Genomic DNA, 72,089 nt, shown 5'->3' with positions numbered 1-72,089 from the left:
CAGCCACGGGGGGCAGTAGAAAAAACCGAGGGGGAGAATGTTAACATAATCAGGGTCAACTGGCCCACTACGGCCCCTCTCAATTATATTACGGACCAGTGATGGTGACCGAAATGATAGAATTGCACAGTCCCCGCTCAATGATTTGGTTGACGTGCCCAGCCAGCTAACTCTTCTGATCATCTTAAATTCAGAAAACAAGGAATTATTAAGTTCAAGCTTAGTAGATAGGAAATAGAGGGATTTGTTTCTTAAAGTCGACCAATGTTCAAAAACATTGGGGAGGAGAGGAGGAACATTGGCTAACACCACAGTGTAAGGTGTAGCTTCAGGAGGTAAGTTGAGAAATGGTAAAGTTAAAGTTGTGTTAACCTCTCTAGGGTCCTCAACTCTTCCTATATTACTTGTAGGTTTATTCGTAATTAATTGAACAGGGCCAGACAGATTCATTACGGTAATCTCTGGATTATCCCTTAATTCTTTGGACTCCAGCCATCCATTTACCTAATTATTTTTGGGCTGAGCTTGAATGCCTGAGACTCATGGTGTATTTTTAGGGTTTCCATTTGAGGCATTACAAATTAATTGAGGTAAAATGGGAAGTGATTTATCCTGAGTAGACTGCTGATTACTAGTAAGCTTTTCCTCCATTTTAATTACCCTAGTCTCCATATTTGTTACTTTTAAACGAATAGGTTCTAAGAGAGTTGTTAACAGGGTCTCCATTCTACCCCAGAAGCACTCCTCAACTGCTAAGTTGCCTGTGCTGGTTGAGGGAGGGGCCATCTCTGCCTGACTGTTACCCTTATTTCCGTTTGTTCCAATTAATTTACCAGCAGTTTTATGCTGCTTATGGCTAGCATTCCCTTTAGTATTTTTTTACAAATAACCCTTCCTTGTTAATGTGCTTTTGCTTACGCCTTGCCTTCGGCCCTCTAGTTGTCACACGCGGGCTATGGCTATTTGCACTTAACATTGAGACCGAAATCGGACTAAAAAGCGAGTCACACCCCACCTTCTCTATAAGATCCTCAGTCAAATGTGGAGTCTCAGAGGATGAAATCCTTGGGTGAATTGTGGGTGTCAGAGATAGCCTAGTTAAAGGGGGCAAAGATTCAGGTGACAGATTAGACAAAATAGGTACAGTGTCCTGAGTTAATGGGGTAGGTCGCACCCCCAGCAAGCCGACCAAGGATGGCGCTAATATCGAGTCCTGAGAATGTATTGTGAACATCGATACATTTGTTGCGGGCAAAGGGAGGGCATACCAGCTGGGAGAGAAAGACGTACTTTCAATGGTAGATGCAACCGCCCCTATAGTTTTCTGTAGCATTCGATCAATTGCTGTCAGGCTTGGGAGAGGAGTGTTTACAACTACTCTTTGCTTTGAGGCAGGGGTAGGCTGTGCGGGAATAGTCTTCCCCATAATCTATCACCAAATAGACACAAAGTTCTGAATTATTAGCACTTAGTACAGAAGTACCCCAAAAAATTCAAACACTGAAATCCAGCCAACAAACTCTTTTCTATAAGAAATTGGATTAAATATACCGTACCAATTTGCTATTATCATTAAAAGAATAGATATGAAACACTTAAAAAGTCAGTAATACATTTCCAACCTAGGATCAAATGACGTGGCCCAGTCCGGCCCCGGACGGCCACAGACGGTCGCGCCCTTGTCCCGGGCTTCTCCCGGCGGCACCCGCGAGCATCCCGCTAGGCGGGTAATTTGACCTCCTTTAAAGCGCCGCCTGGGGGCGGGGCATCAGCGGCAACAGAGGGTCCCAGGTGAGGGCAAAGTCCGTTATGATACAAAAAGCGTCTGCACTATTGCAGCTTTGACCTCCTTTAAAGCGCCGCCAGGCGTGAAATCCTTGTGTGGGCGGAGTCAGGCACGGGGAGCGCTGGGGAATGTGGTCTCCCCCCTCGGCGGCCGCGCAGAGGTGGCAGGGTGCAGCGGCAGCGGGGGAGACCGGCAGAGAACAGTTGTGCGCGTCCTCGCTCCCCCCAAGCCTCGCAACAACAAGGGGAGCACCAGTGGGACAGCAGCGGCAACAGAGGGTCCCAGGTGAGGGCAAAGTCCGTTATAATACAAAAAGCGTGTGTCATATCAGGGCAATTTGTATCTCTCTAAGAATAGTGCACAGGAAATCACAAAACTAAAAGAGAAAATTAACCTACCGCCCAGATTTCCCAATCTGATTGATACATTTATAATAATGTCCAGGTATGTCAAAAACACAACTGAGCAAGCCCATCGATCCTCAGTGTGCAAATGTAAAATCATGCAATTGTGGCAGTAAAATAGCCCACCCTTGTCATGCGATAACCAATATATTCACAGGTTATCCCAGATACATTTACGCAGCCTCATACATCTCCACTCTAGAACATCTTTATGGACTGTTGGTAGGGATACCAAGTCAATGAATGGTCATAGCTCAGCTCCACTGTAAAACTGATTGCATTATCTTTCTGCAGTATTTGAGGTTCCAGCTCTCTCTTGTCTCAGTTTGATGGTCCATCTCTCTCTTAGATTTGATTCTCATTGAGAAAATCAAACTCCAACCACTTTATCCTTGCCGCCTGGACCCTGATCCGCTTAAGCAATTAATGCAGCTAATATTTACTGTTTTGATGTGAGATTGATAACAAGGTCTTCTTCTTTACAATTGTCCTGATTAGCCGGCGCACAATATTGGCTGGTACCCTCATCTGGGCAGCTTCCTTCATGGTTATGTCCTCCTTTCCTGTGGTGTCTAGACCTGGGTGCTGTAATATCTTTGAATGCTTTAATTGCTTCTCACACTCCTAGCAGAGTTGCAGCTGGAACTTCAAAAGACATTATTTGACAGCCTTAGGTTTTATAATATATATACTTCTTTTTCTGCTTTGAAATTTCTATGACTGTAGGTCAGATGCTAATTCACAAAGAAGCCTATCCAGAATCCAGAAGTCAAATTATCCTATCTGTAATTTGTTTTAAGTCAATTCCTAAACGCTGGTTCTTTTAAAGGGTGATGGCAACTCTGCCAGAAATGTTGGCAAAATAGCGACACAAAGAACGGTGATTAAACCATCACCGTTGTTTGGGTCGCCGTTTTGCCATCATTTCTGGCAGTGTTGCCATCAACCTTTGGAAGAAGCAGCGTTGGAGAATCAGCCTTTATTGGAGTTATTTGCAGTTCATTGGTTTTTTTTTTTTTTTTTTTGGAAAACCTTTATTTGTAAAAAGTACACCGCTATTCAGCCGTACATCCCGGAGGCCAGGCAGCATTGAGGCAGCAGGAAAGGTTGTGTACAATACCGTGAGCAGAAGCAGTCAGGTTTAATTTTTAAATAACATCGAACCAAGAAATAAATAAACCGTAAGGTAGGAAGGCCTAGAAGGTCGAGAGAAAGAGGTGTGCATTAAGCACGAAAGAAAATAGAAGAGAAAGAAGGTAGGCTGAGGACAATACGGATACAGCGGGCTTGTGTAGCGGGAGGAGGTCGAGGGCTGCACACCCAAGGCAGCACACATTGGGAACAACAACCGGGAGTCACGTGGGAGGTAGCACAACAGGATAGGCAATCTGGAACCACAGGTAGGGGGCACTAAGGGGAAAGCCGGACCTCGGAATCGAGTTCCATGGGGGGGTCGCAAATGTCACCTCTATAAGAATTCCAGGCACTCCACACAGACCTCCACATTCTAGGTTTGCCCCTGGCCACATACACCGTCTTCTCACGCAGCATGCACCAGTCCATATTGGATTCCCATAGGCCGAGCGAGGGAGGAGCAGGCGCACCCCATTTCTGGGCGATGTCCCTTTTGGTCACCATGTTACCCAAGGTGACCCATCGGGTCTGCGCCACGCTATAGTCAGTCGGCCCCAAATGTTGAGGAGGCATCTCCGGGCCTCAGCCGGCAGGGCCACACCAGTCACCTCTTTCATCACATCATGCACACGTGTCCAATACCGGGCCACACCAGGACATTCCCATATGATGTGTAGGAAGGTCCCAAGCATACCACAACCCCGTCGGCACATGCCATCCGTAGACAGGCCCATATGTATAAGTCTGGGGCCGGTGACATACACCCTGTGCAATATCTTCAGCTGCACCAGGCGGAGCCGTGCCGATATGGCCACCTCTCTAGGAGAGGAAATCGCCGATTGCCACTCTTCGTCATCCACCTCAATACCGTCATGCACCCAGAGCTCTCTCAATCGCACCAACAAATCAACTCGCACATTAATAAGCTTTTTATAGGTTAGGGAGATAGCGCTGTCCGGCATATGACCGTCCAGCACTCGATCCTCCAGGGGAGATGATTCGGGGATCGCTCCCCCATCCGACACGTAGGGAGAAAGGGCATGACTAAGCTGAGCGTGTCGGAAGTATTCCGTAGCTGCCAGTTGGAACTCAGATTGCAACACCTCAAACGACTTAACCCTTCCCCTGGCCACCATGTCCCCAACCTTGGATATCCCAATGGTGTCCCACCTGTCAAAGCCCTTAGTATGCCACAGCTTCCCCAGTACATCCGAATCAAACAGCGGGGTGGCCATGGTGACCCTGTCTTGCCAGCCCAAAGTTTTAGTGACTGCGCGCCATATGTGCACCATCGTCTTGGTGGGACCCGTAAGCTTCCGATCCAGAGACCTGGAGTACAACGCTCTGTGGTAGTTCCCATCTCCCACGAGCCACCGATCCATAGCGTAGCCCGGGTTGATCGCCGGGCCGTAGAGGCCGTGATTGAGTGCCGCGAGCTGGGACGCCCAGTAGTAGCGCCGCACGTCAGGCAGGGCAATGCCCCCATCGTAACTCGGTATTGTCAGCTTAGCCAGCGAGATTCGTGGCCTACCGTCCCACAGCAACGCTCGCTGCAGGGACTCGATATCTGCAAAGTATTTCGCTGGCACGGGATCCTGGGTGTTCTGCAGGGCGTACAGGAAGCGAGGCAACGCCATCATTTTAAAAAGGGCAGCCCTACCCATCAGGGAAATCGGCAACTTTTTCCAGCCCTCGACGTCTCCGCGCAGCCGTTCCAATGGTGGAAGGAGGTTGTGCGAGTAACAGGCGCGGGAATCCCGCGACACGTAAATGCCCAAATACCGAAAGCCCTGCTGGGCTACCTGTATTGAGCACCCACGGGGAAGGCGCGGCGTGTCTCCAGACAGCACATACAACGAGGACTTAGCCCAGTTGATTACTAGGCCCGAGTGGGCCCCGAAGGTCCCCAAGAGGTCGAAGGCCACTATGAGCGAGTGGCAGGGAGAGGTAAGATACAAAAGGATGTCGTCCTCGTATAGCGACACCCGGTCTTCAAAACCTGGGGACCACGTTATGCCGGAGATATCGGGGTGCGTTCTGATCCAAGCCGCCAGAGGCTCAAGCGCCAGGGCGAACAGGAGCGGGGAAAGCGGGCAGCCTTGTCTAGTGCCCCTGTGCAGTGCAAAGGAGGCCGACAACCGACCATTAACAGCCACATTGGCCAGCGGAGCAGAATACAGTAGTCGGACCCAGCCGATGAAAGCGGGTCCAAACCCCAACTTGGCCAGAACTGCCCACAGGTAGTTCCACTCCAACGAGTCGAAGGCCATAGTGGCGTCGAGAGAAGCAAGGACAGTAGGTTCACGAAGCAGATGTGCACGTGCCATTACCGCGTGAAGCCGCCGCAGATTAAGCGCCGAGTTCCGGTGCGGTATGAAGCCGGACTGGTCTGGGTGGACCAGGTCCGAGATCACACCCACTAGCCGGTTAGCCAATACCTTGGCCAGAATCTTGGGTTCGGCGTTTAAAAGAGAAATGGGTCGATAGGACCGGCAAAGATCACGCGGCTTCCCCTCCTTGTGTATCACCACAATGGTGGCCAACCGCTGGTCGGGGGGGAGTTCTCCCGCCTCACGGGCCTCAAGGAACATGTCCAACAAGGGTGCGGCAAGCGCGTCAGCCTTGAGTTTGTAAAGCTCAACCGGAATGCCGTTGGGCCCCGGCGCTTTGCCAGAGCGTAAGGATTTAATAGCCAAGGCCACCTCATCCGCCGTCAGGTCCCGATCCATGTCATCGCGCTCGAGATCCGAGAGGCAGGGAAGCTCAATGTCCTCCAAGAAGGAAGCCGACGCGGACTCCGGAAGGGGGTCCGCGGAGGCGTAAACCTCCTCGAAGTAATCTGCGAAGGACCCAACTATAGCCGCCGGGTCTGTTAAGGATAGGCCATCCGCACTCACCAACTCCGGGACCACCCGAGACGCAAGTTCCCTTCTATCTAGCCACGCCAAGAGCTTGCCAGCCTTGTCTCCTGCGTCATATATCCTGCCTTGTTGCTCCCTACTCAGGGCTTTCGCCGCATCAGTGGCAGTCGCCCGGAGCTCAGACTGTTTGAGGGAGAGAGCGTGTAGCAGCTCGGGGGATGGGCCCAGCTCCAATTGGGAGTTTAGCTCAGCAAGGTCGGATTCCAATCGAACCACGTCCTCATCCCGCCGACGGCGGGCCTCCGCAATCAGGGAGAAGGCCTCGCCGCGCAGCACGGTTTTGAAGGCCTCCCAAAGGGAGACGGCTGAGTCATCTGAGCCAGCATTCTTGGCAAAGTACCGATCCATAGCTTTAGCCAGGAGCGACCTGGTCTTCGGGTCGCGAAAGTACCAAGGGTTAATGGGAGCCACCCGCGAGGACGCGGGGATCTGGAAGTCGAAGGAAACCCATACCGGGGAATGATCCGAGATGCCCCTAGCCAGGAGACGCGCGGTGGACACGGAATGCGCCTGGGCTGCCGGGGTGAGGACGTAGTCTATCCTAGAAAGGCTACCATGGGCGCCGGAGAGGAACGTGTACTGTCTCTGGGAGGGGTGCAACAAACGCCAGCAATCAACCATCCCCATGGAACCCAAAAAGTCGGGCAGCCAGGACTGGGAAGGACGTAGGTCTCTGGATGGGAAGCGGTCCAGGTTTCCGGAAACGAGGGAGTTAAAATCCCCACCCACCAGTAACAGTCCCTCGGGGAGACCCAAAATGGCGCCAGCTAGGTCCCTGAAAGTAGTCTCCTGCAACCCCGGGGGAATATAAACTGAAACCAAAACCAGTGTACGGCCCTCCCACTTGCCCACCACAGCCACATATCTGCCTCTCTCATCCGCAAGTATCGACTCCACCTCCAACGGGAGGGACATGCGCACCATGATGCCCACCCCTCGCGATCCCGAGGAGAACCCCGAGTGTGCCACCATTTTGAAACCACGTCTACTCAAAGCTTTGCAAGTGTGTCCCACCAGGTGGGTCTCCTGCAGGAAAACCACATCAGGCGAACAACGTTTAAGCATCTGCAACACAACACCCCTCTTAATGCGGTCCCCCAACCCGTTGACATTCCAGCTCAATAAGTTAAGAGATCTACCCCCCATCATCAAGGACGGTCCGCCCCCTCCCCCCGCCCGCAATGGCGCCCGCAACAGTAACATAGCAGACCAATGAATCCTCAGCCAGGACAAAGAATAAGTCAAAGAAAGAAGTTGAAACAACACTCCCCAACTACCCACCACCCTGCACCCCTGCATTAGACTATAATCCACCCCAACTAGCAGTGTGCCTGTCGCCCCTTAACTAATCTACAAGAAGCCCACAGAGGAGAAAGGAGACATCCTATCACCCCCCGTCATCCCCCATATTATTGACAAAACGAGTCAAACCAATAGCAGCAGTGTCTTAAGTGGAAGTCCCATACGGACACTCAGCTCACGGAAAGTCAAACGATGAACAATCATTCCTGCGCTTCCGCGCCCCCGGTGGTCTCCCCCGCCCGGTCAGCCGGTTCGTGTCGTTCCTGGGGCAGGGTATCCAGCCAGTGTCCCACCTCATCCGGAAAGTCAAAAAACAAAGTCCGGTGGTCACGTTCAATGCGGAGCTTGGCAGGATAGAGCATGGAGTACCGCAGGCCCATTTCCCGCAGTCGCCGTTTCACCCCGGCAAAGCTCTGACGTTTCTTCTGCACGGCCTGAGTGAAATCTGGAAAGAAATTCACATCAGAGTTCTGGAAGCGCAGAGGGCCCGCGGTCCTCGACGCCTGCAGGATAGCGTCTCTGTCCCTAAAATTAAAGAGCCGTGCGATGATGGGGCGAGGGGAAGCACCCGACTTCGGCGGTCCCCCCGGTATTCTGTGGGCCCGTTCCACCGAAAAGAACTTACTCAGGCCCCCCGGCGCCAAGTTCTTAAGCACCAGGTCCTCCACGAACAGTTCTGCCGAGTCCTCCTCGGCCTTCTCCGGTACCCCAGTAATGCGGACGTTCTGGCGCCGCGCACGGCCTTCGAACTCGTCCAGTCGGCGCGCCAGCATTCAGTTCGCCAACTTCAGGTCGCGCACCTCCGTCTGGATATCAGACACATCAGTGACCAGGCTAGTCGTCTTGAGGTCCAACGATTTTACCCGGTCGTTGGTTTTCCCGAGGTCAGTCCTGATGAGGTTCAACTCAATCTTCAGGGAGTCAACCTTGCTGGACAGTTCCTCTCGGAGAGTATGCATCTCCGATTGTACTCCCGTGATCGCTCCCATGACGTCCCGAAGCGTGATTTCAGAATCATCCGGTGATTCATCCCTTTTCGAGTCTTTAGTGCGGCCCGTCAGTACCGGCGAGCCTTTCGACTGGGAGAATCACTCCGGGATAGTGGATTGGGACTGGGACGGTTTCCTGTTGACCCGTTGGGACTTGCCTTTGTCCAGGTCACCTCTGCCCGCCATGTTGGCACACCCAAGCCGGACGCACAACAGGGGCAAAGAAGCCTCGTGGAAGGTGTGCTACACACACGATGATATCACCAGGGTCCGGTACTCAGGCCGAGTTGCAGGGCATGCAGACACCAGGGTTACTCATCGGGGGGACCAAGCGCAGACAAAGAAGCGCCCATGTGGAAGCACCGCTGTATCCCTCGACGGTTGCCAATGACGCGGGCGGAGCCTCCGGGGTCCGTCGAGCTAACTAAGTCCAGGAATGTCCGATTTTCACTCCGAAAGCGGGCGCCGCATCAGGACCCACTTAGCAGCCGATTCCCACAATCGTGGGACAGGATAGACAACAGGATTATTGCGGAGGATCGGGAGGTCTTCGGAGCTCCGAGCTCACGCGGCCATCTTGATCGCCGGCGAAGCTCCTCCCCCTGCAGTTCATTGTTGAAGTTAAGTCTGAAATACTGCCATGGAAAGTACAGTGTCTCTACCATGCTTAAACAAACACGACCAGCCCGGTGCAGAGGATAGGTGGTATCACACTCAAACGCCATGTTGCGGGTCCATCATATTGCCTGCATGCAGTTAATGTGCAAAATTCTACCCTTTGCCGCTGGCGTTGACAGAATTTCAACTAGGATTTCTAACACCAAAGTGGATTCTGCCCAGGAAGAGAGTCAGTTTGGTGGATAAACATTTACCATATGGCCTCCAATCATGTGATGGAGGTCACAAATACACTGCATTTCTCCGTACCCTGGACCAGCTGGCCACCAGCCTGACAATAATATGCCTATATTTGATGGCCTGCACTGTGCACAGCCTCCAGCAAACACACTAGGTGTGGACTCACTCATGCAACAACCTTTATGCCTTAAAGACACTGATATACAAACATGAGTATGTGTGTGGTGGGGATGTTCTTTTTTCTCAATTTCCTCTCCCAAAGAATGGACAGGAAGGAGAAAGAATGGGTGTTAGAGGAGGGAAACACTGTTGGGTTGCATAGTGGGATACAAGCTCCTTCTGAAAAACAGAATCAAGAGTGTTATGGAATAAGAAATATCTGGTAGCATATTAACTGATGTATGTGCATTCATACAAATCAGTGGGGTAAAAATGAAAGGAAAGTGGGGGATGGACTAGCTGCCGGGAGCAGGGCCAGCCGGTCACTCCTGTCGCTTTGTTAATGTTTGATATAAATATAACATCCGGAAATAGGTCGTCATTTGAGCTGAAAGCTTGAGCCATTCTGTCTCCTCATTGATGCAACTAATGGGAGGTACACAATGAAAGTTAACACACCTTACAAGCATTGCTTGTACATAGTGTTTTTTTACCAGCTGATGCCACAAGAAAGACGGTTAAAAACGAGTGCAACAATATTGTTATTTTATGGTTGAGGTTTGCGTAATGCAGCTACGTCATCTTGCATGCATCAAAGGGCTGGAATACATTGCTCTTGTGTAATGGGCCAGCCTTTATTTATGTGGGCAGTCAGTGAACCGAATGCTCATACTACTGCCTACATATTACGTCTCAAAGTGACGATTGTGAAGCTTCCACAGAACCATGCGGGTTAATGGTGCACCTGCGAAAATACCCAGGCGAGTTCAGTCTAGCAGATAACGCTGCAAGTTTGTTAATGGAATGGACAGGAGGGGGGACACAGGGGCTATCGGGGAGTGCAGATCCCGCTACGATAAGGGAGCAGGGTCCGGCTCATGGCCACGAAGCAGATGAAATGTGATTTATGTCTCAGAAGAAGTGAAATCACCGAAGAGGGGAGGCGACGGGGCTCCCAGAATGATGACTGCCGCGAGAGCGCGCGCGGATATCCCATTTGCAATCAGCGGGAGAGGACGGCTTTAATGAACACATTTGTTACAGAGTCTTCTGGTAAATAAATGAAGCCGTTAAACGCCACCAGCCAAGGAATTAAATGTACTGTGAGAGAATAAGTGGAACATGATATGTGAACATTTTAAAGACCAGTATTTACGGTTTAGAGGTTACAGCGATAGCAGGCGCTGCGCTCTGCCTTCTGTAAGTGCCTCGACGCGCCAGCCCGGAGATGCGAGCCCTTATGAGCTGTGTGGAGGATCAGACCGTGGCACCTGGATGAAAGAGGATACTTACCGAGCAGCCGGGGATTTCATGTACTCTCAAATAATAATGGCTAGTGAACAGCAACATCATTTTGGGATTTATTCTTGTTCGGCTCCGGCCTCTCTATTCATAGTGGGATTTAAATGCAATCCTCAGTTATGATTAATTGCTCTCAGGAGAGGGTACGGTAAGGATACGTCCTCTCCGACGGGCGCAGTCGTCCTCAAGCGACGGAGCGCGCGGCTGACCTCCAGTTTGAAGCCGATTCATATCTCTTGACTCTCGGGGCCGGTGCAGAACCTACAGCCCTCCGCTGCCCCGTGACGTGACAAGGTCTTGGCGCCATTTGCACATTTGTTCTGCGAAGGAGCAGATTTATCCGTGATGCGGCGGCGCTGATAAATACTAGGGCGCTCCATCCGTTTTGTGTAGTGTAGTGTAGTGTGGCTGAGCCCTGGAGGGGCCTGGGGGCAGGGGCTGCTGGTGACATTTGAAAGTGGTGGGGCGTAAACTAATTTGCATATTGCACCGCAGCGAGCGAGCGAGCCCGAACCACCTTGCATCCATCCATACATCATTCATGCATCCACCCATCCATCCACCCACCCATCCTGCATCCATACATCATTCATTCATGCATCCACCCAGCCATCCATCCACCCATCCATCCTGCATCCATCATTCATTCATGCATCCACCCACCCATCCATCCTGCATCCATCCCGCATCCATCATTATTATTATTATTATTATTATTATATAAAATTTGTAACGCGCACAGTTACCCAGGGGCATCCCGGCGCTGTGAACACAGAAAAGAAAGGCTCTCACTCAGTCCTACTCCGGAAACAAGTGTGTTTTCAGTAGTTTCCTAAAGTGCAGGATATTGGGCTCAGCGCGTATCTTAAGGGGCAAAGAGTTCCAGTGTGTCGCCACTTGCACCGAAAAACGTCGGCCCCCAGAGCGAGCTCTTTTTACTCTTGTAGTCTGCATCAGATGTCTTTGATCCGAGCGCAATGGGCGTGTGGGCTTGTAGGGGCGTGCCATAGAGGACAGAATAGAAGGGCCCCTACCGTACAAAATTTTATGGGCCGTACATAGCGCCTTAAATTTCACCCGCTCCTTAACAGGGAGCCAGTGAAGCGCTTTCAGGGCGGGGGCAGCTGATTGTCTCCGCGGCACTTCCATCAAAACCCTCGCGGCTGCGTTCTGCACCTCCTGAAGAGTTTTAAAAGTCGCTTCTGGTGCGCCCAAAAATAGCGCATTCCCGAAGTCGAGCCACAACAGAATTAGACCACAAATCAAAAGCTTCCTAGATGGATTCGGGAGCAAAGTTAGCACCTTGCGAGCAGATCGCAGCAGGCCAAATCATACCTCAGCTGTTTTCCTAGCATGTGTCCTGAAGGATAAATCTTCCTCTAACCAAACCCCCAAGCTCTTGATTTCCTTCTTGGGGGATGGCGGGTCACCCAGGGACCGAGGCCAACAGCTGGTGATGAGAGAGGGACTGGCCTTGCCCAGCACCATCAGCTCAGTCTGGTCACCGTTGAGCTTCAAAGCGGATTGGGACATCCAGCGGTGAACGTTAGAGAGACAGTCATGAAGGACTTCGGGTTGTTCCTCCAGCTGGGTGAGGCCTACAACCAGCTGAGTATCATCAGCATAACTGATGATCTTCACTCCTGAAGGGGAGACCACTCTTTCAAGTGGAGCCATATAGGTGTTAAATAAAGTAGGGCTCAAGGATGAGCCCTGCGGGACTCCACATTGAAGAGGGAACAAGGTGGACTGCTCTCCCCCTTCCCATACTTGATAAGACCGGTCTGAGAGGAAAGATTTCAGCCATTTCAGGGCCATCCCTTTGACACCCACCTCTGCCAGCCGTAAGCATGGGCGAATTTTGCGAATCTCGCGTTCGCGAATTTTGCGGATTTGCGAACTCGCAATCCGCAAAATCCGCGAATTCTCGCGAATTTGCGGATTTTTTTTTTTGTGTTTGCGCGGGTTTCTGCCAGTTCGCGAGGGTTTTGTACACTTTCGCAAATTGCGAACTTACCTGTCGGGTCGCAAGTTTCGCGAACTTGTTGTTTCTACGTGTCCAGCCTGTTTGGGACACTCTTCTTCATCACTGCCACTCTCTGTCACCACTGCCACTCTCTAACTACTCATGCCACCCTCTGGCCCACCCATACCACCCTCTGTTTCATCACAGCACCCTCTGGTTGTCCAGTCAGTGTACATTATTGTGGCAACGCAAGCACACCTTCCCTGCCTCAAGTGACCTGAATTAATTTGGGGCTGATTAATGTGTCACAGAATATTTTTTTAGCTGGCACCTGCTTCCTTAGTGCTTCCTGATTAGTGTTCTTTTGCACTTGCTAAGTGCTTTCATTGTTGCAAAATTAGTTACAACACCTGCCCTGCCCCAACTGACAATAATGAATTAGGGGCTGATTAATGGATTTGAACTTCCAGCCTGGCTCCTGCTTGTCTCCCTTAGCTGTAATTCAGGACCTTTGTGGCATATGTGTAACTACTCTGAGGTTCAGAGCAGGGTCACATAATAGTTGCAACTGGCAACTGAACTCTGGAGGGGCCCCTCAGGAAGCACTACAGGAAATGGCTACTAATGATGAGCCTGAACTTTTGAACCTGGTAAGTAGTTTCAGTTTTGCTAAGATCGTATTTCTGCAATTTTGCACTTATTCGCGGGGCGCGAAGTTGTACTGGGAAGCCGCGAACTCACGCGAACAGTGCGAGCAGTGCGAGCAAAATCCGCTGCTCGCGGATTTGCGGATTTTGCGGGAGATTCGCGAATCTCGCGGATTGCGAATTTACCGAAAATCCGCAAAATCCGCGAGCGAAACGGATTTTCCGCCCATGCTTAGCCAGCCGTTGGAGGAGCACCTGATGATTAACGGTGTCAAAGGCCGCACTCAAGTCCAGGAGGATCACTGTCACTGACCCCCCTGAATCAAGAATGCTCCTTGCTTCCTCCACCACTGCCAGTAAGGCTGTATCTGTCCCCTGACCAGGGCAAAAACCCGTCTGGGAGTCCCCTAGCAGATGGTGGTCTTCAAGATGGCGAGAGAGCTGGTAGTTGACCAGCTTCTTTGCAACTTTAGAGAAACCGGGCAAGAGTGAAATGGGCCTGAAGTTGGCCAGATTTGATGGATCTAGTCCCGGTTTCTTCAATAGTGCTTTGACAACAGCGGATTTCCACCTTTGAGGCACTGTGCCCTGGGCAAGCGAAATATTAATAAGATCCGCAAGTGGAGTGGAAAGAACATTTGCCACCTGTTTAAGGAATTTCATGGGCGCCGGGTCACTTGGAGACCCACTCTTCATCCTATTCAGGACTTTTTCGACCTCCTCCTCTGAGAAGGGGCCGAACGAGAGCAGCTCAACGGGACTTATTGTTGAGCTGACGTCCATTTCCACGCTCTGCGACATCGCTGGCAATGAGGACAAAATCTTCTCGATTTTCAAGTGAAAGAAGTCGGCCAGCTCCTCACATTTCTCCTGTGGGTTGTCATGGACCACTGGGGGAACCGGAGCCTTCAGCAGCTCTTTAAAGATCTTAAAGGATTCCCCTGGAGAATTGCTTGCCTTCTCAATCCTATCACTAAAAAAGTTCTTTTTAGCCTCTTTCAAAGCCACTTTGTACTTCCTCATCCCTGCCTTGTAATCGTTCCGATTTTCGCCAGTCCGCTCTCTTCTCCATGCACGTTCTAATCTTTTGCATGAAGTTCTAAGAACCCTGAGTTCGGGCGTGTACCATGGGGCGGAGCCAACTCTTCTTTCTCTGAGAGGCCTCCTCTTTTTCGGGATCAGCGAATCCAAAGTATTAGTGAGCCAGTTGCCCACCTGCTGGTCCGCCATAGTGGGGTCAGTAGCAGGGGGGGGACAGGTTCTTGCCAACTCGGCTACCCAGCTTTCCACTGGCAGCCTCGACCAGAGACGTTCCACTGTGTGCCGTTGAGGTACCGGGTCTCTCCCCTTCACCAACTGCCACTTAAAAGGAACCAAACGGTGGTCAGTCCAGGGAAGAGCCAAAGGGTGTAGGGCAAGCAAATTTTTTGAGTTCGCAAAAACAACATTCAGCTGATGGCCTCTCTCGTGGGTGGCGCCGACATTAACAAGGTGAAGATCAAGTGCGCCCAGCATGCCTTGTAAGTCTTTCGCCCATCCATCGTGAGGGTCATCAAAGTGCACGTTCAGGTCTCCAATAACTACAAAATTAGAGGATGCAGCGGCTAATGGCATCACCGCTTCAATAAAGGAATCTACAAAGTTTCCCATAGTAGCAGGAGGCCGGTAAAGAAGGAGGCCTGATATGGAGAGAGTAGGGGATAATCGCAGCACAAATTGACAGCTTTCTGAATTATTGATGCCGCAATCTACAGCCTTGCACCTGAAATTGTCTCTTTTCAGGATGGCTACCCCTCCCCCACTCCCATCTGGCCTGTCCTGATGAAATATGAGGTATCCCGACGGGAGGGCTTTTACAATATCCGGACCAGAGCTAGAGGTTAGCCAAGTTTCTGTGAGAAACAACACGTCCAAATTATGGTCTGAGATCAGAGAGTGGATTTCCGTGGCATGGCAGGGTAAGGACCTGCAGTTGAGCAGCGCCATAGATAACTGTGTTGTGTCCCTAGTGACGCAGGCCGAACAACAGAGAGAGCAATTCAAATAGGGGGTACCCTCTACCCAACAATAGCTACAACCAGAACATCTAGGGGAATGCAGTGACATCAGAGTATCCCTAGAGTACCTGATAATGGGATCCATGTGTCGTGCAGGATTGAGCAGAGTGTCATGCCCTGTGCCCGTCTGGGCACGGACGGGCGCAGACGGGCTGGACTCAGGCGCGACTCCGGCGCTGGTCCGGCGCGTCCGCTGCCCGCGTCCGCTGCGCGGAAGCATGACTGACCGTTTAAGTAAAGCATCCACCCATCCACCCATCCATCCATCCATTCATCCACCCACCAATTCTGCACCCATCCTGCATCCATCATTCATTCATGCATCCACCCATCCATCCATCCACCCATCCATCCTGCATCCATCATTCATTCATGCATCCACCCATCCATCCATCCTGCATCCATCATTCATTCATGCATCCACCCATCCATCCACCCACCCATCCATCCTGCATCCATCATTCATTCATGCACCCATCCATCCATCCATCCTGCATCCATCCTGAACCCATCATGCATTCATGCATCCATCCATCCACCCATCCATCCTGCATCAATCCTGCACCCATCATGCATCCATCCATCATCCATCCTGCATCCATTCATCCATCTATCCATCCTGCATCCATCATTCATTCATGCATCCACCCACCCATCCACCCTGCATCCATCATTCATTCATGCATCCACCCACCCATCCATCCACCCACTAATTCTGCATCTATCCTGCATCCATCATTCATTCATGCATCCACCCATCCATCCTGCATCCATCATTCATTCATGCATCCACCCATCCATCCATCCTACATCCATCATTCATTCATGCATCCACCTATCCATCCATCCACCCACCCATCCACCCATCCATCCACCCATCCATCCACCCATCCATCCACCCATCCTGCATCCATCATTCATTCATGCATCCACATATCCACCCACCAATTCTGCATCCATCCTGCATCCATCATTCATTCATGCATCCACCCATCCATCCTGTATCCATCATTCATTCATGCATCCACCCATCCATCCTGCATCCATCATTCATTCATGCATCCACCCATCCATCCACCCATCCATCCACCCATCCATCCACCCATCCTGCATCCATCATTCATTCATGCACCCATCCATCCACCCATCCATCCTGCATCCATCCTGCACCCATCATGCATTCATGCATTCATCCATCCATCCATCCACCCTGCATCCATCCTGCACCCATCATGCATTCATGCATCCATCCATCCATCCATCCATCCACCCATCATCCATCCTGCATCCATTCATCCATCCATCCATCCTGCATCCATCATTCATTCATGCATCCACCCACCCATCCATCCTGCATCCATCATTCATTCATCCACCCATCCACCCAGCCATCCTTCCTGCATCCATCCTGCATCCATCATTCATTCATGCATCCACCCATCCACCCAGCCATCCATCCTGCATCCATCATTCATTCATGCATCCACTTATCCACCCATCATTCATCCTGCATCCATTCATGCATCCACCCATCCACCCACCCATCATCCATCCTGCATTCATCCATCATTCATGTATTTTTATGACCATATAACTTGCACATAGCTTGTCAGTGTTCAATACCAGTCTCGAACCTTGTACTCCAGCGCCAATGATACATGATTAATATTAATTGTTTTTTAAACATGTATTTATTCGACACCAATTTCACACCTTAGTCAGAACATCATTTTTATTTGTTTTTTAAAATATCTATTTATTTAACACAAAAGTAAGTAATGTATACATTTTTATGGCTCGGTAAGAGGCTCGAACCTGGTTTCCCAGCACCAAAGTCAGCTATGTATTGACCAGCCAATCCTGGCGCTGTATGCAGCGCCAGGATTGGCTGGGGGGGCACCATGACTCCTCGCCCAGTCGCCCTGTGTAACTCCGGGGGCTGCGGCCCACCCCCTGGTCCTCTCTCTAATGGGGAATTCACCGGAAAACGATCTGCGCATGCGCGGGCATGCTCGTGCCCAAAAATACACTTGCGCAGCTGCAGCAGGCCCATCCCCCCCCCTCCCCCGTGCGCACTCCGGGAAAGTCGGGTGGCTCCCGGTTTACCGGCCGGCAGATAGCGCGATTTTTTTAAATATTTGTATCGGGCTTTTAGTGACGATGTGGTAGGTCCATGGGGCTTAGTGGGGCTACGCCCCTACGCCCCAATGGACGCACCGCGCCTGCCTGGGGGCGCCTTTGGTTGCTTGATTTCAGCTAAGTTCCTTCCGGGGCAAAGTGGCAACCGAGAGGCCTTGTCTCTGTGGAGAAAATCTAAATCACAGCAATACAGCAGAAGAGAGGGCTGAGAGGGCTGGCGTGAGGGGAGGGCGGGAGGCTGAGATGGACGGACCTGACTACTAACGAGATTGTAAAAATAATGTTTCTGTAGCTCTGCAGTACAGTTGTGGACCTTTACTGCTGATTACGACGCCTGGAGGCACCCTGTTGGTGGAGAACCCCCAAGGGACCCTTGCCTTTGATTCGACTTACCCCTCGCCGCACCCGCTTTGCAGGTGCCGCTTCGTGTCATCTCTTGGTGGAGCAGCTGCTCACAAGCCCTGCAGCCGCTGCGTGAGGGAGAAGAGGAACCTGTGTGGAGACAGGGTTGGGGCGCTGCGTTGCAGGGACTCACTCTTCCAGGAGTCCCTGCCTGACCGTTGTGATCTGGTCCGCGTCCCTTGTTTGCCCCGCCCCCCTGGCTGATAAACTGATTTAAACCTCCCAGCCTTGTTCTTCTGTGGGACCTTTATTGCTGATTACGAAGTGTGGAGACACCCTGTTGGTGGAGAAACCCCCAAGGGACCCTTGCCTTTGATTCGACTCACCCCTCGCCACACCCGCTTCGTGGGTGCCGCTTCGTGTCATCTCTCAGTGGAGCAGCTGCTCACAAGCCGTGCAGACGCTACGTGAGGGAGAAGAGGAACCTGTGTGGAGACAGGATTGGAGCGCCGCGTTGCAGGGACTCACTCTCCCAGGAGTCCCTGCCTGACCGTTGTGATTTGGTCCGCGCACCTTGTTTGCCCCGCCTCCTGGCTGTCACACGCCAATTATAACAGATCTAGTCTACCGCTGCGCAGGACGAGCCGGGTGAAGCCCGGGCAAAAGGGTAGGTGGCCGTCCGGGGCTGGTCGTGCTGGGCTGGGCCACCCCCCTTGGCACCGCTCCTACATTGGACCACGAAGTAAGGCTATTTATCATTTAAAAAGGTTGTAAGCGGGTGGTTAAATAAACATATCATGTCGGAATTTCTGAATCTTGGCCGAGGATTCCTTACAGGAGGTTCCATGCAAGGGACCCTGGATGCATTTATCACAAGGGCTAGCTCAGTCCTAGAGAAAGAAATTATTCTAACTGAACGGCGCATATCGCTGGAACTGCAGCGAAAACAATCTTTCTTAGGGACCATCCAAGCAGCCAAGACCCCAACGTTCATCCTCACTACTTCTGACACAGCTAGCGTTATAGGCATCCCCCCAGCTACAGGATTTTACAGCTACTCTACCGACCATACATGACTCCTCCGGCACAGATATTAGTGCGGGCGCTGTATCTCTTTCCTCGCAGGAAGACTCACTATTACTAATTCCGAGTAGTCAGGCGCCGGTAAAACCTACCAGTATTAAAAATCCAGAGCCGCCAATCCCCCCTAAAAGAAAGAAGGGTAGGACAAGGCAGAGAGGACCCAGAGCTAAGGCCCATAGAGCTGATAGAATGCCCAATAAGCCTAAAAGAGTAGAAGAAGGTGCAGAATTAAGTGAATCTAGTCAGGGCCACCTCATCACCTATCTCAAGCAAGTTCTGATGAAAAACTTTGAACACCTAATCAGATCATTGCTTTTGCCTCTAATGGAGAGGGTTAAAAGCATGAGTGAACAAATAGGGTCCATTTTAGATAAGGGGATTGCCAATTCAAACTTATTTGAAGAACTGGCAAACAAAGTACATATCCCCACCGCAGTGGAGCTGACAACAGCGTCTAATGCCCCTAGTAAGGCAGTTATTAACAAACAGCAGCCTAACCCTCATGCAAAAGCCATTATGGCCACACACACAAGGAACCCTGCTGCCGTGCCTATTAACACTTCTGGACAAATAGCAGGAAAAAAACAAGCTGATAAGAAAACCCAGGAAATACAGGGCCAGACACAGAAGAACACCCACATAGATAGACAGACTGCAGGGCGTGTTAAGCACATAGATCTTCCACCTGAGGATGAACCCTTTGTTATTGTCCTCACTGGGGTACCGGAGCTCACAGCGGGTTCATCCCAAAGCTACCAGAGTCTTAAGAATAAAGTCATCCATTGGCTAAGAGTTAACAGGCCGTTACCACCCAATTTAGACGGCGTAATCTTACATGTAAGAAGGCTGCGCTGGGTGGGAAATAGACCAAAGGATGTAGCAGGGGACATAATTGTTATAAACTTTAGAGACCGCAGAGCAACAAACCACATACGAGACTGGTTCCCAGGAGGCTATGAGGGAGGTATCTCCACTAGAGATCTGAGTTATTTTTACCCAAAAACCCTGGTTGAAGATACTCGGAGAATAGGTAATCAAAACATTTGCACTCATATGCCAAGAAAAGATTGTGAGGTATTGTGGACCCCTCCCAATCTCAGGAGATAAGAACCCTAGTAAGGAACTCAATCAAATGAATGTAAAGAGCACAGTGGGAGGTGCAAAGAGTATGGTGGGAGGGGCAATCAATACTGCAAATAAGACACAAAAAACTCAATTACTTATTTCGTGGAATATAGCGGGATTGAGGAATAAAATGGGAGATGGGGAATGGCTGGAGTCAATATTTAAATACAACATTCTATGTTTTCAAGAAACATGGCTGGCCTATGAGATACATCTTCCGGGATATCGAACCTTCAATACCCCAGCGACCTCAAGTAAAAATGGTATAAATGGTAGAAATAAAGGCGGGTTTTGTATTTACATATTAAACACCTCCAATAAAACAGTCCTCAAATTCATTTCGGCAGTGTACTATCAAATCATATTAGTGAGTTGGCCGGGATTAAAAAAGCTAGCTATTGTACATTTTTATAATAACACCCATGCTTCTTCATGGGAAGGTATCAATTTTTAATTTACATAGGCACATAAAATTACTAGAACAAACTGGTGGTGGAGAACTGAGCCTCCTGTGGGTGGGTGACTTCAATAGCTCCATCTGCATTAGCAGCAATACAGGTATATGCCCTCTGAAGGACAATACTGATGAAGCATTGACACACTTCATTCATTCAGGGATAGGGGACATGTTAAATTCTCTGATCTATGAGTTTGATATGGGTTTTATTAACAAACTTTGTACCCCAATGGTGGATTTTGCTCCAACCTTTAATGGAAGAGGGGTAAACTCGACGATAGACTTCACCCTCCTCTCCCGGAGATATAGGTTATTAGTGCATTCCTGGGAGACGCTAGATTTAGCACACAGTGATCACTATCAGATCACTGTCTCCCTGATATCTCAGGCACAGGCACAACCTAACAAGATGACTTACTGTATGCCCATAACTTTAGGCAGTACCAATGGTTATACCATCAAGTGGGGGGGAGTTGACCCAAAAATCTTTTTAAAGAATCTGGTCGCCAAAGTTTTGGAGCATCTGCTAATTTGTTTGTCACTAACTGAAAGTCACGAACAAGTCCTTGCTTCCTTTGGGGAGATTACATGTGAGATAAAGAACCTGTTGACTGCCACCCATAAAAATCGCCCTTTGAAAGGGAAAAGATGGTTTAACGAAGACTGCTCAAAAGCACATAAAAAACTTATAGTAGCCCTACATTAATCTCCAAGGTCTTTGGAACTAATCAGACAGTCTAGAAAATTATATAGAGAAGCTATAGCTAGCAGGAAGCTAGAATTAAAGTGAGAAATCTGGAAGGACCTCCATGAAGCTTGCCTAAAAAATGATAACACTGAATTCTGGAGGGTAGTAAACGCCCCCTTCCTCTCAGAAAGAGACACGGACATCATTGATGTAGTGATTCCAGGAGATGTCTGGGTTACTCACTTTTCAAAGCTGTACAAAGGACCTGAAAAGAGGTCGCATAGTAAACCTATTGATAATCAGGGAAATACAGAGGCTTTCCCTTTTCCTTTGGGGATTGTTTTTGATCACAAGGATGTAGTAAGGGCTATCAAAGATAGTGCATCAGGGAAGGCACCAGGACCAGATGGTGTCCTGATCGATATATACAAATCGGAACTAGCATTTTGGTCACCCATTATTACTAACGTTTTAAATAGTGCAAACGCCTCAGGCTTTATTCCAACATGGCCGGAGGCCATAGTGGTGCCGATTTTTAAAAAGGGAGACAGGAACGATCCTGCCTGCTACCGACCAATATCCCTTTAGGACGCTTTGATGAAGGTAGCAGGTAGGATCGTTCTTAATAGATTACATGAATGGGCGGATGACAATCAGATCATCTCTAATTCATAATATGGCTTCCGCCCAGGTAAAGGGACAATAGAACAGGGCCTTAATTTGGCACTGCTGACTGCAAAATACACGCAAGCAAAAAGTGAAGCCCTTTTTATAACATTCGTGGACTTAACATCCGCATTTGACTGCGTAGATCACTCCATGCTGTGGGAAACACTAGCGGACCTAGGCATGGAGTTGCAGATCCTAACATTCATCAAAGAACTTTATAGGGACGCAGGTGCAAGGGTAAGGTACGGGAGAGATGGTGCATGCTCTAGGAAATTTGACATCAAAAGAGAAGTAAGGCAGGGGTGCATCTTGGCACCCTTCCTATTCATCCTTTATATCAATAGTGTGGGCCGGTACCTCAAGTCTTTCCAATGCGATTACCCGGTGGTGGGAGGGATGTCCATCCATATCCTCCAATACGCAGATGACGCTGCAATTATTTCACGAACATTTATTGGCCTCCAGAGGGCAGTGGCCAAATTTTCAGACTACATGAGCATGAGGGGGCTAGAGATCAATGTCTCCAAGACATATTCTATGAGGTGTGGCTCCTCGCTAAAACCCAACAAAGCAATCATCTTGAATGGGAAAAAAAACGAAAATACTTCCAGTTTTACATATCTGGGAGTAAATTTCGATAGCAGGGGTAACTGGACTAAGGCAGTAAAAGCCCAAAATCTGGCGATTAAAAGAGCAAAGGGAGCGCTGATAAACTTTGCAGGGAAACTAGGTGGTCGCCCAGTTAGAGAACATCTCCAAATATATAAAGCCAAGTGTATCCCAACGGGCACGTATGGTGCAGGCATCTGGGGCTTTGTTAAAACCGACCAGTTACAATGAACAGAAAATGAATTTATTTGTTATCTGCTCGCGACACTAAAATCTATGTCTACTTTCTTTAGCCATAAGGAACTGGGTATTATACATATAGAGCAGCGACGGCTCGTGGAGGGAGTTACGGTGGGGCAGGAGGGTGGGGAGGGGGAGGGGCAGGGTGGAGGTTGCTAAAAACCGGCATATGGATAATTGCAGGTAAGTAAACAATTTAATTAATAAAACGAATTTCGTAGTGCGCCTTGCATCGCAAAATGCAATGCAGTGCGAGCTACGAAATTCGTTTTATTATTTAAATTGTTTACTTACCTGCAATTATCCATATGCCGGTTTTTAGCAGCCTCCACCCTGCCCCTCCCCCTCCCCACCCTCCTGCCCCACCGTAACTCCCTCCACGAGCCGTCGCTGATATAGAGGATATAATCAAATCTGCTCCACTCCTCCTGTGGCACAAGATCTGGGTTACTCCAGAAACATCGCTTAATAGAGAGGTCATCGTAGACTGCCTACAGTTAGATGGAGTGAGAAACATCAAATGGCTACAGTATGTAAAAAGTATGGCTACAGACATTGGTCACACAGAATACTTTGAGAACCCCACCTGCCTGGAACTTGTCCCAATGCGGGTTTTGAAAAAGATGATCATGGAGTCCCTGGTAACAAAAGATGGCTTCTGTAAGAGAAAAAATGACTGCTAAATTGGGACAGGGTTTTATTTTTAAACAGGTATACAGCCATATCTATTGCTGGACCCTAGCCATTTCTCGAGAATGCTACTGACAAGGTTTCGGGCTGATACCTTTTACCGTTTGATAACATTCCCTAACCAAAATGATTGGTCAAAAAATCTGGGAAAATGCCCTTGTGATGAGCATTCACAGCAATCAAATATGCCTTCGATTCTTTTTTGTAAATTTTTCAAATCACCCAGGAAACAGTTTTTAAAACCAATCTTTATCAACTGGGGCATAAGGGGTTGCCGGGCAGCCTATTACAAACTAAAGCAGCTGGAAACAGTCCTGGAGATTAAAGCAGTGGCTTCTTATTTAAGATTTTTGATTGCTTTAAGGAAGTCCATGTAACCTGTGAAAATTGTCAAGAGTGTCCAGCAAGCCAACTACCTGTATTGTGATCTTTTTTAATTTAGTCTCCTCATACTTAATCCTTTTCTTATGAAATATAATGAATTTTTACCTGTTTTATCTGAATTTTTATCTGTTTTTAAATTATCTGATACTTATTTGGTTTTATTTTTGTAAATACTAGATTAGCTAGCGTTAAATCATGCCTTGTTATTCATAACAATATGTATATTTCCGGGACCCTAGTATATTTTTATGAATGGATCTTGGCTGATTATTGAATTGATTTTATTATATGTATCATATGCTTGTGCTTTCATGATTTTGTATAAAAATCGAATAAAGCTAAATAAACTAAACTAAACAGTTGTGGAAGTAGTGTTAGCATGTGTTTATACCTACTAGGACGAACTACTGACCCGTACTGGTGTGAAAGTCCGGTGGTACGTAAAATATTTGAGGTATTGTCTAGAGTCTCATCGAACTAGAAAGTGTTGGCCGCCATTTTGATATTTCTTTGTAGGAGCACTGTAACCTCTGTGGGGTGTTTAGGGTGTGGTGTACAGGGGTTGTGAAGCAAACTACTCATATCTACTGGTCTGAAAGTGCTGGGCTATGGAAATTAAGTGAGGTATTGCATAGAGTGTGATGCTGCTATGGTGAGCTGGTGCAGGACTCAGGGATTAAAGCGTGAGCTTAAATTGTGTGTCTTATGGTGTGAAGTCATGTACCCTGGCCGCTGCAATACACCTGTGGAGGTAGTGTAAGCATGTGTTTATACCTACTAGCAGGGCTCGAGTCGGGGTACCACGCGGGTGGACGGCGTCCCCCCACTTATTTTACTAGGAGCTCGATTACTGGAGCAAATGGAGCCACACATTTACTCTTTGGCCTCTCTGGGGCGAGATCGGAGCTCATTCAGAACGCTGCTCACATGCTGGCTTCTCTGATGCAATCGCATCTAAGGGGTGAGCGAGGGGAGGCAATGAGTCTGATGGTGAAAGCCACCTTTCGTGACGTCACTTCCTGCCGTGACGTCAGCGTCCCCCCACTTCTTTTTTTAGGACTTGTGCCCTGCCTACTAGGTACTGGTACCCCAAGTCTTGGGGTACGGAAAATATGTGAGGTATTGTCTAGAGCCTCCTGGTGGTAAGCTGAGCTGCTGCCAGACTCGGGGGTGAAAGCGTGAGACCAAACTGTGTGTCATATGCTGTGAATTCATGTGCTCTGGCCTCTGTACCACATCTGTCCAAGTAGTGTCAGCAGGTAGTTATACCTACTCAGAGGAACTTTTGTTTTGAACATTGTTGTTTGTGTATGGTGTTTAGGGGGTTTTATAAAGTGAGTGCAAAGGTAAATTTGCGCATATCTAATCAATTCCGTATTTTTGAAGTGCTAAGTACTTAATCCTTGTGGGTCTGATGGCGCTGGGGGAGTAAACTGAGTTGCTGACGGACTCGGGGTAAAGCTGTTGATCTACTGCTCCCTACCGGTCTGAAAGTGCTGGGTATGGAAATTAAGTGTGGTATTGCCTAAAGTGTCATGCTGCTAAATTGAGCTGCTGTTGGGGATGAAACTGTGAGCCTAAACTGTGTGTGCTATGCTGTGAAGTCATGTTCTCTGGGTGCTCTGTCACACCTGTCCAACTTGTATATGGTGCTTAGTTGGTGTTGTACAGGGAGTGCAAAGGTAAATCAATACGGTATTTGTAAAGTGCAAACTACTCACTTCTATGGGTGAGTAGAGCAGGGGATCAAAGATGGAGCTCTGTGCTGCAAAGTGAGATGGTTTGGCTGCTGCGCCACAGTTGCGTGGAGAAATAATTTTGGCGAGGGTCCGGGAGTTGCCGTTATGTGGCCCTAAAATAGCGGGCCTAAGTTGTAAGTTATAGGGTGGCTCTAAAAAGAGACCATGTGTTCATTAGTTGGAGCTACATATAAGTGCGTATGCACAGCTTCAAGTTATTCAGGAAAACTTGGTTTCCCTGATCTGTGAAGTTTCCATTACTTTTGTAGATATCCACCATATCAAAACGTATGTTGTTGTTGTAGATGAACCCCATTTTGTGGTCTCTGAGGTATGCCAACACAGCTTTGTTGACTTTCTTCCGAACTTTTTCAATCTGAGGACAACATTGTTTGGGCCATTTCCACTTTTGTCTTTGGGATATAATGGAATATACAAAGACATTTTGAGGCAAAAGCAACATCAGTTGTCCAAAGGTGTCTTTCATAAGCATTTCCGAACCTACCCAGTCAATGTACCTAGGTCGTTTCCACCACAGTGCACAATCATGAGGTCAGGGTGTTGGAGATGCAAACATGTTTAAACCAAAGGGAACAATTGGTGCCACTTCCATCCTCTCTGTGGAAACATTTAATGTCCGCATTATTTAAACCTAGGTCTAAGTCAATACATCTCTGTTCTGCATACCTCTTGCACCAGAAAATATAGCTATGTCCTACGATCCACACTAGCATTTTGAAGGTATGGCTGGAAGGTATGGAAAGATGTCTGTAGCTCATGCAGTTCCTTCGTAGAATAAGAGATATGTTTAAAGATGGGGGACTAGTTTTTTTCACATACAAAACAGTACTTGATTGGGAGATGAAAAGGATTGTGTTTTAAAAGTAGGATGCACATTCGTTTTGTGGAAAATCATCTTTATGATTGGTTAAAAAAAGAGCAGTTTGATCGTGGAGTGTATATTATAGGATACAATTTGGTCAACTCAACTACACCTGCTACTTCCATTTGGAATGCAGTGTTCAAACATAAAACAATCGTGAACTTTTAACCTGCAGGTGGTGCCGTTAAATGTTCGAGAAAATGTTGCAAAAAGATATTGTTAGGTGTAAAAAAATGTATGAACGTTTAACCTCCACGTGTTGTAGAATGTTCTAGAAAGTGTGTTAATAGAATACGTTGCATTTTGACTTCTATGTGTACTTGAACATTCAAAAAACAGTTTATATGGAAAAATAGAAAACAATATTAGAGAGAAGTTTTGTAACCTAAAAGAATGAAGGAACTATTCAAATGTGTTCTTTATATGTATTTATGTGTGAAAGAGCAACATCAGAGGAGGATGCGCAGTAGTATATAAGTAAGTACATAGACAACCACTTAAGTACAAGTCAAAATAAGTTTATATTGGGTTGAGACAATCGTGCACTTCACGGTTTTCCAGTATGCCCGCAGCTTGCGACGATTCAAAATTTGCATCTCGCTCCAGCAGGTACATTAGTCATCAGACAATGGTGAACCACACCTCAACATAAGTGAGGCCACTTTTATTGTTGATTGAAAATGTCTGGATTTACAAGGAACTTTGCAGTGCCAGCCCCCAGTATCTAAACCGCCCCACCCCCCTTTACAGCCTCCAAGGGAATCACCTGATCCCCGATCTGGCCAGTCCGGCCTTGCCACCACCCTCCAATGGTGTCCATTGTCTTAATATAGACTGTCTCTCATGTGTATTTAATTTCTTTCATAGTGTTACTGTTAGAACTGGGGGTCTCTAGTTGGCAGAGGTAGGTACCACTGTCCAAATAGGGACCCTTGCTTCTAGTCTGGGTAAGGAGATAACCCTCTTAGATAACCCCTGCTCGCCCTCTAGGTAGCTTGGCCTGAGCAGTCTAGGCTAAACAGAGGCAATGTGTAAAGTATTTGTACCAACACTCACAGTAGCACAGTGAAAACACCACAAACTGATTCCACAACAGTTTAGGAAAATAAAGATATTTATTCTAAACTACACAAGACCAAAACGTCAAAAACCCAACATACACAGTACAAAGTTTCACCGCACCAGCTTCCTGCTTGTGGAACTTTGTTGCATCTAAAAGATACTGTGAGTAAATGTGACGCAACTGTGAACTTTTCACGCATCTGTGGATTATTTTAACGCAACTTAAAGAACTTTGATTACAACCTGAAGAACTCTTTTGAAACCATATTCTTGAACTGTGTATGTTGGATTTTTGACGTTTTGGTCTTGTGTAGTTTAGAATAAATATCTTTATTTTCCTAAACTGTTGTGGAATCAGTTTGTGGTGTTTTCACTGTGTTACTGTGAGTGTTGGTACAAATACTTTACGCATTGCCTCTGGTTAGCCTAGACTGCTCAGGCCAAGCTACCTAGAGGGCGAGCAGGGGTTATCTAAGAGGGTTATCTCCTTGCCCTGACTAGAAGCAAGGGTCCCTATTTGGACAGTGGTACCTACCTCTGCCAACTAGAGACCCCCAGTTCTAACATTGGTGGTCAGGCGGTGGGATTTGAACTTGTATTTGTACTTGACCCACAGTAATTGGTGTACATCACTAGTGAGTGCAGACCACTATGCCACCACATACTACTGGTTTTTGATTTTTTGCTATTTTTGAGTAACTCTTTAAAGCATCATGTCTCTGAATGGGAAGGCACCCAGTGAGGAGGCAGATATAGATTTGGAATTCTTGATTGGAGATTTGTACTCCTACCCGGTAAAGCATCTTAGGTACTTCTGCCAGAAGTTTGAGTGCCCCATAAAGAGCGCCTACAGGAAGGAGGAGCTGCAGAGAATCTTGAAAGTCCATTGGGAGGCACAAGAGGGAAATAATGTTGTGGATGTAGAAAGTGCTTTTCAAGGCAAAGATCTGCCAGTGGGCAGAGTAGGCTCAGGAGCTGGCAGCAACCACTCCAGTAGGGGCCTCACCCCAGAAGAGTTACAAGAAAATCAGAGAATGAGAGAATATGACTTGGAAGTCATGAAAATGAAACTGAGGCAATTGGATTTGGAGAAAGAAAGTGCAGCTGAAGACAAGAGAGAGGCCCGTGCCCTAGAAGAAAAGAAATTGCTTTTGGCTCATAAGTTGAGCATGAAAGAACTGGATCTTAAAGCCAAGGAGGTGGATGCCAGTTCAAATGGTGGCAGCGCGCAGCCAGTGCATGGGGGTAAAGTATGCATTCCCAAAGACCTGGTACAGAATTACCATAGGAGTGAGGATAGTTATGCCTGGTTCACTTCGTATGAGATTGCATTGAAGATGAATGGCGTGCCTGATAAGCATTGGGGGGCGGGCCTGTGGGAACATTTTGAGGCTTCTGGGAGGAGTGCTCTAGAGCCCTTAGAGATGGCAGGTGCCATGACCTACCCCAATATGAAGGAGGCCTTATGTCTCAGGTATGGCCTTACTCCAGAGCAGTACAGACTGCAGTTTAGAAACTCCAAGAAGAAAGAGTCTGAGACTTGGATGGAGTGTGTGAATGGGTACTCGTGTGCACTGGAAGGTTGGATGAAGGGCAGTAAAGTAACTGATTTGAAGGTGTTTTTGCATTTAATCAGTTGGGAGCACTTGAGTAGTCTTTGTGTTCCAGAGCTGCGCCAGCATCTTTTAGATAGCAAGCTGACAGACCCCATTGAGCTTGCTAAGGAGGCGGACCGCTGGACCAGTACCAGGGTCCACAGAGGAATTGTGGGTACCACAGCCAAAGGTGGGCAGGGTCCCCAGCAGAAGAGTGGGGGGGACAAGGGTAACCAAAAGGAGTTCTCACAAGGGCCCCAAAATAGTTCCCAGGAAAAGGATTCCCAGCCCCCCAAATCTAAACAGCCATGGCCCTCTAAGGGCAGGCGGGACAATAGAGACAGGAGAAATAACCAGGGTCCCCCTACCTGCTATCACTGCAATGAGGTGGGCCACATTGCTCCAAAATGTCCCAAGAAGAAGCCCGCACCAACTGGTGCTCCCGCCCCAGCGTTAGCTAGTGTAGCTTTGGGTGGGGATTTGGTTTCTAGTGACTGGGGGGAGCTAGCAGTCATGACCCTTGTCTCTCTAGGAGACCAAGAGATGGTCCAGGAAACCTTACTGCCCTCTAACACTAAGAAATATGGGCAGAAGGTGACCATCAATGGGAGGGAGGTTGAGGCTCTGAGAGACACCGGAGCCAGCGTGACATCCGTGAGGTGTCAGTGGGTGTCTGAAGAGCAAATCATCCCTGGCGTACTCCGCCCTGTAGTGGCAGCTGACAGCTCAGTGCGCCTCTGCAAGCTGGCGAAGGTTTCCTTTGAATGGGGAGGAGTCTCTGGTCTTTTGGAAGTAGTTGTCAGTGATGCCTTGCCTGTGGACTGTCTGTTAAGCAACGACCTGGAGAGTTCTCCATGGAAAGACATAGAACACAGAACTCACTTGGAGATGTTGGGTCTGCCTGCGTGGATCTGCGTGACCACGCGTGCTATGGCAGCCAGTAAGGGTGAATCAGCAGAACTGGAGCCTGAAACAGTGGCCCAGAGACCTGCCAGGAGAGGAAGAGGCAAAGGGCGCGGGAAACCAGCCCCAGCCGTTCCCACGGTCCAGGAGGAAGCAGAACCTCAGGGGGAAGCCCTGGAACCTACAGGGGAACAGGTGGCCGAACTGGGAGACCTACCTGAGCTGACCCATTGGCAGCAAGAAGGTGGTCCCTCCAGGGAGGAGTTCTGCCAGGCGCAGAAGGAATGCCCTTCCCTCATTGGTCTGCGGCAACAGGCTGTAGATCAGGCAGCAGGTGGAGCAGTCAGAGATCACTATGTTTACTGGGAAGGAGACCTACTTTATAGCGAGCCTAAGTTTGCTGAGCCCGGTGCAGCCCGTGTGCTGGTGGTACCCGAGCGCTTCAGAAACTTCCTAATGGGTCTGGCTCATGACGTGCCTCTTGCAGGACATCTGGGGCAAGACAAGACCCTGAACCGGCTTGTCACCCACTTCCACTGGCCCCAGATGAGAAAGCACGTTGGTTCCTTTTGCAGATCTTGCCAAACCTGTCAAGCTAGTGGCAAGACTGGAATGAAGTTGAAGGCCCCCCTTCAACCCTTCCCAGTGGTGAGCACCCCTTTCGAGCGGGTGGGCATAGATATCGTAGGGCCCCTGGACCCCAAGACAGCCTTAGGCAACAGGTTCATCCTGGTCTTGGTGGACCATGCCACCCGGTACCCGGAAGCAGTCCCTCTCAGGACAATCACAGCACCCGTGGTGGGCCGTGCATTGATGGGGATCTCTTCCCGTGTCGGGTTCCCCAGAGAGGTGGTCTCCGACCGGGGTACCAACTTCATCTCTAAGTACATGAAGTCTCTGTGGGAGGAGTGTGGGGTAACTTATAAGTTCACCACTCCTTACCACCCTCAAGGAAATGGGCTGGTTGAAAGGTTCAACCGGACCCTGAAAGGTATGATTATGGGCCTAGCGGAGCCCATGAGACGGAAGTGGGACGTCTTGTTACCATGCCTGTTGTTTGCCTACAGGGAGGTGCCTCAGAAGTCCTTAGGGTTCAGTCCCTTTGAACTCCTGTATGGCCACCCTGTTAGAGGACCTCTCTCACTGGTGAAGGAGGGTTGGGAAAAGTCCCGTGGGAAAACCCCCCAGGATGTGTTCAGCTATGTGCTGGCCATCCGCAACCAGACACAACGCTTCAGGAAACTCGCTCAGGCGAACCTGGAAGCAAGCCAGGAAGAAATGAAAAGATGGTACGACCAGAATACCACTCTGGTCGAATTTCAACCTGGGCAGAAAGTGTGGGTGATGGCGCCAGTGGAGCCTTGCGCGCTCCAAGACAAGTGGTCTGGGCCATATGAGGTGGTGGAAAGGAAGAGCGAGGTAACCTACCTGGTTAACCTGAAGACTCCCAGGCAGCCCCTGAGAGTCTTGCATGTGAACCGCCTCAAACCACACTTTGAGAGGTCTGAAGTAACGATGCTCATGGCTACAGATGCAGGAATGGAAGAGGATAGTGATCCTCTCCCTGACCTCCTGGCAGTCAAAGAGCAAGATGGGTCAGTGGATGGTGTGGTCCTCTCGCCCACCCTGACCCCAGAACAGCAGAGTGACTGTCGCCAAGTGTTGGGTCAGTTCTCCTCTCTGTTCTCCCTGACCCGAGGAGTCACCAACTGGTGCGTCCATGACCTGGACACTGGAGACAGTCTGCCTGTGAAGCAAAAATTTTACAGGGTAGCTGACAAGGTCAGGGCCAGCATCAAGGAAGAGGTTTCCAAGATGTTGGCGCTAGGGGTGATTGAGCCCTCCAGCAGCCCCTGGGTTAGCCCAGTGGTCTTGGTTCCCAAGAAAGCTGCTACCACCGGTGGCCCTCCAGAACTCCGGTTTTGCGTGGACTACCGTGGGCTCAATGCGGTCACGAAGACTGACGCACACCCCATCCCCAGAGCTGATGAGCTCGTGGATCGGTTGGGAGCTGCCCAGTACCTCAGTACATTTGATTTGACTTCGGGGTACTGGCAGATTGCCTTAACTGATGGGGCCAAAGAGAGGTCAGCATTTTCAACGCCAGAGGGGCACTTCCAGTTCCGTGTCATGCCCTTTGGGTTGAAGAATGCCCCTGCCACATTCCAGAGACTGGTTAACCAGGTACTGTCCGGGCTGGAGGAATTCAGCGCCGCATACCTGGATGACATTGCGGTGTTCAGCTCCACGTGGGAGGAACACTTGCAACACCTCTGCGAAGTGTTGAAGGCTCTGCAAAAGGCAGGCCTCACTATCAAGGCCGAAAATTACAAAAAACAATTTGATGGACAGAATGTAGATCAATGTCTTACATTCACCCCAGTACAAGGATCTGGGCCTAAATCCATCGTTTTTTGCACTCCACACCACCCTGGGTCAGATAATGGCTTTATGCAAATCAGCTCTGACCCTGTGCCCCCTGGGAACAGTCCAGTCCGAACTACAACAGCCATATCTTTCCCAGACCGGAATCAAGCATCCGAGGACCGGACCGGTTTCGAGGTAACACCTCTCATCAGCCCGGCTAGCTTGACTCCAGTGGTGTGGAGGCTCTGGGACCCACGTCTGAGCTACCCCAGTACACTCAGGGAGAAAATTACAAAAAACAATTTGATGGACAGAATGTAGATCAATGTCTTACATTCACCCCAGTACAAGGATCTGGGCCTAAATCCATCGTTTTTTGCACTCCACACCACCCTGGGTCAGATAATGGCTTTATGCAAATCAGCTCTGACCCTGTGCCCCATGGGAACAGTCCAGTCCGAACTACAACAGCCATATCTTTCCCAGACCGGAATCAAGCATCCGAGGACCGGACCGGTTTCGAGGTAACACCTCTCATCAGCCCGGTTAGCTTGACTCCAGTGGTGTGGAGGCTCTGGGACCCACGTCTGAGCTACCCCAGTACACTCAGGGAGAAAATTACAAAAAACAACAATTTGATGGACAGAATGTAGATCAATGTCTTACATTCACCCCAGTACAAGGATCTGGGCCTAAATCCATCGTTTTTTGCACTCCACACCACCCTGGGTCAGATAATGGCTTTATGCAAATCAGCTCTGACCCTGTGCCCCATGGGAACAGTCCAGTCCGAACTACAACAGCCATATCTTTCCCAGACCGGAATCAAGCATCCGAGGACCGGACCGGTTTCGAGGTAACACCTCTCATCAGCCCGGTTAGCTTGACTCCAGTGGTGTGGAGGCTCTGGGACCCACGTCTGAGCTACCCCAGTACACTCAGGGAGAAAATTACAAAAAACAACAATTTGATGGACAGAATGTAGATCAATGTCTTACATTCACCCCAGTACAAGGATCTGGGCCTAAATCCATCGTTTTTTGCACTCCACACCACCCTGGGTCAGATAATGGCTTTATGCAAATCAGCTCTGACCCTGTGCCCCATGGGAACAGTCCAGTCCGAACTACAACAGCCATATCTTTCCCAGACCGGAATCAAGCATCCGAGGACCGGACCGGTTTCGAGGTAACACCTCTCATCAGCCCGGCTAGCTTGACTCCAGTGGTGTGGAGGCTCTGGGACCCACGTCTGAGCTACCCCAGTACACTCAGGGAGAAAATTACAAAAAACAATTTGATGGACAGAATGTAGATCAATGTCTTACATTCACCCCAGTACAAGGATCTGGGCCTAAATCCATCGTTTTTTGCACTCCACACCACCCTGGGTCAGATAATGGCTTTATGCAAATCAGCTCTGACCCTGTGCCCCATGGGAACAGTCCAGTCCGAACTACAACAGCCATATCTTTCCCAGACCGGAATCAAGCATCCGAGGACCGGACCGGTTTCGAGGTAACACCTCTCATCAGCCCGGCTAGCTTGACTCCAGTGGTGTGGAGGCTCTGGGACCCACGTCTGAGCTACCCCAGTACACTCAGGGAGAAAATTACAAAAAACAATTTGATGGACAGAATGTAGATCAATGTCTTACATTCACCCCAGTACAAGGATCTGGGCCTAAATCCATCGTTTTTTGCACTCCACACCACCCTGGGTCAGATAATGGCTTTATGCAAATCAGCTCTGACCCTGTGCCCCATGGGAACAGTCCAGTCCGAACTACAACAGCCATATCTTTCCCAGACCGGAATCAAGCATCCGAGGACCGGACCGGTTTCGAGGTAACACCTCTCATCAGCCCGGCTAGCTTGACTCCAGTGGTGTGGAGGCTCTGGGACCCACGTCTGAGCTACCCCAGTACAGGGATCTGTGGTGTATTTGGGACACCAGGTGGGGAGCGGCAAGGTGGCGCCCCTACAGGCTAAAATTGATACCATTCTGGCTTGGGAGCCCCCCAAGACACAGACAGAGGTGAAAGCCTTTTTAGGACTCACCGGGTATTACAGACGGTTTGTCAAGGGATATGGCACCATTGTCGCCCCCTTGACAGAACTCACTTCCAAGAAGTTGCCCAAAAGAGTTGACTGGACTGACGCCTGCCAAACTGCTTTTGATGCCCTAAAAACTGCGATGTGCACAGCACCGGTGCTCAATGCACCTGACTTTTCCAGTGAGTTCATAGTTCAGACGGACGCTTCAGAGCATGGTGTGGGAGCAGTACTCTCACAAGCCACTGAGGAGAATGGAGACCAACCAGTAGCTTTCATTAGTCGGAGGCTACTCCCCAGGGAACAGAAGTGGAGTGCGATTGAAAGGGAGGCTTTTGCTTTGGTCTGGGCTCTGAAAAAGTTGAGGCCCTACCTGTTTGGGACTCACTTTCATGTTCAGACCGACCACAGGCCCCTCAGGTGGTTAATGCACATGAGGGGCAAAAATCCAAAACTGTTGAGGTGATCCATCTCCCTACAGGGAATGGACTTTACGGTGGAACACCGCCCTGGTACAGAACACGCCAACGCTGATGGTCTGTCCAGGTTTTTCCGCCTTAGTGAAGAGAACTCCCAAGAGGGTGGGTAGTTCTCCCCACTTTCAGCTGGAGGGGACACGTGTTAGACCTGGCATCTTTGGCGTGATTACCCCTATCTTTTTGCCTCTGCCTCCTGTATTTTTTGATGCTGTGCTGGATTCGTTTTTGCTGGTTTAGATGCTTTGGACACTCTGCCACTGCTGATCAGTGCCAGAGTGTAAGGGCTCCCTATGTAAATTGTTATTCTGATTGGATATACATGTGTGGCATATTTGTATCACCATGAAGTCCCTAGTAAAGTGCACGGGGTGTGCCAGGGCTGGTGAAGACAAATGCTACGAGTGGGCCTGCAGCACTGATTGTGCCACCCACAGGAGTAGCTCTAAAATGGTGTCTCGGGCCTGCCACTGCAGCGCCTACGGGCAGTTTAGAACTGCCATGTCCTCCTGGTCAGTGTCCCCACTGACCAGGCCTAACCCTTCCCTTTTCGTGCACATCAGTCACCCCTATGGAAGGCCCAAGGTACCCCCCTGGGCAGGGTGCAGTGTATGTGAAAGGTAGAGCATGTACTAGTGCAGGTGACATGCTCTGGTAGTGAATTACAGCCATTTTCGTTTTTCACTATTGTAAGGCTATCTTGCTCCATAGGTTAACATGGGGGATGCTGGCTACAGTGGTTAACAGCATTTCTTCCCATAGGAACAAGATAGGACATAAGTATCTAGTATCCCTGAACTCAGAATTTAATAACACATCTTTTAGGAAAGGTGGTTTTTAGATCCTGTGTTTGAGAACAGCACTTTTAGAAAGTTGCTGTTCTCTTGTCTGACCCTTCTGTGTGCCTGGGCCTGTTTGTGTATTGACTGTCTGGTTTGTGAGTGACAGGGGCTGGGGAATTCCCCCAGAGGCTGGATGAGTCAGCACTAGGCTGAATGAAGCAATTGCAACCTGAGTGGTGGGAGGAGTTAGCACCTGGGCTGAATAGGGCTGTGCCTGCCTGCCACAATGCTGGCTCCACCTTCTGCTGGGCGGCTGAGGACCCTGCCCCTCACTCTGAAAGGAAAGTTGCAGCCAGCAAAACAAAGTGCTCAGGATCCACCCAGAACTGGTTCAGACCGGGCTCAGGGCCCACATGCACAGAGAGAACAAAGACTTTAGGGGTATAAGTACAGGACCCCTGACAACAGAAAATTAGATCATCCTGGAATCAAGAAAGAACCTCTGCCAAGGAGAAAGCTGACTCTGAAGAAGGAAGACTGTCCTGCTGTTGCTCTGCTGGACTGACCTGCTGTTGCTTTGCTGCCAAGGAGAGGGGAAGGACTTTGCTGTGAGCTGTGTCCCCTGTCTTGAAGGAATCTCCAAGGGCCTGAGAAGAGCTGGCTCCCTGTTTTTGAAGTCCCAGGAACAAAAGGACTTCACCCCCAGTCTCCCTGAACTCTGCTGAGAGAGTTCTGTCCTTCCTAGAGTGCTTGATCCAGTTGTGGGGCCTCTGGAAGTTGAACCTGAGCTGGGAAGCTTGAAACTAAGCTTGAGAGACTTTTGAAGCTGAAAAGTGTTGCATCGCTCGCTTGCGGAGCGCATCCCCAACAGTGCGAGAAGTTTCCCGCCGCTACGAAGGTCGAGATCGGCGCAGCGCCTGACGCCGCTGCCGGAGCCGTCGCATCCTTCGTTTGCGGGATGCACCAGACCGGTGCGGGAGAATTGAACATCGCTGCGAGTGTCGTCGCAGAGCCTGTCGTCGCTGGGTGAGATCACCGCACCGCTTGCTTGCGGACCGCATCACGTCGCTGCGAGCATCGTCGCAGAACCATCGCATCGAGGAGCTGCGAGGGAGAGGATCACCGCTGGACCGCGCATCGTCGCCCCGGAGATCGTCGCAGCCCCTACGAGATCATCGCATCGTGCCTTTGCGAGAACAGACTTCCTACGGAACCTACGCACCGGAATCCACGCAAGCGGCCTTCCTCCCCATACAGACCGGATTCGTCGCAACACGCCCGCTGCTGCAGCGGGGCTGTCGCATCGCCTCCCCAGGGTCTCAGGAGCAACGCATCGCTTGTTTTCCACCGCACCAGCTTCCTGCTTGTGGAACTTTGTTGCATCTAAAAGGTACTGTGAGTAAACGTGACGCAACTGTGAACTTTTCACGCATCTGTGGATTATTTTAACGCAACTTAAAGAACTTTGATTACAACCTGAAGAACTCTTTTTAAACCATATTCTTGAACTGTGTATGTTGGATTTTTGACGTTTTGGTCTTGTATATAGGGCAGGGTGTCGAAGTGGGATACATCACATACACACATTATATAGAGACAATGACTCACACAAATGTGAAAGTCAATGTATAGGCAATGTTACTTCAGATAATGGGTGCTACAGTGTGTAATTCTTTCATCTATCATTCAGTCTTTCACCATTCATTCTGTCCTTCCATCTGTGTGCCCATCTATATCCAAACATATTCAACCATTTGCAAATCTATACACCATGTATCCTTCCATTCCATCCATCTTCCATCCCTCCATACATCTGTACACTCATCCATCCACTCTTTCACGCATCCATCTATTCACTCATCCATCTAGCCATATACCGTTTCACCCATCCAGCCATTCTTTCACTTACTCCTCCATCCACCCCGTCAAATGTTCAACCCATTCACCCTTTCAGTCATTCATCTTCTTCACTCATCTATCCATCTTTTTGTCTGTCTACCCCCTTTCACTCACTCATCAATCCTTACATCCACTCTTTCACTCACCATCTATCCATTCACCCTTTCATCTATCAATTCATCAGTCCATCCATCCTTTCACTCATCCATCATTCCATCCATCCTTTCACTCATCCAGCCACCCATTCACTCACCTATCTACCCTTTCACTCGCCCAGCCATCCTTTCACTCACTCATCGACCCTTCCAACCATACATCCATCTATTTACATTTCTCTCATCCATCCACCCTTTTTCATTATCTATCCATTCACCCTTTCATTCATCCATTCATCCTTTCACTAATCCATCCAGCCATTCACCCATTACTTCACTTATTTACTCAGCCACCTTTTCACATTATGAGCTGAGCCTTTGTCTGCAGAGTTGGAGACAGAAGAGGCTCATCAAGAACTTCACCCTTGCTATAGTTCAGAAAGCAAGGGGTGGGTGGTTGAGGGTTTACTATGACCCTGCACATAGGCAACCTGAAAACTTAGAAGTCATGAGTCATGCATGATGAAAACTGCCAGGACTTGAGCTGACTGTGACATAGTGGTGTTTCCAGGACTTTAAGTGGGGCAAAAAAAACCTGGGGGTCTCTTCAAAGGGGGTGTTCGATGTAATTAAGGGCGTGGCTTAAAACACCTAGGCTAAAAATCTGTGCTTAGCATAGGGTTCCGCCCGATTGGTATTAAGCTGTTTTGGTCATTGCATCCAGATATATACTACAGCATATCATTACACCAACCACAAGCCAGGACTATTGGCTTTGTCAATGGTTGTTAGTTGCTTAAAATAAAAAGTCAGCAACCAATGCTTTGTTGAATATAATATTGATTTTTACTTGTTTCTCAGGCTTCTTTATATTAGCTGTATCCTCACGTTGCAGCATGGGCGTTTTACTTTATATCTTACAGAATGCCCTGCTGGCAGGAGGAGGCCACCACAGCAGCCAAGAATGCCCCATTGTCATTCTGTGTATGGCAGTCATCATCCCCATACAGAATGACAATGGGCGGGGTGGGGCTGCTTCTGTGCTCTAGGAAGAATGTGAGGCGGCCCCATTAGGAGGCTGAAGCTTCTCGCAGGGGAGCAGTGCTGCCAGTGCTCCCTGCAAGGCCTTAATTATGGACAAAAGTTATCCCTTAAAGTGATCCTCACGGACAGCGGACTTGAGGTCCAATTTACGGACGGTCCGTGAAATTTACGGACGGTTGGTCACCCTAAATCTGTGCACTCGTACGGCAAAGCATTGTAATGAGTATTTCTGCATGTCGTGCGGCATTCACACTATACCACGAGAGTTATGTTTGGTGGTGGTGGATGCCACTTTACAACATTGTCTGCTGTGGCCCTTGTGGCAGGCTACATCAGAACACAGAGACACAGTTACCTCACTTCCTGCACACGGACATGTGGGAGACACCCCGTTTCCCTTGTCGGATATGCGCACCCTTGCGCTTACTTGTGTAGGCCAGACCAGCACTAGTGTGTTTTGCTTGCAGGAGGACACGTGCTTAGTGTCCAGGGTCACTGCTAATGCTGAGGTGACATGGTAATGTCTGCTAAGACAGCACATTGTGATGTTGCTAGGTATTTGCTTATCATGCTAACACAATGACCACACGGACACACTTGGTCAGATACTGGTTTGGGGGGCGTTGGTGGTCCTGGCGTTGGTGCGATGAGTGATGTGACCCTAATGGGTATCCTTGTTTAGTGGTCATTGACTCTATGGCACCTGTGGGTGTTCTGGTGTGTCTCTTCGCTGTGCTTCCTTTCATGCTGTAGGTAGTCGTTCTGTTTAACACCAGTAGAAAGCACGTGTAAAATTCTTGGTAGTAACGTGGGCTATTGCCGGAATTAATTTTGTATTGTAGTTGGGAAAGTTGTGATGCCATTTGTTTGTGTGTAGAACAATATATATACTGGGTAGTGTATCCAGTCAAGATCTAGTATCTGAAGCACTATTCCTAATCAATATAAATACGAGGTTTCTTCATTGATTTTGTGTGTGCACTGTAAGTGTAGGGACTATCTCAGTGCAATTCAATACAGGAATTTAGTATTTAGAATAAATCACAAAGGTGAACTTTGTGTCTTTTTGCACAGGAGCAGCTACTCTGCATTTCATTATTAGCACTAAAGTTGAGATAAATCTAATACAGTATTTAGAAGTTGGTGCTAACTGGAGAGATTAATAGTATTGCCCTGATAAGTGCTCCAAAATTTAACACCATGGTGGATACCAGCAAATAACAGTAATAAGAAAAAGAAAGAGTCCCACGGCAGTTAAAAAAAATCGAAAAAGTTTATAATTTTTTTGGCAAACTTTATTTTTTTTATAAAGTTATATAAACCAAAAATAAAGCAATAAAAAAAAATTCAACATAGAAAACAACAAGGTGGAAGAATCCTGTGGGGACTATGGATGTCGACAACAGAGCTTGGAAAAAAAAAGCATAGCACAAAATAAGGACGTGTGTAATGTGCATATGAAAGGACCGAGAGAGGAAAAAAGAGAAGGAAAAGCAAGCCAGAGAGAAAAAGAGAGGGAAGGAAAGAAAGGGAGTGAGAAAGGGATAAGGGAGAGAGAGTTAGAAGGAAAGGAATGAAGAGAGTGAGACAGAGAGAGAAGAGAGGGAAGTGAGAGAGAGAAGAGAGGGAAGTGAGAGACAGAGAGAGAGAGAGACTGTAGCCTCTGCGCATCGATTAGCAAATAATTACTTGGTGCTATTGGAATGTGCAGCAGTGGGCGGACTGCACGTGCCTGTCAAAACCCCACCGATCTCAGATGTGTTGCAAAGTCCTGAGTCCTGAATGGCGGACACCACATCACATTGTGCGCGCATCTTACAGATGTCGTTGAGTCTTGAATGGCGGAGACCACATCAGCTTCTTCGCGGATCTGATAGATGTTGCTGAGTAGTGTATGGTGGAGACCACTTGAACTTCTGCGTGGCCTGGCATATCTCAAACATGTCGCTGAGTCGTGAGTCGTCAAGGGCGGAGAGCACCTTAAGGGTTGGTGCCGCTAAGCTTACGGAACTCAAGTTAGTGGCACGTGGTGGTAGGCTCCTGATGGCTACATGAGTCTGGGGTGGCAGTAACGTAATGCATATGAAGGATGGTAGGCTGCTGACGGCCATATAGTTGAGGGTGCGACTAACCTTATTTGCAAGTTTTGGTGGAGTCTTTATGGTTAAGACCCGTGGCCTGTGCCACATGTTCCAGATGAGTGTGGTGTTTGTGCAAACTTGCCCTCATGGAGTGGCTGTGAGATGTTGAGAACTAGACCACTGCCCTGCCCCCCAACAGCGAGTATACCTGCAACAGGTAGCTATGCGAGGCCAACGTTGGAACATAATCGGAATGGCGTGACGTACGATGGAACAGGACAGGGATAGATACAATGACGCAGACGGCTCTTAATACTGTGTCTTTGAGTCGAGCGGACTGGCAGCAGCTGTCGCTCTGCGAGCCTGGGTCTGAACTGTTCATAACTCACACTATATAAGTATTGAAAAACCATTTTGTGATTCAGTCCGTCAGCTGGCATCTGTCTGAGGCATTTGTGAAAACATATCGGAGTTTTTTCTGTGAGTGATACCCCTTTGACGCTCCCTCTCCCCACATTAGGAGGTAACATACCTTTTTTTCACATTACCAACATACCTCCAACAACTTTCTTGGGCCCAGAAGTGTCCCTGGGTGGTTGAACAAAGAAGAATCTTAGTCATTTATAGATTTCCATATGAAATAAATCATTTAAAGAAAAGAAAAGAGCAACAAATAAGAGTAAATGGAGTCTGGTGCTGTGGTCGCTGCCACACAGTTGGGGTCACTGCTGATCCGGACTCAGGACACAGTTAGATATGTGGAATTTGTTTGTGTTAAATAGGGTTAGTGGTACCAGTATTATTGAGAGTGTAGGAGCTTGTGATGATGTTTTATTTGGACGGGTCGCACTGGGAGCACTGTGTCTTGCCTACTGGACTGCATCATGTGGAATCTGGACTGTATCTGAATTGTGAGGACTGCTGACCATAGTGTAGGTCAGAGGTAGCAATGAGGAAGGGCACGCAGCCTTGTGCATACATTGGTGGTCCCACCGGCCTGCATAGTGCAGGTTCAGGGACACCATTTGTCAGCAGATTTCAATTTGTAAATACTCCGGCCTTGCATATGGAAATATGCCTCACTGATCGTAGGGAGTTTGGTGCTGTGGTTGCTGCCACGGACTTGGGGTCAATGCCATTCAGGACTCAGGTTACAGTTACACACGTAGTATCGGCTTGGGTTGAACAGAGTTAGTGGCAGCACGTGTTGCCTGCCTTCCATATGGAAATATGCCTCACTGATCGAAGGGAGTCTGCTGCTGTGGTCGTCTCACAGAGTTGGGGGTCACTGTTATTCAGGACTCTGGACACAATTACACATGTGGGATCGGCGGGTGTTAAAGACAGTTAGTGGCACCATGTGTTGACAGTGTTTCACAGTGAAGGTCAGATGTAACGGTGGGCAAGGGCCCATAGCAATGTGCATACGTTGGAGGACCCACGGGCCAGTGTAGTACAGGTTCAGTGGCAGCACGTGTCGCTGACCTTCCATATGCAAATATCCTTCACTGATTAAAGGGAGTCTGGTGCTGTGGTCGCTGCCACGATGTTGGGGTAGCTGCCATTCAGGACTTAGGAACCAGTTACACATGTGGGATCGGCTTGCATTGAACTGGGTTATTTAGCACCACGTGTTGCCGGTCTTCCACAGTGCAGGCCAGAGGCAGCGGTAAACAAAGGTCCACAGGCAGTTGACGCTGACTTGAGCTGTACTGATTGGGAGCATTTGGTCTTCTTAACCCATTATAGTCTCTTACACAGTTTGCGTCGGTACTACTCTTGAATTGTGAACCGTGTAACCCCAGTGTAGGGCGCAGGCAGCGGTCAGGATGGGCGCACAGCCATGTGATGTTGACTTGAGGTACACAGTTCATGGCACCTGGAGTACTGGGCGTATGCGCACACTGCGAGGATACTTGGTCTCGGAGGTCCGGAGTGGGAGCAATGTCTTGACTTGATAAGGCCACATGGAGATGACTTATGGTGCAGTGAGTTAGTAGCACCTGAAGCACACAGCGTGTGCGCATCCTACAATGAGTGGTGGAATCGGTGAGATGCAGTGGGTGCAATGTGTGTTGCAAACTGGACTGCATCATATGCAAACAACACTGCAACTGAATTGTGAGCCCTGCTGTCCCCAATGTCGATCGAAGGCAGTAGTTAGCATAGACATCGAGGAATGCTTTTTGTCACTTCTTCTTGAGAAAATCCAAGGTCATAGAGTACAGTTCTCTGTGCAATAATAAATCAAGGCAGGATTCAAGTTGTGAACCCTGCTGTCCGTAGTGCAGATCGAACGCAGTAGTTAGCATAGACATCGAGGAATGCTTTTTGTCACTTCTTCTTGAAAAAATTTGATGGCATAGAGTACAATTCTCTCTGCATTTAATAAATCGAGGCTGAATTCAATGCTGTCCGCAGTGTAGATCCACAGCTGACGTCAAGTTGTGAACCCTGCTGTCCACAGTGCAGATCGAAGGTGGTAGTTATCATAGACATCGAGGAATGCTTTTTGTCACTTCTTCTTCACAAAATCAGAGGACATAAAGTACAATTCTCTCTGCAACTAATTAATCAAGGCTGAATTTAATGCTGTCCGCAGTGTAGATCGAAGGCAGTAGTTAGCATAGACAAAGAGTAATGCTTTTTGTGACTTCTTCTTGACAAAATCCGAGGACATAGAGTACAATTCTCTGTGCAATTCATAAATCAGGGCTGAATTCAAGTTGTGAACCCTGCTGTCCGCAGTAGTCGGTACAGACATAAGTCTGCGGTGTTGTGGTGCTGGGTTCGCAGGTGGCTTGTGTGGAGGAGGCCAGCGGTCATGGCTGCAGCCCAGTGCCAGGGTGAGGGCCGCTGCTCTAGCAGACTCGTTGGTCTTCGCTCAAGTAAACCATTCCCAGGACGTGGCCTATTTATTTGTACTGTTATGCTGTAGTTGCGTACGTTGGACCAGCCCACTCCGCTCCCATTTCAAGGGGGGGGACAGCACAGCTACATGACCGAGAACTTACCCACTGTCTGAGGTAATATGGTTGCATCCACTGTGAAGTAAACTACACGTATCAATACTATATCGACACATGGAGAGGTTTGTGCTTTTCATAATGAGGTCTGTGCAGCACATCACTGGTACATTTGGAATTGTGTGATTTTTGCTGATGGGCGACTTGCCTCCTTCACATATGGTTGGTTGCCACATGTCCGAACATTCAGCTATTGTGCGGTTGAGGGTATATGGTATTTTCTGAAGTTCTGTTGTCCTGTTTTGCGCTGCCTTTGTGGTAGTAGTGGGGGAGTGGTCCGGGGGGAGGTTCTGGTGGTGGTGGTGCTGGTTGTTGTGGCCTTGTTGGCTGTCAGAGCTGGATGGTTAGTACCTCTATCATGTGTTTATCTTTAGATGTGGGTGTGAGTTGGGTGTAATTCACGCAGTAGATAGTTGAAGTCCTTACATCAGTTGAAGGTTGATGTTAATTTGTTACTGGTAAGTGTGGCTATCGTCTGTTTTTAGGTAGCATTGCAGATTTGGCTGGTTGTTGAAGATATAGGGAAGTGGTGTTTTTGTGTCTTTTTTGCACGTGAACGCCTAGTTTGCATATCATTAGCGTTAGTTGTGACTGGTTTGTGGTGATTTTGTTGGCGGAAGGTGTCGATGGAAGAGTGTTGAGATTTGCAGTTTTTACCACGTTGAGAATGGGATGATAATTAAAAAAGACAGAAAAAAAAGATATGCTTAATGAACATTATAATTAGAAATTAGTATTTAAAAAACCTTTGAAATTCACTGAAAAAAAACATAGGTTTTACAGACGTTATAGTTAGGAATTAGCATTTAAAAAACCGTAGAAATTCCCTAAATAAAACATAGGTTTCAGGGACCTTATAGTTAGTTGAAGATTTGACTCATATAAAACCAGAGAAATTCGCCTGTTATAATTAGTTGAGCTAGCTATATTTCGGGCGCCCGCAATGCACTGATGATGACGTCACATATTGTATCACTCATGACATGGTCAGTGACATCACTGATGACATTACTGATGACATCTCAAATGACATCACTGATGACATCATCCTGTGATCTGGATATATTCCTGTGATCTGGCTATATTTTTAAAAATATCCTGATTGTGTGCACTTGGATAGCATTAGAGACATTTTTTTATATTGTTTTGCCTTTTTCTAAAATAAAAACTGACTGTTGCATTCTAGTGTTGTGATCTCCGTCCCCGCGGCTTGTGCCGTTTGTTGCAGAGGGCTAAGGGTCTGGAGACACTTTCTACCACTTCCGGGTTGGGCAGCAGCTCAGGGAAGCGTGGGACCCCCAACGCACTGCTATTTAAGCAGCATGTCGGGGTGGACGCGCAGCCCCCCTGCTCATTCATCACCAAGTCCTGGAACAATTATAACATACTCAAGGGAGACTCTTTTAAATCCTAATGCTTAAAGCTCCTTTTTACTAAAGCCAGATGTAGTCCTGGCATCCAACAGACTTTTAACTCACATATAGTGGCCGACTTCTTAACACACGTACTTTGATCAAGCATAACACTGCTTTTGCGGAACTGCTGGATGCTTATTTTATAGACATGGCATTTGTCACAGAGACTTGGGCAGATGACACCTCTGACATAGACCTCTCATTAGCTATCCCTAAAGGATATTAACTAATTAGGAATGATAGACAGAAAAAACGGGGAGGGGGCGTAGCTGTTATTGGTAAGGATAATCTAACAATAAAAATTTCGACCTTAGGAAGTTGTCCAGAGTGCAAACTTCTCTCATTTGTAATTACTATTAGTGAAAACTACATATTTGATGGTGTACTACTCTACAGGCCACCAGGAACCAAGAGCAAATTTCTAGAGATAATCAGTCATATCACTGAGGCAAGTGTTGACCATCACGAGTTTTCCATCTTAGGCGACTTCAATTACCATCTTGAAAATGTTAACAATACTTATACAAATTCACTTTTAGAGTTGATGACCACTGCCTCGATGAAACAACTGATTAAATACCCTACTCACAAGGCTGGACACATTTTAGATGGTTTATTTTCATCTAACCCTCATCTGAAAGTGCAGGCGATTTAGCAAATTCCGTGGTCAGACCACAAAGCCATTCAGTTTTCAAATACGTCATCCCAACATCTTGCCCACCCACACTCTGCCTCTAGGTCTTTTACAAGGAGAAATTGGAAGGAAATTAGCTCACTGCAACTACAATCAACTTTAGCTGCCTCCAGACCAATATTGATGTCTGAAGCCAATCTAGCCACTAACTCTTTTAATAACTGGATAAAAACAGCGGAAGACCATCTGGCCCTTGAAAAAACATTTACTAGTAGGCGGCTGAAGAAATCAGAACCCTGGTTCGATGATATACTACGTTTTCAGAAACAAAAATATAGACGGGCTGAGAGGCGTTGGAGAAAATTCTATGGGGATGTGGAAAAAGTGAACTATACTCGGTCACTGACTGTTTATAAAAAAATGATTTTGGAGAAAAAATGTAGTTATTTCTCTAATAAAATAGAGCAGGCAGGTACATCAAGTAAAATACTTTTTTCGATGCAAAAGGAGTTGTGACACTTCCGATCTCAACCTTGTTAAACAGTAATGCCGTACTTTGCAATCAACTGGCTGATTTCTTTAAGGACAAGGTGCTCTCCATCTATATGACATTCTGTGAAAATAATAGTGAGATTCAAGTGGGTGAAAATTCTCCTTCTCCGAAACAGTATGATCATGGTTTAGCTGCCTTTATCCCTCCAAATACAGAACTGATCTTGCAAATAGTCAAACAGGTGAAATCAGGAGCACCCTTTGATCCTTGTCCTCCAAAAATATTTCATTATGCAGCTGAGGAGATCAGCGAACAACTCTGTTTGCTTTTTAAAGAGATTTTTGATTCTGGCATTTTCCCTGAGGCATGGAAGAGGATCTCTATTCTTCCCCTGCTGAAAAAACCTGGTTTGGATCCTGGTGTACATAGTAATTATCGACCCATAGCCAGGATCCCGTTTCAGGCTAAGGTGTTGGAGAAGATCATAAACCGCCAGCTCACTTCCTTTGTTACCTCACAGAACTTGCTGGATCCCACCCAATATGGTTTCCGGGAGGGGCATGGTAGGGAGACGGCCTTGATCATGGCAGCAGAGGAGCTTCGCTCGTCGCTGGACTCCGGTGCGAAGGCAGCCTTGATCCTTTTGGGATCCTTCGGCGGCCTTCGACACTGTGAACCATGACATTCTCATATTGAGGCTACATAGGCTGGGAGTTTCAGGTCTGGCATTAAGTCTGCTTAAATCGTACCTTAATAATAGGTGCCAGTTTGTTCAGATTGACAACCAATGTTCGAAGTAATTTTCACTTCATTGTGAGGTCCTGCAGGGCTCGTCTTTGAACCCTTCGTTGTTCAACTTATATGTTACCCCTTTAGCAGATGTCATGAGGCAGTTTGGTTTTTCGTTAGTGTCTTACGCTGATGATACTCAAATCATGGTTTCTATTTCTGGTAATCCAGATGAGACAGCAGCTCTTTTTAATCAATGTATGACACCTGTAGACCACTGGATGAGTACAAATTGCCTGAGGTTGAACGGAAGTAAAACCAAAGTTCTTTTTTTGGGTCTCAGATCCCTCTATATGGTCTGGGAAACGGTGGCCTCAGTCGATCGGAATACCTCCAATCCAAGTAAAAAAAAGGCCAAAAACTTGGGAGTAATTTTTGATGACAGTCTTACATTTCAATCTCAAGTTAATAAGGCTGCTTCCCATGTACATTGAACTCTAAAACTGATTCAGAAGGTGAAACCTTATATTCCGTCATCTACTGTTAAAACACTGGTAACATCTTTGGCCTTAGCTAAATTGGACTATGGCAATGCCCTGTATTTGGGTCTTCAAAAACAACATCTGGCTAAGTTTCATCGGGCTCAAAACTCGGGTGCCAGGATGCTGCTGTTTATCCCCAAGTTCCAATCAGTGTCCCAGGGCCTTAAACATCTTCACTGGTTGCCAGTGGAAAAAAGAGCGGAATTTAAGGCCATATGTTTGGCCTTTAAAGCGCTCCAGGGGACAGGACCTGATTACCTGAAACAACATCTATTAAGGTATCACCCAAATAGAACACTTCATTCTGCCATGAGCAAACTTCTTCAAGACGAAGAGTTGTCTAGAAGGGCTATTTAGTTTTGGTACTTCAACGAGCACTTATGGTATGAGTAAATTGCAGTAGTGGCAATTTGTAGTTGTTTCTTGTTATATGCAGCTTGGCCTTACTGCAAAAAAGCCAGACCTTACTTCTGTTCAAGCTGCAGCCAATAAGCAGCAAGCTTGTGCTCGTAACGCCTCAGCCAATCAGATGCCAGAATATCAATATCTGTAAATTCTGATATTTCTCCAAAACGACTTAATGGATTTACACCAAATAAACAAAAGTTTGATTTCTAGACCAAGACCCTTCACCCGGTCAAATGTGGGGTAATTCCGTTCACCCGTTTGACCTGTAGCCATGTCTAATGATTCCTATAGAATAAAACATTGAGAAAACACGTTTTGGGACCCCCCTTTTTTCTCGGCCCCCCCTTGATGAATCAAGGGGGGGCCGAGATAGGAGCTGACATAGGAGCTGAAATGGACAACAAACATTTGACATAGGAGCTGATATGGACAACAAATTAGTTTCGTACATTTCATGAAGATTCACCAAATGAAGCCAAAGTTATAAGCAAAACAAAAAATGTTCTTCCTATGGAAACTTGGTTCTAACTATAACTACCTACTGGCGACCGCCAGTAGGTAATATATATATAAGCTTATAACCTCACATATTACATCACTCATGATATGGTCAGTGACATCCCTGGTGGCATTACTGATGACATCTCAAATTACATCACTGATTACATCTCCCAGTGATTGTTTTCTAAAAGTTCCTGAGTGTAAAACATATATACTAAGGTACTACAAAAGTTAAATTAGTATACTTAAGGAACTACTAATCTACTAAGGAGTGATACTATTTCTAAGATATATTATGCGAGTGGCTGTGTGACTGTGTGTATTCATGTGTGAGTTGCTGTATGGGTTTGTGAGTGGTTTTATGGGTGAATATGTGTGTGTGTAAGTAGTTATATGGGTATGTGAGTAGGTGTGTTAATGGTATTATGGGTGTATAAGTGGCTGTGTGACTAGCTGTATTGGTGAGTGAAAGGGTGTTTGTGTGGCTGTATGGGTGAGTGGCTGTGTGAGTGACAGTGTGGATGAGTGGGTGTGTGAGTGGTTGTATGGGTGTCTGAGTGGCTATGTGAGTAATGTTGTGGGTTAATGACTGGCTAAATAATTGACTGGATGAGTGAGTGGCTGTTTGAGCGGCTGTTTGGGTAACTGAGTGGATGTGGGAGTGGCTGTTTCAGAGAGTGACGGCATAAGTGGCTGAGTGAGTAGACTTGTGAGTCAGAGTGCTTTTATAGAAGAGTGAATGAGTGAGGTGGTTGTATTGGTGTGTGAGTGGCTCTGTTGACATGCTGTAGGGTTGAGTGACTGGGTGTGTGAGTAGCTATATTGGTGAGTGAGTGGATGCGTGAGTGGCTGTATGGGAGAGTGAGTGGCTGAGTGAGTGCGTGTATGAGTAAATGAGTAAATGTTGGACTAGGTGTGTGGGTGATTGGCTTTGTGACTAGGTATATGGGTAAGTGGGTAGCTGTGTGAGTAACTGTACGGTGGGTGATTACTGGGTGTGTAAGTGGCTGTTTGAGTGGGTGTTTAGTTATCTGAGTGGGTGTGTGAGTGCCTATATTAGAGATTGAGTGTCTGTGTGAGTGGCTGTATGGGAGAGTTAGTCAACTTGTACCTGCTTTCATGGATGTGTGAAAGGGTATGTAAGAGGTTGTGTGGGTGAGTGAGTGGGTGCATGAGTGGTTGTATGGGTGAGTGAGTGGTTGTGTGAGTGGCTCAATGGATGAGTGAGCGGGTGTATGAGTGGTTGTATGGGTCCGTATGAACTGCAATATTTCTTGGGTGACTGAGGAAACTGGATCTGGATCTATGGTTTTAATAGTAGAAACTACGAATGACAACATGATCTTTTGACCGTATTGACACTGCACCCAATTAATGCCTCATGTGAATACATGAGATACTAAGGACCTCATTACGTTGTCGGTCAGAAAGCATTCCTACCGACCCCTTGTTTCCAACTGACATAGGTTTGGGGAATCCGCCTAACTGATTTCAATGATTCAGATTCAGTTCGACTCCAATTGACTTCAGGGGAGCCTTTGTTCTGACTGACAACACAGGCTTTTATTAAAGTAAGGGATAGTTGCGGAAAACCCTGAACCCCATAGTGCCTGCCAAACTCTGCATGGTTGCAAAAAGGGGTCCCACAGGCCCCAACCTTAGACCTGTGGGTGAAGGGGGGCGTGCTATAGACCCCAAAGTCATTTTCTGACAGCCGTTTCATGTTGAACAAACCGAGTTGGAAAGGCTATCCAAATCCGACATCGCACTACGTTGGTCAGAAATGCGGTCTATGGACCTGTGCGATACGGCTCAGACCAACTCGGTTTCTCCGAGTGCTGGTCGAAACCAAGTCGGAATAACCAAAAGGTTACCTTATATCATAACCGGTTGGTCGGAAATGTTTCCGAGTTGGTCGGAAACATGGGTTCCGACTCGAGTTAGGAAAATCCGAATGCTATTCAGAGCCTTTCTGACCTACATCTTAATGAGGCCCTTAGTTGTGGAAATAGCAATTGAAAACAGGTAGTATATCAGATAGAACACGCATGAGGTACACAAATATTTACATATGTGAATGAATATTACATATGAAATTGAGGATGATTACATATTTTGTATATTCACACACTAGAACTGCAAACAAAAAGCAATATTCTTTTGAGAAATTGATGTTACAAAGTTATAAATTATGTAGGTTCTCTATGATGTATGTCAACCGTCTAATTCCCACTGTACATTGACACTTTAATCGATGATAAGTAGAATTCCTCCTAATTTTCTGGGGATCATTTAGCCATTTTGCGATAGTTTCCCTGTGCTCCTTTGAGACTATGACCAATTAATAGTATTCAGTGTAACATGGGATTTAGATATGACTGACAGGATTATTGACACCCTAAAGATGACAAACATATTATACATGCGTTACAGAAGATGTTTTCCTTTTTCACTTTCTACACATACATATGTGTAACCTGATCAAGTGTCTAATTTGAATGTTATAGTACGGTTAATGTTCCAGTGCACACACTCAAATAGGTCCATATGATCCTACATAATCAGCTGTCTCATAATAGAGAACAGGGCTGAGGCTGTTGTCATACTGTTATCAACACTTGAAAACGAATCTAGGTTAGAATTACCCATTCTAAGTTGGTGCACCTGATTCTCATACCTCCGTAAAGGGTGCTGACTCATGTGCCTTCATTTCTGTTTACAGGCACAGTAATGTGTTCATAGCACCTGCTCAAAATCTAGTTGAAGAGCTGAATCGCTTACTGTGCACTGTGGACTTACTTACTTTTTACTGGTAAGCTTTCGCTGCTCTTTAATTGAAACACTATATAAAAGGGTTAACACCCATGAGCTTTAGATTCAAAAGTAATGATTGGCTTTCACCACTTTCGTCTTAGGATACAGGCTATGTGACCTGGCTACTGTTTTATGAATTAACATTGGGATAACTTCAAATTAATTGACAGGAGGCATTATTATACAGGGGTGAGTGTATATCATTTTTATACTATTATGATTACAAGAGATAAAGACGGATTATTGAGAATACTGATGATTGCTTTACATGCTTGCAGCCACTAATTGTAAGGACATTATTCACATTTACCTTGATGGAATTACACAACCGGAATTAAGGTATGCTTTAGGGATTGAAACTTTTTTTTTCCTTTTAATGACATGCAATATGTATCTATATATATATATTGTGGTTTCATGTAACAGTGATTGGGTGTGTTAGTGATTGTATAGGCGAATGAACCAGTGTATGGTTGTATGGGTGAGTGAGTGCTTGTGCCAATGACTGTTTAGGTGAGTGAGTGCATGTTTCAGCATTTAAGTGGGTAAGTGAATGGGTGTATGGATAGCTATATGAGTAAGTGAGGGCATGTGGTAGTAGCTGTATTGGTGAGTGAGTCAGTGTGTTACTGACTGTATCGGTGAATGAGTATGTATGTTAGTGGGTATGTGTGTGAGTGAATGGGTGCATGAGTGGCTGCATCAGTGTTTGTCTGGTATCTCAGTTGCTGTATCAGACTCTAGCTTGGTGTACACCTTGACAATGTAAGTTTGTTGAAGTACACAGAAAGAAGTACATGGGGAATAACTGTACTCCAATACATGGTGCCATTCATCTGCTGAAAAATAAAAAAGAACATAAATATGTTAGCATTACATTTACAAAATCCCACAAACAAAACAGTAGATTTTGCTTATGCTCTAATAGTATTTCACTTTGTATTTGAGCATTTCCTTTTTCCATTCTCAGGTTTTATACTTGTACACCATAAACAATGTACTATATAAAGATTCATTCTTGAACAGTGGGGGAAAACAATAACAAAGATTGTAGGAAAAAAACAGACTTGCACAGGATATCACTACAAATAATTGACACTATGCATTGCACTCACTACAATTATTTAATCAATTGTTTTACCTGTAGTTACTGAACTAATCTCAACAAACATATCTGACAAATAACTCTATTAATATTAGAAGTGGTATAATTCTAAATAGCCATAAACACATGTTAAAAACTGAGTATCCACTTAGAACAAATACTGTATATACCTTTTAAACAGTATTCCTCCTTAGAACTTTAGTTGATGCAACAGAAAGGTAAGAATGTGGTAGTTTGAAAGGCAGTTTTTGTTTGAATTTAAGGTTGATGTCATTGCATTCCACCCTTCCAGTTTCACTCTTTAAATAGATAGTATAGTGTCCATATGTTACATTAAGTCCTTCATGAACATTGATAGCAATAGTAGCATACATTCTTCCAGAAATTGATATTTGTCCAGCTTTGAAGTTCATAATTTCTGTTTCAAATTTATATCCATCTGCTTTTCATTGTTGTAGCATTAATATAAAGCATGTTCTACTTCTTCGTATATGCACTGTAGACATAACATCTGATTAACTATTTGGGTAGGTTGTATTTTGGTTAGCCTTTTTGATTAATCTGTCAGAGGACACCGTTTTGGCATCTGGTAGTGTTGTATACAGAAATTACTCAGAATTCATTTGAGTGGAAGATGTAAAAGAGCAATCTTCACATTCATGGTTCCATGTGTGACCTAGTCCAAATAATTCACAAATACTTATTTCCTATTCTTCTAAAAGTCCAAGAATGACCATTATGTGCATTTCGCTGACAGTTGTGAGTAAATACTACTGATCCACTAAATATATCTACTAGATCTCGACTGTATTGCATTCCTATCACTATGTAAACATTGCAGCAACCCACAGAGTGCAGGACATAATCTGTTCTGTGGTTTCTGTCAAACTGCATTTAAGATACCGTATATGAAACAGTACATTGAGAACAACATTTGCATAGAGTTGACACCAGAAGGGGTTGACAACTAGTAACCTACAAAATCCCTCTCATTCTCAAGTTTTTTCTTCTTAAAACCTTCCTTGTTCTCCTTGTTTTTGTTCTTTTCAACAACATCCATAGATTCTTTTGTAAGCTTCCGCTTTGGACAGATTATCCTTATTTTATAAAATGGATACTGCCCTAAATGTAAAGCATATACACTTCTAAAGTAATTGTACTATTTCATGCAACTTGCATCAGCACTTACTTTGCTATCATCAAAATCAACCAAAAACAAACCAAACAAATTACATACCTTCTTTAAATACAATATTACCAATATTTAAAAAAGCTGTGTCTACACTTAAACCTTGAGATTTATGGATAGTTACAGCGTATGCTAGAGAGACTGGAAAATGTTGCCGCAGCACATATAAGTCTTTCATCATCAAAAAACAAACTTACAATACATCTACCAATCTGCTTCAGGCCATCAATCTGATCAAATTTTATTGCGAAGTATTCAACCTCATCCCTATTTATAAAGTCAATGAAATCCATCACTTTACCCATAGCACCATTTACTAATCCTTCCTTAACATTTAAATTATGCCGCAAAATTATCCTACAGATTTTGCATATGTGTAAACAATTTTCTGACCCTGCTGTCCTGGAAACAGATTTCTCAAAAGAATACAATGTTGCTGGTAGAATCTCACTTAGCAGCACTGCCACTCCCTGGTATTCCATTTTGTCAATTCCTGTAATTTCCCCAAATTTTTGTTTTTCCAGATTTAATCAGTATCTGTTAAAATGTAAGCACTCCTGAAGTGTAGGCATTAGCCAGACTTTGGATGTCCCTATTTCAATGAAGCTGAACATTAGCTGTGCTGCTGTCTTGTTTGAGGAAATAGTTTCTTAATAAGATGACTTTTTAAGCAATGTTTCCACACCTTTGTCAATACACCTACTCTAAAATCCTTCAGAATATTTCCATATTTCACATCAGATGCTTGACGCATATTATTAAGTAGTTTCTTGTATTGGAAGTTTAGCCAAATGTTGACTTTTCCAATACTTACGAGTTTCATACTGGAGAAGTGTCTTGTACACAGACTGTACTTTGACAGGGTAAGTTGTAGCAGGCCACCGACAACTATTAAGTTTTTTCCTCCAGACAGCACGTCATACTCTATTTTTAAAATCTGTTTCATTCTCAAGTGTATTAAGGCAAGGTTTACATTTGAGACCATGCTCACCTCATCAATGATTAAAAGTTTAGGTTTCTTCAGTTCTCTTGAGACTTCATGATAGGCTACACCAGATAACATTTGGCACTCCAGTTTATTGTCATGTTTAACAGGTAGCATAAGTAGTCAGGATAAAGTAATTCCTTTAATGTTGTGTGACGCTAATCCTGTTGGTGCTTACTACACATGACACATTTGATTTTGTAGTCCTCTGTAGGGAAGCACTGAGAACTGCAACTAACAAGATTTTCCAAATGCCAGCTTGACCACTGATGTAACATAGTAATGGCTTAAATTATGAGCATATACATTCTTTTTTTGTGGAGGAATCCTTGCTCTATTTTCTCTTTTACCGTCTTATACATTTATTTTTGTTCATCTTTCAATTGCTCAACTAACTGTTCCAAATCAATGCTTTCCTGTCTTGCTTGCTGTATTGCACTTCCCACCTCATTCATGACTATTGCAGCTTCGTTTTCAATAATTGGATGTCCACGAGGATCTTGACTCAGTGGTCCTGAACTTTGGCTGCTTTGTGAACTTTCCTTAGCAATCTCAGTAACAATTGCTTCTTTCTGTTCAATCTCATCCTTTAACATTCACAAATTGTCTGGAAACACTGACTGCTGTCTTTCACAGCATTGAAAGTAGGCCTGGGCGGTAAATTCAGTTTTTGCGCTCCGCGGTTTTGCAGATTTTTTTACTTGTTCGCGCTTTCAAAATGCGTGTTTGCGAGATATTTCTCCCTGAGCACGCAAACAGCATTCGCGAACAAGAAAAAAGCCTCGCAACCACGAGGAACAAGCTATTGCGCTTGTTTGTAGAACTTTTGCGTGCTCGCTGAGATTTTTTACCATTTTGCAGGAGCTTTGCGTAGCGTGACTAAGCAAATTCTGCCACCCCTAATTGAAAGAATCTTCATAGCAGTCATAGTCTCTGAGAAATTCCAATTCAGAATGCCAAGGCTTGAAGAGTTGTAGAAGTGCCAAATAGAAAAACCTGCTTTTGTCTGGAGTTTGGCAACTAAGATTTCTGAGGTTAATTAAATTTCCCTTTGTGTATCAGACCTAACAACCATTTCCACCAACTACTGCATATTTTCCTTCATCTACGTTTTCTGTTACATTGCTTCTATATCTGTAGTGTTGAAGTATTTCATGAAGACACATGTTTGATTTCGCAATGTCTGTATATCCGAGTTTAACTCTGCTAGGTACTGAATTTCTGGGAAAGACTTCATCACTCTTGCAAGGCCTAGACTTAACCAAACTATTTCCCTTGACTTCGAGTGCAAACTGGCTGATCTCAACTGATCACAACATTCTTAGGAAAGCATTTTCACGCTGAAGCTGTACAATTTCTTGATTAGAGTTGTTTCTGCAGAAATCTCTCCCCACAAATCTTTCATCTCTGTCTTTTCTGATTTTGTAATGTACAAAGCTACCTAACGAGCAGCAGCAATATAGTTGTCTGCAACAAATTGGATGTCTGTATATTTGCATAGCATAAATGTTATACGTCACAAATAATTCCAACATAACCTACAAAGCTAGGAGGATATTTGAATGAAATTGGAAGATATTAAACACAAATGAGGAAGATATCAAGCTGGAGCGACCTGCATTTAGGCGCAATGCTAAAAAAAAAAACAGGGACATATGTAGGGGATCAATGGTGTGGCACACGCCATGTCTGGGAAACAACTCTGGTGACAGAACGATGGGAGTACAGAGGTTGCAGTGGACTTCTAAGAGACATAATCAAGGTCAAGGAAAGCTTTATTCGGCTGCTATTTAAGACAGACATAAAAGCACATAATAATTATAGGAAATTACATTTCATAATATTTACAGCAATATGTAAAACACAATTCATTTTCAGTAAAAAAATGGTGCGACCATTCCAGCTCCAAGGTAATTCTTTTCCTAATGTGAAGCACCATTTTTAAAAACTGTACTGATCTCCAAGCTATGTGCTCATTTCCCAGTAGCTGGGGTAAAAACATGGGTTGACGGCACTGCCTAAGCCCTAGATTCTTTAAAAAGTAAAACAGTCAAGACTTTCCTTGGCTCTAAGTAAAATTTGCAAAACTGTACTAGATGCATGGTAGACTGATCAGACATTTTATCACAGGGGCACAATATTAAGTTGCGCGACCAGTCATTCAATTTCGGGAAAGACACTAGTCTGTGTATATTTCCCAGTCTGAGCCTGGTTAAAAGGAATCTATCAAAGGTTCCAGGTACTAATGATAAGTAAGGCTCCATCCCCAAGGTTGTAGGTATCAGCTGGTGACGCCTTCTTGTTATTTTTTCTGAAGTTTCCCCAACCATTCTAATTGTTTCCAGTAGCTGGAGGCCCTCTTTCTTTAAAGCCTTTCTAGAGGTCTCCATCATTGATTGAGGATTTAAAAAATATTCTGGGTGACCCAGGTCATTCATAAAATCATGAACAAATTTGATCCAAGGAATCGATAAGGCCCCCTCTCACCTCAGAATATCTTTTAGGATCTCCCTTTTTACCTTTGTCAGGCCCTTACACCAGACTCTATGCCACAGGAGTATTGGCTCTAATTTTACAAGATCTGCTATGTAATGAAGACCCAACTCTTCATGACAGATAAATGAGGAGGTACTGGGGGTACAGAGAGAGTGTGCCTTAAAAAGGTATTTTCAACTATTTGTAACGGGGTAGCATCTACGAATCCCCACACCCTAGCCCCATAAATTGCCATGGTAATACATGTTACTTTATACATTTGTAGCAGTTCTGGGAGTGGTTTCCTACCTAATTTTCTTGCTAAAGTTACTAGAGCCGAAGTGGATCTAGAAAATGCCAGTTTTTTAGCAGCTAGGGTAGCAACCTATGAATCATGCTGATTAAAAAGTACACCTAGGTAGGAGAAATGTTTTATAGATGATAGCTTCTTCCCATCTATATACATTCCTCGGGTCTTCTGGGTCCCTTGCCTACATCTCATGATGTAGGTTTTAGCTATATTGATTTTAAGACCTAGGTCCCTCATAAATATACTAAAACTAACCAGGACTCCCCGGATGCCGTTTTGAGTATGTGCCATCAATACGGCATCATCCGCATAAAGAAGTGCGGGAATAGGTCAGCCTCCTAGTTGGGGCAAATCTTTGCCATGGGGAAGCAAAGCATCTTCTAGTCTATTTATATAAAAATTAAAAAGAAAAGGGGCCAGAACACAGCTTTGTCTGACCCCTCTCATAACAGAAAAAGCTTGAGGCCATACCGGACACTTGCAGTGGCACCGCTATCCAGCCGCCTTAGGAACATAATAATTTATAGGTTGACTCCTACCATTTCGACGACCTCCCACAGCCTATTGTGTCTAACTGAAATGAATTGTTACAAAAGGGGGTGGTGGTGGACGGAGCATCTGAACCAATCAAACACTCACACCCAGTCAACAGATCTGGGTTTAATCCATCACCGTTCTTTAGCCCACTCTGCCACCCCAGTTCAGACATGGCCATATGCAAATCAGTCTGACCCTGTGCCTCATGGGAACAGTCCAGCCCAAACTGCCAAGCCATGCCTTCCTGGACCGGAATCAAGCGCCCTAGGACCGGTTTCTGGCATTACAGCCGTCTCCAGCCAGGCTTGCTTGAATCCAGTGGCAAAGTGAGCAAGGGACTCACGTTGAGTATACCCTGCCAACTTATGGCAAACAAAGCGGTACCAAAGGGGGTGGTGATGGACGGAGCATCTGAACCAATCAAACACTCACACCCAGTCAACAGATCTGGGTTTAATGCATCACTGTTCTTTAGCCCACTCTGCCACCCCAGTTCAGACATGGCCATTTGCACATCAGTCTGACCCTGTGCCTCATTGGAACAGTCCAGCCCAAACTGCCAAGCCATGCCTACCATGGACCGGAATCAAGCTTCCTAGGGCCGGTTTCTGGCATTACAGCCGTCTTCAGCCAGGCTTGCTTGAATCCAGTGGCAAAGTGAGCAAGGGACTCACGTCTGAGCATACCCTGCCAACTTATGGCAAACAAAGAGGTACAAAAGGGGGTGGTGATGGACGGAGCATCTGAATCAATCAAATACTCACACCCAGTCAACTGATCTGGGTTTAATCCATCACCGTTCTTTAGCCCACACTGCCATCCCAGTTCAGAAAAGGCCCTATGCAAATCAGTCTGACCCTGTGCCTCATTGGAACAGTCCAGCCCGAACTACCAAGCCATGCCTTCCCTGGACCGGAATCAAGCTTCCTAGGACCGGTGTCTGGCATTACATCCGTCTTCAGCCATAATTGCTTGAAACCAGTGGCAAAGTGAGCAAGGGGCTCACGTCTGATCATACCCTGCCAACTTATGGCGAACAAAGTGTTACAAAAGGGGGTGGTGATGGACAGAGCATCTGAACCAATCACACACTCACACCCAGTCAACAGATCTGGGTTTAATCCATCACCGTTCTTTATCACACTCTGCCACCCGGTTCAGATGCTACGTCCATCACCACCCCCTTTTGTATAACTGAATTAAAGGCTGCGGTAAGGTCCACCAAAGCAAAATATAGACTTCCTTTTTTTGCTCTGGTGTACTTGCCTGCCAGTATTGAGAGGTTTAGAGTCTGTTCAATAGTGCCAATACCAGTACAGAATCCATACTGCAGGTCTGAAATTATCTGGCTATCCTCTGCCCAGTCTAAAAGGTGCTCCAGGATGACAATCCCCAACACTTTGACCATAGAGCCCAGAGGGAGATTGGTCTGTAACACCCTGGATATTCACGATCACCCTTTTTGAAAATTGGAAATATTATTGATTGCGCCCAGGTCTGGAGGAGAGAGGACTTTATACTGGCATTAATACCCTCCCACAAGAAAACATTATGTTTGAACACATCAACAGGGACCCCATCGGGTCCAGGGGCTTTCCCTCCCAAACTTTGGGCCAAAGCCTTAGTCACCTCCTCCAAGGTGATTTCAAAATCAACCTAGTCTCTAATATTTGTGATGCGATCATCAGGTTGCCACCCTGGGTTTCCCTGCTCATTATACAACTTTGATAAATGGCTAATCCATGTTTCTTCAGCAATTGTTATTTCAACAGAAGGGCCATTACTTGGAGATAATAAGGGAGTCCATGAAGCAATATTGTCTTTCTGCTAGGCCGCACTATGTAGAGAGTCCCAGGCTTAATTTCACAGAATTTGTTTTCTTTCTTTTACTGCCCATCTATAGTCTATTCTGGCTTGTCTAATTTTAGATGGTGATCTAGGTTGTTTAAACAGATGCTTTTTTAAGTTGGCATATGCCCTGGTGCTTTTTCCATGAAACCAGCCAGAAGATTTCACCTTTTTACTAAATTGCACTGTTAGCAAGTTTTTAACCTCCCTAGTGATATTGTTAAAAGAGTTGACAATAGCAGCATCCAATGCAATATCACTCAGGCAGGAATCTAGCGTGGACTTACAAGTCACGTTTTTAATCAACAAATCCGCATCCACATTAGCTTACTTTAGTGATATAACCATTTTTTTTATTCAATGCTACATTTCCCAACAGTCGGGTAGGTTGCTTAAGCTTGTCAGGTTTGTGAGTGGGTAGCTTAAGCTTTATAAGATGAGGAACATGGTCACTTATAGCAATATCGCCGGCCCAAAAGAGAAAAACAAGTGCAAATGAGAACATGAGGTCAGTATAAAATCAATTGTGGTTGCAAACCCTCTCCCGTTAAAGATAGGGGGCATACAGAGTTGTTTGGTCAGTAATTAATTGGCATAGCCAAGGTCCAATTTAAAAATAAGCTCATTAAATAAGTCCCCCACCTTGGAGTGATTAAAATGAGTACTGTTGTCTAATTCGTTAGACGAACCACACATTCTGTCATCAGTGTAATTGCATAAACCACAGTTTAAATCTCCCATCAACGGAATCATCGTATTTTTAGCTTTCCAATTGCAAATATCTTTGACAACCTCCATAATCTTCTTAATCACTGAATCTAGACCATCTAGCGAAGCGTTATTATATAAATTAATCAAAAGAATGCGATGTATTGCATTTAAAATGTATTCTACTAGGTGATAATGGCTGTCTCCCTCATGGAAGTAAATATTGCTTAGGAGCATCGTATTAGAGATATAAGTAGAAATACCACCTTTTGGTATCCCTCCCAGACCCTTCACTGCCTGAGTGTAAAATGTCTTATAACCGTTTATGTGAATGGGTTCAATTGACAAGGACATAAAAAGTCCATGTTCTCGATAAATACATCCCATACTGGATTCCGTTGCTTTGTACTTAAGCCTGATAAGTTCCATGAGACAACAGAGCTAGTATTGGGGGCCGGTAGACACAGGGGGTTAATAAGAGTCGGCCCGGCTTCATTGGGAGGGTCCAAACTAGGTGGCATTAAAGTCCCTAACAGATCCTCATGTTGTTCCGAGGAGAGGAATAGGCTCCCATGGGGGCCCTTCCCCCTATATGTTCCTCTATACAAATGGGGGTAAGGCCCTCACTGAGTCCTCTCGCAAAGTTGACCTCGCCTGCGGGGAGGGATCCAGGACACTGATAGCTCGATGCTCTCCCTTGCCTCTGACCCTATCGACAGTTGACACCAGTCAATCACCCCATCCAGGCTACAAAGGGGGTCAAAGAAATTAGATATTGGGATACCATATCTCTGTTGTGCAAGGCCTCTGGAGTTTCCTAATGTGGGGGCGTGCTGGGGAACCGAGGTAGGTTGATAAAAGAAACCTAAGGGGACCACACTTATCCCACATTTACTGACCAGATAATAACCGGTCAAGTCTGAAATACTCCTGACCAAATATGGAGACCTAAAAGTGATCAGGGCACAATCCCCTGACAATGATTTGGGGGAGCTTCCAACCCACGGAATGCGATGTACCATCTTGAATTCAGAGAACAAAGCATTTACATAACCTGTCTTGGTAGTCAATACGTGTAGTGCCTTATTTTTCAAGATAGACCAGTGCTCAAGTTCTCCATGTGGGAGTGTGGGTACATTAGGTAAAGCAATGGTGTAAGGTGTGGCTTCCGGGGGGGAGGTACAACTGCCTCAACTCGGGTAAATTGCCTCCCACCTTGATTGAATTCGTTAAAATATTACCATTCTGTCTCCCACAATTTGAATTATTTAGCTCCCTAGACAAATTAGCCTGTATTGCATGCGTTGAGGCACATGCATGGTGCACCTCCCCTCCACTGCCACACTGGCCGTTAGCTGTGGGAGCTTGATGAATCTGTCTGAGAGGCAAAGTACTAGCAGTCAGCACCCCAGCTCCCAACTCAGGATTAACTACATTCAAAGTGTCGGCTACGTGCGTGTTCTGCGTTACTCTCAATGCAGGTGTGCCCCTGGAGTTGTTTTCCAAAGGCCCTCCTCTAGTACCTGTCTTTTCCACCTCGCTACTTTTCTGCACTGCAGGGTGCAAGGGCACTAATGAACGTTTTACAGCCTCTTCCAAGCCAAGTAACCTTTCTTCAATGGAGGATAACTTAGTTATCATGGGTCTGATAAGGGCTAGTATTGTACCCTCTAATTTTTCACAAAAATCCACTTGATTCATATTAGGTACCCCCCCAGTTACAAGATTATCAACTGAGACCATAGGGGACTGATGTAATGATGCTGAGCTCGATTTTCCACCTCCATCCCTAGAACTTTATGCCTGGGAGGTGCTGGTTTATGGATATTTGCCCCCTGCCCTCTCCGTTATTTGGGTGGAGGGGCTGATCCTTTACCCTGATTGATCTTCACTTTTTGGCCCCTCGTCAGGACGTTCGATTTTGTTGTAGTAGTTTGATTTGATAAATCCTATGGGTCTGGTGCTGATACTGATGAAGTCGGCAAGACTTCTCCCACTGAGGGCAGTGTGGACAAGTGACCCTCATCGATTCGGGGGCAATTGGCTGTTTCTACTAGTATAGGGGCTGGTGAATCTGATGTAGGATTTTGTGGCCAGGATATGCCAACTAACGGCTCGAGTGACAATCTGCGCTCAGTTAGGGTGATTTTTCGTATCAGGGCTGATTCTGCCCTCAATAAGAAGGGATCTAAAGTCCCCACCACCCCCTGTCCTGTTAATGATTTTTGCTTGTTCATTCTGTCCCCCTTCAATAACACATAAATAATGAATGATTTACCAAGTCTCAATTAGTCCATATTTCTGAAATATATAAAGGATAATGGACCCTAGCAACTAGATAGCAAGTCAAAAATGTATATAAAGTGTCAAAATGTCAGTACCGTGGCCCAGCCCAGCGTCTTCCAGACTCTGACGGGCTCAGACAGGCCCACCCTTGGTCTGGGCTATGTCCATGCTACGTCCCGTGTGCATCCTGCGCCGCGGGTGGAGAGGCAGTGCTTTATGCACGATGACCATGCCTCCCCCTCACTCGCAGCAGCTGTGGCAGTGGTGCTGCACCCTGGGGGTTGAAGTCCACTCCCAGGGTGTTCGTGTCAGGATTAAGGGAAAGGAGGAGTGTGGCGGCCCTCGTCCAAGCCGGAATTCCTCTATAATCGGGACAGGCTCACTCCATATCAGCCAGCAGCAACAAGTTCAGCAACACAGTAAACAAAGACTTCCACGCCGCGGAGGGAGAGGCAGCGCTTTATGCGTGAAGACCATGCCTCCCCCTCTCTTGCAGCAGCTATGGCAGTGGTGTTCCACCCTGGGAGTTGAAATCCCCTCCCAGGGTGTTGGTGTCATGATTAAGGGAAAGGAGGAGTGTTGCGGCCCTCATCCAAGCCGGGATTCCTTTATAATCGGGACTGGCTCGCTCCGTACCATCCAGCAGCAACAACTTCAAGTTCAGCAATGCAGTAAACAAAGTCTCCCACAACGCGGGGGAGAGGCAAGGCTTTATGTGCAAAGACCACGCCTCCCCCTCACTCACGGCAGCTGTGGCAGGCCCGCCCTTGGTCCGGGCTTCGTCCGCTCTACGTCCTGTGGTACCATAGGAAAATTGCAACATTCTATTCCCAATAACTTCTGGCGCTGATTGACAAATCCTCATGGAATTTTCAAAACACGTGGCCCGCTCCGGTCCGCTCCTATCTTGAAAGTTTCGGGGTGATTTGGCAAGCGGGGGCCGAGAAAAAAGGGGTGTCCCAAAACGCCGAATGCAATTTTCCATAGGAAACTTTAGCCGCGGCTACAGCCCGAACTGCTGAACGGAATTACACCAAGTTTTGCAAAAAGGTAGCCCTTGGTTCAGAAAGAACTCTTTTTGTTAAATGGTGTAAAATCGTTCAGTAGTTGATGAGAAAATCAAATGTAAAAAATTAGTGATATCTATAATCGAGACAGGCTCACTCTGTACCATCCAGCAGCAACAAGTTCAGCAATGCAGTAAACAAAGTCTACTCTAAGAGACATGACGAACTGTAGAAGCTTCAGTGTCGTATATCTCATTGTATGTCCTTGTGGCCTATGTTACATCGGGGAAATGGGCTGAGAATTCAGGACTCGTACAAGGGGCATAAGTCAGCAATCAGGACAAACAGGACACAAGCACCATTGGTTCAACATTGTTTAGAAGAAAAATACACAGAAAGTGACCTGAAGTGGCATATACTGAAGAATATAAAGCAACAACTAGGGTGTCAAATGATGTAAGTGAGAAATGAGATGGAAACCTTCTAGATATTCTCTCTCAACACAGTGAAGGAGGACCTTAATGAAGACATTTTTGGATTGTCACATAATGACTAAAATAGAGGTCCAGTTGGGATAAAGGCATCAAGCCCCATCATTAGGGGTTAGTACTGCATCTCCCCAACTCTAATGAGATCTCTGAAGTTAATAGCCAGACACCACCTACCTTAAATAAGGTTTCTCATGTTGATAGCCACTTACTGCCACCATGCGATTTGGACACGGAAACAAAATATAGAAACTTTAAAAACAACCAGCAGAAATGTGTTTTAATACTTCTGTACATTTTTGAATTCTTAGGTGGCTCACATGGTCAGTTCAAGGATATGGGTGGGATGTGCAATGATATTATCTCTCAATTGACTGTGTCTAGTACCCAGCTTACCTTGTGTGGTGATTCAGTTCCCAGACTAGAAGGAATGCCATGATGAAGACAATAGCACAACTCTCCTCTTTTCCAGATTTGGTGTACAAACATTATGGAAAATGTCATCAGCTCATAGGCATAACTAGGGGTTGCCACTAGTGCAGTTCATAAACCCTTCTGGTTTGCTGTAGAACGTACACACTATCTATATTTTAAATATTATTGCTTGTCTGGTAAGCCTGACAGCCACAGAGATGTATTCATACTCTCTGTGCATTTTTGAGAGCATCAAGATACACACTCTAAGTTGGCACCCATACCATTCTGACCCTCCCCCTTCTTTTACCGCCCAGCGCTACCAGCAATACTGACCTGGTGAGCTATGGAACACGCCAAATATAAATGGAACGTTCAGGGTTAATGTTCTATCATAGGCTCCTGAACACAATTGGAGCCTGTGACAGCATCTGGCATCCCCTCAGAAGAATTTTAATAGGTAGGTATATACTTGAGACAATAATAATGTCAACCCTCTTTTTAACATGCACTGCGTAACTTGTAGGTCTTTCACACTGAGGATTGGCTGCAATTAGTTAAAGGACGTTGTGTAGCAAGTAGTGGCACCTTTTTCTTGTAGTGCCACTTGACTCATTTATGTACTCCACAAGAGTTATAGGTGCTATACGCAGTAGAATTTTCTGCAACAGGGGAAAGAGTTAGTCATGAGCATTTCAGTCTCGTTATTGCCGCTGCTCAGTGGACATTTGTATATATTTTTACTCTTGGTTTTTATTCATGAGCCGAGTAATGTTGGGACCAGTAACCCCGTGCATACAGGTCATGCTTTACTTAACCCTGCCCACCTAGCTTTAGAATATTTACAGAGCCCCTCTTTTTAAACGCCATCAATGCTGTGTCAAGTTTGCTCATGATACAGTAGTGCCCCCATATAATTGCAGTTGACGGGTGTATACAGTAGCACTGAGTCTACCTTTTACAAATTGCCACACCCCTAAGCATAGGATAAGGTATGTATTATGTAAGACCCAGTAACTTGCTTCTAGGGTTATAACCATTCACTGCTCTATTAGCTGAGATATGCCTTTTATTATGTGATTATTGCTTTTCTGACCACAGGTTGTCGTTTTGATTCCCATACACTGTATCCAAGGTACTATGGAAGAAATTGTATAATATAGATGCTCAACATCCATACCAATACGCTACCCTTGGGTGAATTTATCTATTCAGGACCAAAAAGAGATGGCATATAAGGCATTGATCTGTGTAGGGTCACCTTAAATAATGATAAAGCATGCACCCCCAGGACCCGGTGGTCCAGGAGACGCCAGCAGTCATTGAAAGCAGTGCCCGTCGCATACAGTTATTTTTTAGATCAGAAACAAGGGGAACATTGACTTATATGTTACCGTTCTCGGAAGCACGGCAGATAGTCTATGAAGAAGTGGCTCCTAGATGTCGGCTCGATAGTTTATCTAGAATTGTTTCCGGTAAGGGAGATAACATTGATCTTAACGCTCCAGTTTTAACTCGAGGCCCTGAAACGGCACCAAAAGAAGATATTTCACATCTCTTCATGACTCTATGCGTCTTTTTACTGGGATCACACTCGATGCTTTTCTCGTATAATGGATTAATCATCGACTATAATTCCATATTGCCACTGTATCTGTTAAGGAATATTCTATATTTCTATACTTGTTGCTACGTTTAGACCACTGGTTGAAGCATCGTCAATTGCAGTAAGACTCATAACGACCAGCTATTAGTAAGTGCTGTTTTGGTTCATATTTTCCACACTATCTTGTACAACTGAACCAAGAAACTGCATGTATTTTTATGTACCTCTTTCCTGTATCTTGATATGGTATTAGTTTCCTAAAACTCTCAATATACATGAGTTCTATCATATTACAACTGCTCATATAGTATTTAGATCTGTGACTTGTTTAGCAATAGAAATATTGCTGAAACATGTAGGGAGGGTCTTGTTACATGAGGAATTCTTGTTGTACCATTTTAAATATAACGATTGTCTATTTGTTGGTATATGAGATACATGTATCGCTATTGTTGTATAACATGTATATGAATGCATTTCCTGAGTTCTATATTTGCGTCTTGCAGATATAGACTGTGGCTCCTGAAGAAGGCGTTTTTCAGTACGCCGAAACGCGTTTCGAAATTATTAACTTGCCACGTTTTTGTTAACCTTTTAATGACTGTGTTGAATATTAATGCTTATGTTTTTTATGTAATGATTTTATACAACATTTTGATATGTTTACATGTTATTATTTTTTGATTTAATATTGATGTACTGTCAGATATGTTTTTATACTTGAATAATTATTAAAAATGACATATATACTTTTTTAATTTTCTTGTTAGAATTCCTTCTTTGTAACTACCCCTACTCATGATGTTATGACTTTATGTACACATCCCTTCACAACAATGTCATAACTGAGAATATGGGTTGCCCATTATACAACAACCAAAACAATAATTAATTCTGCCTTTAAATGTAAATTTTAAATGTGGTATTTAAGGGTTGCATGTTATTTATATTTCCTTTATGTAATTATCATCCCTGGCTCCCATCCCTATGTATCCATTGCCAGAGCGTGTTTTACTGAATCTTACTATAAGATCCCCATGCTGGGCTACCAACATTACAAGAACTGTTTCTTTCATACATTGTCAGGACTTAGAATATGGTTGTCCTACTATACAACAAAAATTAATTCTGCTTTTAAATGTGGTAAATTAGGAATGCATGTATTTTTTTTCCTTGGTTCTTTCTCTTTAATTATCTCCTTTTTCCGTTTGTATGTTTCAACCGCCGGAGCATGCTTAACTGAATCTTAGTCTTTCATCAGCATCAACACACCCCTCACCCATCATGGCCACCGTAACATCACTTTAAATCACGTGTGGTCCTAGGCGCTATAAACTCAAGGGTGCTTTCAGGCCCGCCGTATCCCAGCCATCGAGCTATGGATCAGAACCTTTGTTTAATGGTAAGCGTGCAAGCCTTGCACATGCACACCTCGAGATTGATTGGTTCTACACACTTTGATCATTACTCCTTTTTCCCTATGGTTGATAGTGTAATTTTCACCCAGCCCCGGACCTAGCAATTACAGGCTAGAATTCTATAACTATCCCTCCATTACAGACTCCACTTGTAAACCGCAATAGTATCACTGAAGGTAAGCGGTTAACTTGAGTGCTGCCAGCACCCACCGCGGTCACCCTATCCTCTCTCACTGCCTTAATTTCCTTTGCCAGGACCGCTCACTGCAGTCACCTTAAAGCTCGACCCGAGCTTCCACACTCTTCCTCCATCCGCCCGTAACATGGCCTCAAGGTTAGCAATTCCGAATTTAATTTTACTGCGGCCATCTCGCCACCTTATGTTGCTACGCTGCACAAAGCACGGCACTTGTAGCTTGGTCCTCAACTTGTTGTCCTTGCAACTTCTTAAGCACAGTGACTGGTTATTTAAATGTACAATTGGTTGCAGCCCGCCATATATCTATAATTATGTAGGCCTTCCTAGTGGTTCATTGACCCCTTCTGTGCTCCTGACGGCCTGCAGTCGTCATGATCTACAGTGGACGTGTGCTCATGATGGCTCCAGGCGGTCATGCACTCACCCACGGGGGAAGCGCTGGCACTCCCCCAGTGGGACGCCGATCGTCGGGTTTGTACTGGGGAAAGCAGGGTAAGCCCTTCCCCTGCCTCCCCGAACTGTCATTGGAGATTTCCCTTTGTTCCCCTGACGTGCAGGAAGCCATTTGCTTCCAATGCATCGGGTAACAAACAGGCACGTTCTTCAAAAGAGGCATCGGGAGAAAGGAAGGGGTTTAACCTTTCCCCGATGCCTCTTTTGTGCATTCCGGCTGCACGATTGTGCGATCATGCAGCAGGAATGCCCACTTGCGCCAGAGATGTTATTATTTTTATTTAAAAGGCAATATTGCATGCGAGGAGGGCCCCCTTAGGCAAGGGTCGCTCCCCTTATTGGGGGCATATTTAAATAACTTTGTCTGCCCCCCTGGGGGGGGCACATTTTTGCATTTCTTTTTTTTTAATGACCCATTGGACCAAGAGTTTGTTTTGTGTGGGAGTGGCCCCTTGGGCAAGGGTCACTCCCTTTGGGGGTATGTTTATGGTTGTCTGCCCCCATGGGGGGCAGATCTTGCCCTTTTATTTTATCAAGGGCCCGCTGGGCCACCAGGGTTTTTTTTTTTTTGGAGCGTGAACCATAGGGCAAGGGTCACTCACCCTTGGGGGCTGTCTCTCCCCATATTTGGCCTACTAGACCACCAGGGATTTCTTTTTGGGGAGTGGCCCCTTGGGCAAGGGTCACTCCCCTTATGGGGGCAATGCTTTGTGGCTCTGTCTGCCCCTCTGTGGGGCACATTTCACCATTTTTTTATGTGGCCCACTGGACCACCAGTGAATACTTTGGGGAATGGCCCCTTGGGAAAGGGTCACTCGGCTTTGGGGGCAAGGTTTTTGGCTGTCTGCCCCCATGGGGGGTAGATATTGCCTTTTATTTATCTAGGACCCACTAGGCCACCAGGGAATTGTTTTTGGGAGAGTGACCCCTTGGGCAAGGGTCGCTCTCCTTTGGGGGCTCCGTCTCCCTATGTTTGGCCCAATATACCACCAGGGATTTGTTTGTGGGGAGTGACCCCTTGGGCAAAGGTCGCTCCCCTTATGGGGTTAATGTTTTTTGACAGATTTTTTTTTACAGTGAGATTTCACCATTTTTTTTACAGTGGCCCACTGGACCACTATTAAATACTTTGTGGGGAGTGCCCCTTGGGCAAGGGTCACTCTCCTTCGGGGGCTATGTTTTTGGCTGTTTGCCCCCATTGGGGGCAGGCAGTTCTCGCCTTTTTTTAATCTAGGGCCCAGTAGGCCACCAGGGATTTTTTGGGGGAGACTGACTCCTTGGACAGGGCTCGCTCCCCTTTATGGAAGGATGATTGTGGCAATTTCTGTCCTCTTGGGTGGCAGGTCAGCAGTATGTTTTTTAGGCCCATCTACCCCAAGCGGGGCAGAAGCCACTAGATAACAGGGGTTTTTAAATGTTTTAATTGGGGAGTTGCTGCAAGGGTTGCTCCCCTTTTAAAGAGGTGAATATTTTATTTATACGCATAGGCCCACCTACCCCTTAGCTTAGCTTAGCTGGTGGATTGTGTGTGGACTGGTGCATTATTTGAATATGTGATTGTAATTGTCTATTTTCTCCTTTTTATTCTAGTGTAAAGCATTTGATTCCTGTTTGCGGTTTTGGCAGTGGTTGTTGGTAAGAAAAGCATTTTTGTTGTGTTTACTCCTAATGAGTATTATTGTCATACATGAATGCATTTTTTTGTAAGTGGTGTCATAATGGCAGCATATTTGTTAGTGTTCAGAGCATGAAATTCTTTGCAATGTGTTATGCATTGTCTTATGTGTTATTTTCTTTTTCTTTTCAGTGGGATATTGTTGATCCTTACTGTGTCTGTGCAGAGTAGGTGGTGATGAGTCTAGCTGTTTCTGTCAAGTGACTGGTATAGTGTTGGAGTATATAGGTCTTTGTGATAAAGCTACATTTTGTTTATTTATTTTTTACAAAGGGTGTGTTGTTGACTTGTTTGACAATTTACCTTTATTAGTAAGCATTATGGCTAGACGTAGAATGACTGCTCAGAAGGTGGTTGGTATGCTTCTTGAATCTTCCTCTGACCATGATTAGGAGACTTAAAGTGCATCTGAGGGAGACAGAGGGAGGGTAAGATTCAGGCAGTGAGTTTTCTCTCCATGTGGATTCATCGGATTATGAAGGTACTCTCAGGGCGGATGAAGCTACTCTCTGTGTGGATGAAGCTACTCTCAGTGCCTGTTTTAGAGGAGGATACTGTTGTGCTGATGGTGCAAGAGGCATCTGGATTGCAGTCTGAGGCTGCTAGGCTTCCTACTGGAAGTGCTGGACTCTGGGTTGATCCAAACATGGTGCAGCCGGTGTTGCCTGCCTTTAGTGGTGATGCAGGGTATAGAGATAATTGTGAACAATTTTTGCCCGTACATTTTTTCAGTTGTTTATGGATGATGTATTTTTAGCTGAGATTGTTGAGCAGACTAATTTGTATGCTGAACAGTTTTTGAGGGACAACAGTGCCAGACTTAGGCCCCACTCTAGAGTTGCCCGGTGGACTCCTACAAATCTGGAAGAGATGAAGAAGTTTTTGGGTTTGACTTTATTGATGGGTTTGATAAGGCTTCATATTAGTCTACCAGTCCCTTGATGACAACGACCATATTTCCTGCAGTTATGACTTGTGATCGGTATTTACTTTTGCTTCAGATGCTGCATTTTATTGATAATGCTTTGGCGTTGTCACAAGATCACCCCGACTGTGACCGTATTTTTAAGATTCGGCCTGCTCTTGATCACTTTGTAGATCGATTTTCAGAGATCTATTCTCCAGGGAAAGAAATATCTATTGATGAGTCTTTGGTCCTGTTCAAGGGTCGTTTGGTTTTTAGGCAGTACATTCCTGGCAAGAGGGCACGCTATGGAATTAAGCTGTATATGTTGTCTGAGAGTAGGACAGGATATGTTTTTAAGTTCCGTGTGTACACTGGTTGGGATTCCACTATTGACACCCCCTTGTTGTCCATCCACTTTTTGAGTTTCAGAGAAAATTGTGTGGGATCTTGCTAGAGGACTGTTTAACAGAGGCCACCATTTGTACCTTGATAACTTCTACACTGCTGTGCAATTCTTTAAGGAATTGTTCAAAGTGGACACTTTTGTTTGTGGCACAATCCGCTCTACCCGTAAAGGTTATCCAAAAGAGCTTGCTTGCAAAGAACTTTAGAGGGGACAGTGCAGTTCCATGCGTAGTGATAAATAAGCATGGGTGAATTTTGCGAATTCGCGGTTCACGAATTCGCAAAAAAATCAGCGAATTTGCGGATTTCCCAGCAAAATCGTGGATTTAGGGAAATTGCGCTATACTCAACTGGAGTACTTTTCTACTAGCTAATCAGTAAGTGCTACCTCATTGTGTAACTGTATAGTACTTTTCCTACACTACAGCTGCGTAAAGGCCCAGAAGAGTTGTCTCCAGTGACCCAGTGTGTCTGTAACTTTGCCACAGCGCCCATAGGCGAGTGAGCTGTCCATAACAGTGGGGGAAAGGGCAGGAAGAGGTTGCATAGCCTAGTGTGTGTGGGGCCGGGCTTCTGTGCGAG

Source organism: Lissotriton vulgaris, chromosome 3_2, assembly GCF_964263255.1.
Source record: "Lissotriton vulgaris chromosome 3_2, aLisVul1.2, whole genome shotgun sequence".
In the NCBI taxonomy this organism is placed as follows: domain Eukaryota; kingdom Metazoa; phylum Chordata; class Amphibia; order Caudata; family Salamandridae; genus Lissotriton; species Lissotriton vulgaris.
The sequence above is the reverse complement of the archived record's forward strand: the minus strand, read 5'-3'. Positions refer to the sequence as shown.